This window comes from Salvia hispanica, chromosome 1 (genome assembly GCF_029641045.1).
Source record: "Salvia hispanica isolate PSC_SH4W2 chromosome 1, Shi_PSC_v1, whole genome shotgun sequence".
NCBI classification, from domain to species: Eukaryota; Viridiplantae; Streptophyta; class Magnoliopsida; order Lamiales; family Lamiaceae; genus Salvia; species Salvia hispanica.
Window position 1 is genome coordinate 27,456,974 of NC_142692.1, and position 65,905 is coordinate 27,522,878.

A 65,905-nucleotide genomic window follows, 5' to 3' on the forward strand; every position below is an offset into this window, starting at 1 on the left:
CACATTTGTATAGTGTCTCCCGTTTCATAACCCCACCACATTTTCCAAAAGCCATAGTATTTACTTCATATTTCACATAGGAGTTGCTTCGTAGCAGCTAAGTAATCACATTTCACAATTTCACGAACTCGCATACAATACTTGACAGATCACCATTCGGGAAGCATCGCTTCACATTCATAATATTTCCACACTCTTAGTAATCATCATTTAAGAAGCATCGCTTCACAAGCACAACAATATTCTCAACACTTAAGGCATGCTTCTCACAAAAATAACACCTTCCACCAAAATTTCCAAGAGCATAAAGTTTCAATCATAAGTCATAGTAATACATTGTACCTCTTTCTTCATGGTTGAACGGGACGAGGTGCGGTGTTGAGCCTCTCACATTTAGTTCATTGGTACAAGAGTAAGAGGATAAACTTCTATATTTTGAACAAAGACTCTTGGGTCCAGAGCGGAAAGAACTGAGACTCTGATACCAACTGTAACAGCCCGGAATTCTAGGGTACAATAAATACGGGGCTGCTATCAATGCGGGATTAAAAGCACCCAAGAATAAGGCCTAGGGTTTTAAATAAAAGAGTTCTGTCGTAAGCATTTAATGAAGTATCAAGCCCTACGTCAACGACTTAATCAAGAGGAATAAATGGAGGATAAATATCATGAAAACGAGATCAAAGGCCGAAGGGTTCAACATATCTCAACAGAACCACAACAAGTCTCAAACTTCTAACTCAAAAGGGGCAAACTCAAAGTAATCAAAGAGTACTAGAATGTGTCAAGAATTCAACGGAAAAGACCAAGAGTAGTGGAGCCATGTATGGAGACACGACTACACTCAGTGTTCAGAACAACCGTCTTAATTAATTAATGAGGTCAACACCCGCCACCGCTCGTCGCCATTCAACCTGCACATAAGGAAAACACATGCAGGGCTGAGTATTTTGAAATACTCAGTGAGCTCGTTGCCAAAACATTTTATAAGTTATGCCACCCTTACCAAGTGAACTCGAGTTTTAAGCAGTTTAAAGAGAATTTCACGAGTATCACAAAAATATTTAAGATAGATTGGCCAATCAAACAACTCCCCATTTTCTCATCAAAATAACAATCATAACATTCCATGGTGCGATGAAAGTGTGGCCACACTTTTCGCCCACGAGACCGGCCGACTAGCAAGGACGGCTCACGATCCCCTCGTGTACACAGCCTGGTAGGGTTTGCGGCCCGTACTCAGACCCGAATTCGTATAACATATCCAAAACCTTGGCCCAATGGAGCGAACTCACAAACTAGGCTTCAGGTACAATATCACAATAAAACAAATATGGGCATGGCATAACAGTTAAACCACCCTTATAACACCAATCAATATTTTTGCAAGAAGTAAAAGAGTTTAAGAATAAAGCCCACCTCGACTGCTTAGATTTCAAGTAAGTTTCTCTTTTCCTTTATCTGACTTTGCAACCGAGGTTTCACCTTTTAAATCACATAGGTACATACAAATCAAATTCACAATTCAAAACCTAATTCATGCATGTCTCGGCGTTTTTTTTTCTCTTTTCCCAACGACTATACTTAATATGACCAAACATAAACATGTTCACTATATATATAATTTACTCGCATATCAACTCTAGATCTAACATCAACATATCTCGCACATGAGTATTTTGCCAACACGCAACACACACACACTCGACACACACTCACATCACACACACCTCATGCATACATATTTTCTATATCCCTTTTATCCCACTTTCGCTCAACCAAGATGCATGAAGGTTCAAGAAGGCCGATTAATCGGTTAGAAAGAAGAGGATTCAAGTAGAATGAAGAAGATAGTCATAAGAATACCTTTTTGAGAAAGACGATCGGTAGAAAGTAAGTAAAGACTTGGTTCTTCAAGAATTCTTGGATCAAACTTCAATTTCTTCTCAAAGGATGCAAGATTAATGGAGTAAAGTAGAAGAAAATTGAGAGAGAGGGTTGAGAGGGGGAGGGGGCGAAAATTATGAGCTAGGGTTGGGGTCTTGGCTCCTTATTTATAGAGTCCAAAAAGATCTTTAGAATATTTGGTAAGATTTTATTCTCCACAATTAAATAAATAAATATTATGGAGTAGGGAGGAAGAATTAACAAAAATAGACTAGGGTACCAAGGCATGTAGTTTTCGAAAATTAGGCTACATAATTAGCCAAGATTTTGTTTTGGTATTTTTTCACGGAGTAGAATAAAATATCACGGGGAAAATTAAATAACAAATAAAAATCCTCCAATTTGGAGAATGGAACTAGGCGTGTTTTAGCCTATTAAATAAGGAAATGAGTTTTTTAATATTAACTAAAATAGGATATGACAAGATCTCTTGAGGTACGGAAAGATTTGGTAGAATAATTAAATTCTAGGTATGGAAGGAAATCAAATAAAGAATCAATAAAATAAGCAAAATATTATTTCCTTCCCAACATGGTGATTTTCGAAAATCACTATTAAATAAGGGGGTGTCGATTTTCCCATTAAAATAAGGAATAATTGGGTCTTGGATTTAAATTGGATAAATATCCCAAGAATTAAATTAAATCCGAAAAAATAGAATTTCTTCTTCAAAAGTCAAGGGGGTCGAAAATCTCAAGAATTTGGGTGACAAGTATTTATGGAAATTTTCTCTAGTATTCTCACTCACCCTTAAACAATTAATTTACCACATAAATCACACAATTTAATAAGTCACATGCCACATCATAAAATCAATAAGTTTGACTTTTCAAACTTCCAACGAGAACCCTAGACTCGACTCGGCCATAACATCTCATACAATAAATGCATTCACGACTCCACGTCATCAATAATAAATTTTAGGGCTCTAAAATTAGGGTTCGGAAATTCGGGATGTTACATCTTTGCTTTATCTTGGAAATGGCAATCTCTATCTCTCATTAACATCATGCCTCTCGCATATGTCGCTCTATTATCATACATTTCAAATTAAAAATCGCCCCCAATTCCAGGCCTGGCCCATCGCCGCCGCTTCCACAAACGCCAAACGCCTGATGGCCTTCTCCCTCGGGCAGACGCGCGCCATCGTCACCTGCAATCCCGACGTGGCCAAAGTGATCCTACCACCTCATGTTCAACCGCTGCGCATCGGAGAACCAGCCAACCGAGGCGGTCGAGTGAGGGACGTGCTGAAGCTGGCCTCCCTGAACAACATGATGTGCTAGGTGTTCCGTGTTCGGCAGGGAATACGACCACCTTCCTTTCTTGGCTGGCGGCGGAGCTGTATGATTTGGTAGAGGAGGGCTACAGTCTTCTCGGCCTCCTCAACTGGTCCGACCACCTTCCTTTCTTGGCTGATCTCGACTTGCAGCAAATCCGCCTCGTGCCAAGGGTGAACCGCTTTGTCCAGCGGATAGCGGACGGTGGTGGTGGCGCGGCCGCTGATTTCCTTGATGTTTTGCTGTCGCTGTCGGATTCAGACATGATCGCCGTTCTTTGGGTAAGAATATCCCGACACTTTTATTTTAAATATTTTTTAAGTCATTTAGCATAAGTCTCTTTCACTTATTAATCAAACCTTATTTCTTATTAATACCGTAAGAATATTTTATAAGTAAATAAAATTAATATTCGTTTTATGTAACATTCAAACCTTTTTATATAACTATATTTATTTTATTGATGATAATTTTCTTTTACTAAAGTGGAGTGTAATACTATTAGTCATAAGAAAAATAATGATTTTAAGTGAAGTAAATATTTACAAATTAAATTACTAGCAAATGAAGAATTATAGCATCCCTTATTTCTTTTTCTTTTTTTTTTCGCTGTTGATACATCCAGAAAACACAATTTTTATCACCTAACTTATACTACTCCTACTTGGTAAGATGGAGACAGTGGCGGAGGGGGCAACCGACCCTCTCCGGCAATCCGCTACCATGGACCCGGACATGATTTTTTCATTGTCGCCCCTTCCGATAGCTTCCGACGTCGCCCCTCCCCACTTTGCTAGCTTCAGAAAAAATTTATTACGCCCCTTCCGTTTTATTATCCTGGATGGAGACCCCATCCATCTTCTTATCATGCCAAAACTAGCATTATTTATAGCATTTCCCGTTGCTAATTATTAATGGAAAATTTGTTACTTATAAGAATAAAGAAGAAAAAGAGTGAAAGTAACTTTTATAACGAGCTTTCTATGCAAGCAATGATTCTCATGTTTGAAAACTATTTATAAAGTAAAGTTTGGGTTAATTTGATGAGAGGAAATGATATTTAGGGGAACAGTCAGACACAGTGGCAGAAGCAGTTATGATGGAATGGATTTTGGCGAGACTAGTATTGCACCCTCATATCCAGTCAAAAGTCCACGATGAGCTAGATAGAGTTGTTGGGAGATCAGGTGCGGTTAAGGAATCGGATCTAACCGAGCTAGTCTACTTAACGGCGGTGGTCCCTTCTCTCCATCAGGGACTCCTTTGTTGACGGTTATCACGTTCCGGCTGGGACCACATCCATCGTCAATATGTGGGCCATCATGATTGATCCTCAAATTTGGAACCGTTTCCTCGACCCCAATTCCACTACCGACTTCTCCGTCTTCGGGTCAGACCTCCGAATAGCTACCCTTTTGCATCAATTTCGATTTGAGTCTTCTGGTGAAAGCGTTGACTTGTCGGAACTGCCACTACAAAAAAAAAGGCGTTTTGCGAGCACTATGTGTGCTAGCTATGAGGCTTGTAGCAAATTTGCTACTACATTTTGCGAGCACAAGACCATTTGCGAGCACTTCTGCTAGCACCTTCAATTCACTCAGTTCTGCTCGCTAATTAGCGAGCACGTGTGATTCAGTTGATATTTTGGACTCATCGCTAGCACAAATTTGCTCGCAAATTTACGAGGTGCTCGCAAATTTTGGATTATTTTCGAACAAATTCTATTATTTTCTATTTTAATTATTAATTTTTTTTACAATATCTGGACAATTTTTATTAAAAAATTATAATAAAATGACCTTTAAAAGTAACAAAATTCAAAATTTACATCAAATTAATAATAATGTTTTACATTTTTATAGGACCATATATATTTTGACTTCTCATTTCGTAAACTTGTTAACTAAGATTCTTGAACTAGTCTAGCAACTCCGCATATTTCTTCTCTAGCTCCACGCGCAAGTCTGCATTTTGCTTATCTCACTCTGCTGCATTTTGCTTCTCCAACTCCACACGCGACGAACTAGTAGTATATGGGAAGTAAATGCTCAGTGCCTAACCGGCTCCGGGAATTTGCTTTCTCTTCTTCATCTTCCCAAGAAGCTCAACGTAAATGGCATCATAATCTTGGTCTTCTACCCCGTTAGCCCATAATGCATTTGCCTTTGTCATAACTTGCTCCTTTAAACAAACAAAAACATAGTAAGTATTCTAAATTTAAACACAAATCAATGTAGAAAGTAAATGTAATTTTATCCATCAAATTCTGTCATAATGGAGAAATATAATTGTTTTTGCAATAGCATGTCCAAACAAGCAAAACATTCCAATTTCAAATCTATTCAAAGGCCATTTCTAATCAAGTAGAGACACAAACAATGAAGACCTTATTTCTTTATGACCAACCACTGGGTTAAATCAAGTGATCTACAATCATGTGGTAGTGCTCAAGCATTTCAAGAAGTATACAGAGATAGCAAACCTGTTGCGTGTTGGCACTGCACTAGATAAGGTAACTTGATATACTTGGATTTTACATGGTTTTAGAGGGTGGTTATGTATAAATTTGATCATATTTTGTCTATTATTGGACATGTTTATATATACTTCTCTATTATATTGGTATGTTGACCATTTTGTTAAGAATGTGTAGAAAAAGGTACAAAATATGTGGATGTGCAGCAGCCTTGCTTTGAGACAATATTTACTGGAGATTTTGAAGTCCAATCAGCCCATAATGCATATCAATCTCTGTCTTCGAAAGAGCTTCGCGTGGGTATCTTGCACGCCTCAATCGGAGTTCGGTAAAAGAAGTTATGGTCGTTACAAGAACACTGCGCTATCCAGAAACTTACACGCGGCCGGGTGAATTATTACGCTGTAAATTCACCCTGCCGGGTACTGTAATTCTGCGGGAAATGGCCAGAAAGGGGTCGAAAATGACCACCCGGCCGGGTGAATTTTGCTCTTTATAATTCCACCCGACCGGGTATGCTATTTTGGCGTATTCTTTTGGCAAAAACGCGATTTTTTATGGAAGATTAAAAGGAAAACGCATAGGGTTCACATCGATTCAACATCTACCGCCTCCAACACTCACACACACCCCCAAGAACACTTGGAGAGAGAGAATTGAAGATTGAAGACTTCCAATCGGAAGATTGAAGTTGCCATTCCATACATTCATTCTCACAGGAGTATCTTAATCTTTTCTCCATGTATTTCATAGAATCTTTTGTTTCAAATATGGTTTTTGTGAAGAACATGAGTAGCTAAACATTTCTTGTAGAATTCTTGGTGATGATGCATTAGTTTCATAGTTATCCAATTGATTTTGTTCTTACCTTGCTCTTGTAGTTATTTGATTATTCTTGGGTTTATTCCTTTCAATTGTTTGATCACCACTTGATTGTGTAGGATTAATTAGATTAATCGGGAGATGAAATAATTAATCTGGAAATAAGAATAATTCACACCTTAATGCAATAAAACTCGGGAGAGTTGAGGTTTTGAGTGAAGTCTTTGACCTAATCGAGCTTTTGAGAGTTAGGGGTTTTACGATTAGAAGGGGACTTCAATCCTAGCACCTAATCTGCAGGTTTCTCACCTCGGGAGGGGGTTTAATCTATAATTGTGGTCGACTTAGTAATTCTAGAGACACCAAAAGGTAAGACAATTTGATTGGATAAGAGCTTGGAAATGTGCATCGGATCCTTGAGTTCTATAATTTTCTCCATATTATCTTTTCATTCCGTGTTTACTTGCTTTTATTTGTTTATTTGTTCATTATATGTTTTTCGTAGTGTTAGAAAACAACCAAACCTTTTATTATTCTCTAGATAGTAGTCAACATTTGTTCGTAGTAGTTAAGTTGATACAAATTTGTCTCTGTGGGATATGATACTCTTGCTTGCTAATTGCTACACTAGCCCCGTACACTTGCGGGTATCACTTGTGTTAAAATAAGTCGAGTCATAACTCTGCTCCAATTTGCTTTCTGAGCACTTCACCCTAAAAACAAGAATGTAAAACATAATCACACTCAAAATAATCGTATGTGTCATACTATTTCATGGTAATGATTTTTTATTAGATTATCATCTTATTAAAAGGTGGTATACTGATTCTGGTTTAACACTTGCTCTGAATTTGATTCTCAATAAATTAGTGCCAGTTTGTGCAACTTTGCGGATGAAAAAGCAACCCCTATAACAAAAAGGTATACAAAACTTAGGTTACAAGACCGATCATATATTCTATATTCTTCATTTTTTTCCTTTAGGAATATTTACTCATCCATTTTAAATGCATATGCATGCAGTTATGTACAAGGCAATAACTTGCTAAGCCAAACACACAGTTCATATTCCAACAAATTAGCAGCTTTAAGAGTTTGCATTCTCCTTCAAGTGAATGCTGATTTAGTAGCAACATCAAAGAATATCATGCTGTCATAGTCATTCATAGTTGAGATATCAAAGAATTCCTTGAAAGAGAATCCATCAAACAATAATAATCCTAAGTGTCACAACTGAAAAATGTGCTCATTTGAACATCTCAAATGGTGCTTTAGGCAAGAAAGTTTACAGAATATCAACGGGGAGGTAGTACAAACAAGAAACAATTACATCACAAAACTGGTATTGCAATGCTATGATCATCAGATAAGAAGCTTCAAACATTGCAAATAGATGATGCCGAATAATGCTCATTATAATCAATAAGATTCCAGAAATGAGAGATACCGTGTTTAGGTGACAGTAGATAGATTAAGTATAGATCTTCGAGACTCTTGGTAAATGCTCTTTTTATGACTTGAACCTGCAAAATAGTACATTGAATGACCTGAAATTAAACAACAAGAATGAATCCACTCTACTAGATATTATTAACTAGATAGCATATACGCAATCCATCAGAATTCAAAAACCACCTAGTCACTTTTGTGCCTCTTCCCATGTCACTTTTCCATTTTACTATGCAAAATTCAAAGCAACCATACTCACAACCACCTTTCGAATCCTATCGGAAGATAATCATTAACACTATATTTGCCCCTGTACCTTTTGGATCTTAGAGGCACACATTACTCAATTCCGTAGCCTAGAGCCACCTCAGGAGCTCAATAGAGCTTCATCACTGTCCAGAACAACATGTATTTAACTTTGCTAAGGCTGCCTCTGTTCATGAAATAAAAGGCACAAATTAGCATCCATTTGCGCAGAGAAGGAGAGATAGATTTAGAATATTTAGGAAAATTACTAATATCGGTGAGAAGAAAGAAAAAAAGCAACAAATTGACCATCTTTCATCTTTTCAAGCATCGAAAACCTTATAAGAACAAGATCACGAAGCAAGACACAACAACATTTTAGATAAGTGCATTTGTCCAGAAATTGTTTGATTAAGCTCTATAGATAACATTCTGGTAATCAAACACTGCTAATTAAGTGTGGCCATTATTGAATCCTAATCATAGAAGATCTGTTTGAACATTTTAACAAACACATGGAAGATGGCACGAATGTGTTCTACATACATCTGTTCATAATTTTTAATCGAAATAGGGCAAAATTGAATCTGCAAAACTCTCATTTTCTCTTATTACTACTTCAATCAACGCTATAATCAACATTCTATACAAGTAATCACCTGAATCTGATTTCATTCCTAAAAATATTCATTTCCTAATCAAAATCAAACACTCAAAAGCCATTGCAAAAAATTGAGGGGAGAATAGCTCTAAATCTCTAATCAATTAGCATAATCGAAAGAGTAATTGAACAAAGGAATGAAGATATTCACCTCGATCTCAATTGAGAGGAAAAACCGGTGGAAATTTTGTCTTGAGCTGGAAATGAAGCGTCCTCGAGCAGAGATGGATCACACCTATTGCGGACGAGAATTGGGGGAGACGGTGAGATTGGGAGAGGCAGTGAGAATTGAATCAGGGGAGGAATTCGACAGCTTCAAGGAATTTAAGAAGGAATTTAAGTCTAATTCATTTTCAATACAAATGAGAGCAATTGGGCGTGTGGGAATTAAGCGAATGAGAAGAATTAAGTATTTACAGAGCACCTATTTCTGCTCGCAAATTTGCGACCACAGGGACTTTGCTCGCTAAATTGCGAGCACATGCATATGTAAGATGCACAGTTTGTCACGATTGCGAACATCGTTTGCTCACAAATTTGCGAGCACTATGTGTGCTCGCTAAACTCCTCATTTTATTTGTTTGCGTTTTTGCTCGGTATTATGCTCGCAATTTTGTGAGCAGACGATACTATTCTCGAAAGTTAGCGAGCACCGGTGGTGTGCTCCCAAAAATTTGGTCGCAAACGGAAGCTTTTTTTGTAGTGTGCTAAGACTGTCTTGTGAAATGGCTAAACCTCTCGTGGTCATACTCCAACCCAGGCACTGTCTTACGACTTCCCTCTATTAGCTTGAAAAAATATAAATATGTAGCCATGCGTTTTGTTACTTTTATAAAAATAAGAAAAATATTGAATTTCATATCTTCATGTATATGCATGGGTTGTGGCCATGCTTCATCTATGTGAATGTCTTGAATTTATTGAGTACTTGTTTTCTTCTTTTCCTTCAAGTTTAAAGCATTTACGGCCATAGCAAATGACTCGATTTCATACTATCTTTTACAATAAATGAACAAGTCTATTTTACTTGTTATTGCCATATTGATTTTTTTGTAAATAGGTATATAGGGTATTGATCTATGGAAAACTAGATCTAAATACAAAAATGCAAAATAAAATCATACGAACGGCATATTTAGGTCACTGTTAGTTTATCTTTAGGTCATTTTAATAAAGGATGGCCTAAAAATTAAAATTATCTAATAATGACATCAAATCTAGATTTTATAAAATGAACTAAAACTGATTAATAACGATCTTCCATGTTTCTTCTTGTTTGAAAAGGTTGAGCTCCTCTGGTGATCACTCTCATTCCAAAGAGTTTCTTGATTGTGCCTTTGGATGAGATGGAACGGAGGGTATGAGCTCTGTTGGCTTCGGTAGGCTCTTCGATGCTTTCTTCCAATTGTTATTAGGACTATTAGGCTTTCTTGGTACACCTAATTCCGTATATCATTTTCATCGAAAAGGATTTAGAATTGAGTTAATCTTGTATGATTCAATTTCGTATTCTAATTTCAATTTCACGTACAGAACGGACATCTTAAAAAACCACAAACTTATGACAATTTACAACTTTTCCAACCCGACTAGAAATTTTTTGAAAAACTTTGGTTTAAACTTTAATTTACCCATCTTCGCATTATTAGGTTTGAAGAGTTAGCCTAAAAAGGGTTGCACAGAGCAATTGTGGGTGTTGAAATGCATTGAGTAGTTTATGGGCTGACAATATAAACTCCCAAACAATAAAATAAAACAACGATTTGAGTAATATGAGCAGGGGCCGCGCGAACGCAGGCTCTAACACAAATTATGACGTAGGCTCGACCACTTGGGCCGACCTTAGGCGGGCGCCCCTCCAAAGTGCAATGGAGGTCGCCAACCTAGGCCATGGGTCTTATGGATCGCCCATCGACCCCGTCCAGGTAAGTATGTTTCTTGGACCCAATGGCCCCTCTTTTATAACCCAACTTTCTCTCCATTCTTCTTCTCTCAACCGATGTGGGATACGGAGAATCACAATTTCCTTCTGCAAACACAACTGAGCTTCGCCAACAGCCTTACTCAATTGCCCTTACTTATTTCAGCATCAAAAATCAAAAATCAAAAATAAAGAAAACATAATGATTATTGCTAAGTTGTTACTCATCAAAAAGGTGGAGTAATATCTTCTTACAAAAGTAGTATGAAATATTTGAACATAATTGATACGTCAAACAGGATGGAACCGATTCCCATGGTTGAATGACAAGAAACGAATATTGAGTGGGGCAATTTAACTTTCATTTTATTCCAATTATTGAGTTACTCTTTCAGTGGATCTTGTTCCACAAATGTCAACTACTACTACATTGAGAATGTTAGTCAAATGATTGCAAGTGCTGAATCATAATAGTAGTTTTATACCAAAAAAAGTGACACATTTTATTGAATCACACAACAAGAAGAGCATATATCAGCTGCCCCCCACTTTATATAAACTGGCTTAATAATCAGAACCCACATATTTTATTTTATTTTTCTGTTTTTGCAAGAACAAGATACTCCTCAAACTTATTGTAACATTGCATGACAAACACAATTAAAACACTAGAAAATATGATAAAAATGTTCAACCATTGTGGTTTCCTCTGCTGCCATTGAGCTTCCTAACGAGAGTTAGATGGATCCCGGGATCGTTGTGGTGGCAGCTGCTGTTGAACACAATGGAGTTGTTCACTCCTTGAACGTTGCTGTTCAAGAACGTCGTCATGGGCGGCTGCGACTGCCCCACCGAATTCTTATCCTTGTGGTCACTGGTGGTGTCGTTTGCGAGGGTGTAGGTGGTGCCGTGAGGGTGTTTCTTCTTGTTGTAAGAGGTTATCTCCATGAGGGCTCCCCTGTTTTCACCGGTAATGGTGATCACTCTCATTCCCAAATCTTCGGAGTCAGAGAGTTTCTTGATCGCGCCCTTGTCTTTGGTTGGAGGCTCCCTTTTGCCTTTGGATGGGAGGGAATGGAGGGTATGAGCATTGTTGGGTTTGGTGGGCTTTTCGAAGCTTTCTTGGACGAGGACGCTTTTCTGCTCGATCTTGGGCTCGCGGTCCTCCTGCGATGGCCTGAGCTGGGCGGGGGGTAGTTGGAGGGGGGAAGGGGGGTGAGATGAAGCCTTGATTTCTTGTGATGGTTTGAGTGGTTTGGGAGATGATAGGGGCGTGTCTTTCTTGGGAATGGCTGTTTCGGCAGTTGGGAGAGGTGGTGTAGGTTTGGAGGAGGGTGGGGATGTGGTTTGAGTCTTGATTTGAGGGGACGAGGTAGGGACAGTTGCTGGTTTTGTGACCGGGGAGGATGGTGGTGGTGGTGATGTTGCAACTTGGGCCCTCGGTGGAGAGGGCCGGGGTGCAACTGGTGACCTAGGTGGGGTTGAAGGGGTGGTGGTTGGGACAGGGGAAGCTGGTATGGGTGGAGCGGGGGGCGATGGCGGGGCAGTGGGAGGCTGAGATGCAGGGGCTGGCTCTTGGGGCGGCGGAGGAGGCCTGATTGGGATTGCTGGCCGCACTATGGCTGGTGGGCGGGGCGTTGGTGTTGCTGGTGCTGGTGCTGGTGGACGCATAGTGGGCAATCTGAACCATGGCGGACGTTGAGTGGCCATCTGAAGTTAAAAGAGTAGTAGTATGTAGTTATGAGTTTGAGTTATGTAAATGAGAAATATATAGAGGAATGAAAGATGCTATTGTAAAATGGAGAAGAGATTTGGAAAAGAAGAAAGGAATCGGATTCAGCTGCGAGAAAAGGTTTAAGGATGGTATATGATGATGATGGGTGGTTGATTTCATTGTAAACACAATGCATCTTGCTCTGCATACAAAAAATACTGTTCAAAATTCAGCAATTCTTTTTGTTTGTCGGATTCAGATTTTGGGTATCATCTTGTTCATATGTTAAGTTGTGATTGTATTAACACAATCTAAGTGTATGAAACACACAAATTGATTGCAAGAGGTTGCTTGTGGAGACGTTGATTCGGTGCGCTTTAGTTTCTGCTTTAAATATTTGTAGGCCACTTATGTTATGGCTTTCTTTCTTCTCTTTAATGCAGCCCAAATTCATTACATGGAATCAGGTAGCTACATGGGAGAATGCCACGTGATTTCATTGGGCTTATTCTCAAATTCTACCACTTCGTGATTTTTTAGTTTCACACGAGTATTTTTAAGGCAGTAATGTCATTTTTTCAAATAATACACGTGTCATTCACATTTAATACTTCAATAGTTCAATTCAATGCCAAATCGGCTTCTATTATTCATTTGGCAGAAAAATTTTGACTCAACAATTACTTGAGTACTAAAGAGAAATAAAGTAAAATTTCTGATAATTATATACTCCTATTATTTATATTCACCATAACCTTCTTTTTATGTTATATTCATTCAAGTAACTCAAGATTTGTTTGAGTAATTATATAATCCTATTATTTATATTCACCATAACTTTTTTTTATGTTAAATTCATTCAAGTAACTCAAGATTTATCAATCGTACTCAATAGTATTAATATTCTTTTAATTTTTATGTAAGTAGTAATCAATTGTTTTTGCAGTTATACTTTTCATGTGATTGATATCTTAATTTTTGTGAATGTTTATATTTTATATACTAGGAGTAGTATTTAGGAATACAAAATATAGTATAAATGAATTTTAATAGTATTTAGTTTTTGGCCAGATTAGACATGAAATTTGAAAGTTTAGAATTAGGTCAGGAGATTTTTAATCCAATAAAATTTTAAATCAATTAGCTCGCAAACGAAATATGGTTGACCCGAAACCTGATGAATTTACCGATTAACATTCATGCAATATGTTCGGACCACTTAATTTTTATATAATTATTGCAATTCAAAACTTAATGTCTAGGATCAAATTCTAGTCGTGAATTTCTTTCTTTTGTTACTTGTATTTAACTCTTTTGTATTTTTGTTCTTTCCATGTATCTGGCCGTGATTCTGATTTTCTTATTTTTGATACTAATTGATTATGATAAGAAAAAAAAATATGATGCTCAACATACGTCAAAGACATCCCATGTCCCCACCTTGACCTTAATTAGTAGATGGTCAGAATTAGCAATCCTGCTCAACTCAATTCGATAAAAAAAAATATATTCCCTCCCACAGGAAATGTTTTCTAACGATGACTATAATAAACAATCTTTAGATTAAAATGTGTAAATGACTAAAGTATATGATAGAATTTATTCTTAAAGAGAACAAAATAATAATATTTTAGTTAAAAGTTCCCTGCCTACGTTCCTTCTGAAACATACTAGTACTATAGTATATATGAGCGTTTCGTAACTTTATCTAGGAACAATGTTTTTTGGCAGACAACTTGAGTTGTAGAATAAAACAAATAGATAATTGCATTTTTTGGTGGTTGAAACTTTTTTGATTTGACAAATTGGGATTTGCATATGTTTAAACGTCTACTTGTTAACGGCGATATAGCCACTCTTCAATACGCACCAGATGCCTTCATATAGAATTACACATAATTGGATCTTTTGTCTATCCTTTATTTTTGTTTGAAATACTTCCTCCGTTTTTTAAAATAGAAACATTTGAAATTACACGGATTTTAATGCAAAATTTGGTAAAGTAAGATAGAAGAGAAAAAAATTGGTAAAGTAAGAGAGAAAGTGAAAAATTGGTAAAGCAAGAGAGAGTGAGAGGAAAAAATAATGGAATTAATGTTAGTGGATTATGAGGTCTATTTTATTAGTGGTATATGGTAAATAAATTAATGTATAAGGGTGTAAAAATTTCCTAAAATAGAAAGTTAGAAAATTACTATTTTTAAAGAATGAACTAAAATAAAAAATAGTTGCTATTTTAAAAAAGCGAGGAGAGTATACAGTAGAAATGGAAGGTTATAGTTATTCGTTCAAGCAATCAAGCCCATTTATAATATGGGCCAATCATGGAGTAGTATTTTCACAATCTGACTTATGGATATGTTTGATAGCATAGATATTAGTTGTACATCCAATCTGTCAGATTTCGATTAAGCTATGTAGAGTTAGAAATTATCAATCACACATTTTTAAATCAAACAAATTATGCAATTCAACTTACAAAATTTGACTACATAAACAACTCGGCAAGAAGTAGAAATATATTAATATAGAATTTCCAGAAGTCGCTGTTAATGCTTATGCAATTTCTATCATGCTTATGTGCGTACAGCGTACCTGCTGGGGCGCAAAGCTCAATTAATGGATAAGTTTTATGTGAGTAAGAAATTACTAGTAAATAGGAGTACTTAATTAGATTAAAATTGCGGTGCACTCCATCAATTTACCTGCTTCCCATTCTTATTAAGCCTTATTTATTGTCACGTACACTACCGATACATTACATACCCCTTCTCGCATATAGATAAGCAGTCGGTTTTGAGGAATAGTAGTACTATCTAACAAATTCAAGAACAGAGAACAAAATTAATAAATTTTGCCATTTGAGAAGGTGGTTTTACTGTGCGGTCATGGTCTTAGTCCTACTGCTTATTAGCCTATCATTGCTTTTTGTCACATTTCCCTTATATTGATTGATTAAAACTAGGGTATTAAATTGAGTTTAATATGCTACAAAGCTACTGTTTGTAAAAATATTTTAGGCTTTAGCTAATTGAATTAGGCAAAAGGAAAATGGCTATTAGCCTAGAATTGCTATTAAATCATATTTAAGCGTGTTAAGATATTAATAAGGTATTGTTTAATGCCATGTTTGGGTAGGGTTGATAACTCTACAAATGAAATTCTATGAATAAAAATGTCATTTTTGTTGATAAAATTACATCTCTAAATGAGTTATCTAATGTTTGATCAAATGTCGAGTGTGGTTCCCACATGAGACGTGGTCGTGGCGTGAATATTAGAATGCATGTGCATTTAGTTCAATTAAAACATGATGAAACATAAACGTCATTTAATTTAGAATGAAATACAATAAGCAGTGATCCATAATCACGCCACATTTATGACTGATTTTGAGTATCATCGCTGATCACACATCACATCACATCGCATTGTTTTATTTTTTCTGATAGCGCCCAAAAATGCAGCCTCAAATTTTATTTTCTTGCAACAATGCGTCGTACTCCTCCAAAATCCCATCTTATTCCTATTCCTCCTCTTCAGTCATATTATTACTCCGCCCCGCCCATCTCTACGATAGCCTCCACCTCCCCCAACTCAACGACTCAGGTGGAGAAGTCGCGCTCCTCCACGACTCTGACTACATCAATCTCCTCTCCGCCCGCCACCACAACTAAGTCGTTTTCTCCCCCGCCAACCGCATCAACTCCAGCACCGGCAAATCAAGCTTCATCCAATTTCCTCAATTACGATATCTACCTATTGGTGCAGAGCTCGCCGACCGGAGGATCCGAGGCGGCGCGTTTCCACATCGGCTCTGCTGAATTCTATGGACGGATTGTCCAATTTCCAGGATGAGAGGATCATGATCTTCACCGTCAACACAAAGGAATGCTCCGCGACGTGCACATTTATTTTCCATTCTGCGATTTCAATTCGTTCAAATATCTAGAGAGCAATTATTATTCACGCAAGTCGACAAAATATTGGAGAGCAGGCGAACAATGAGATGGGCGAGTTGATGTTAGTGAGCCTGAAGACGGTGGTTTCGACGTTAAGGAATAGTAGGTTTGAACGTTATTTCCAATACACTACACAGAAAAACACATATTTTGTCGTGAAAAGTGTTTTGTGAGAGGGAGGTCCTACAATTAGGTGAGTTATTATTGGTGAATGGTGGTGATTGTAGGTCTCATAAATTATTGAGCTGTCTCATTCCTTAGATCTTATTAATTAGTTGGAAGCAGTGGCCATCCAATGTTTGGCATCACAAATTAGACAGCAGTATATTTGAGGATACATGCAAGTTGTCTCAGCAGAGGCCAAACTGTTCAACTCCATGATTGTGTTCAAACCAAGTATTCAAATTTTGTCAAACTAAACCCAAAATTTGATTTTAGTCGTGCTCAAGTTCAACAACCACATGAAGCCATTAAGATGACAATTTCAATCGGACAGCGATGGATTTAGCCTCATTCATAAATACATAAAAACACATGACTTTTTAAACTATTTGAGCTCATCTAAAACCGCAAAAAACACAAGCATCAATGAAAATAGGAAGAAATTGTTGATCCAAAAAAGGTCAGCAAGAACAGGTGGGCGGGTTCTTGAGTTCACTAACTTCAGAGTGAGCGGCTTCAATCTTGAAGCCTGACAAGAGCCCCTCATTGGGCTTGACCAAATTGGTGGTATCCAAGGCCTTCTTGGAGACGGCATCATGGATTTCATGGAGCAGCTTGAGGAAGGCCGGCTCCACATTGTCTCCGGTGAGCGCCGAGGTTTCGAAGAAGAAGAGGTTTTGTGTTTCCGCGAATTCCACAGCATCCTCAGTGGGAACCGCTCTGGAGTGGAGGAGATCAGCCTTGTTACCGATCAGCATAATGACAATAGAGGCATCGGCGTGAGCCCTGAGCTCATCCACCCATCTCGCCACGTGGTCGAAGCTCTGCCGCTTCGTCACGTCGTACACCAGCATTGCCCCCAGTGCTCCCCTGTAGTACGCGCTCGTCACAGCTCGGTACCTGACTCAAATACATTCAACTGTCTGTCACCATCTCTTTAGAGAGAGAGAGACATAAAGTGAGAAAAATAATGTTTAGAAACCTCTCCTGGCCGGCGGTGTCCCAGATCTGAGCCTTGATGAGTTTGGAGCTGATGGTGACTGTTCTAGTCTGAAATTCAACGCCGATGGTGGACTTGGAGTCAAGACAGAACTCGTTCTTCGCGAACCTCGACAGTAGCTGCGTTTTCCCCACCGCGGAGTCGCCGATCACCACCACTTTGAACACGTACGCGATCTTCTCCTCCTCGCTCATCTCTTGATTCATTTTTCCTGTTCAGAATTGATAGAGAGAGAGACACACAATTGGAGTAAAGCGGTTAAGTTGAATAAATAAGGCGGAAGATGAAGTGATATTGATGGCTGTAATTTGTAAGTGCCTGCTCAATCAACTGTTTTCACTTTCACTATATTCACTCACCAGACTCACCACATAATCTTCAATCTCTTCAATTAATCAATTTTGCATTATTTCTAACTAAGACCATCTCCAATGACTTTAAGCTAGCCACCCACTCTCTCTCTCTCCCACGTCATCAGCACTAAAATTCTACCTGCCACGTCATCATTTTATTCAAATAGGCTAGTCGCAATAAAAATAATTTAAAAACAACTACATTTACGGAATTAAATTTACGAGACATATACGGGAAAATTCATTCATTTCATTAAAAAAAAGAGGTACATAGATAAAAAAAAAAAATACATGATTTTTAAGAAAAAGAACGGGCTTCCACACACGAGCTCCGTCGCTCTCTACTCCTCATCGTCGCCGCCGCCATCGCCGCCGCCACCCGGGACTTCCACATCGGTGGGGGTATCTGAGCCCGCGTCTGAGCCCCCATCAAAAAGTTTCAAAAAAAAAAACAAAAAATGGGCGTTGCCCGATCGCTCGCCAATCGGCACGCCACAATGGCGGCTAGCGCCTGGAAATCGGCGTGCGCTCGCCGGTTTCTTCGCCGAAATGCCGCTGGCTAGTTCCAATAGTTCGGCTAGCCGACCGGCTAGCGATGCGAATCGGCTAGCCGCTATTGGAGATGCTCTAACCATGTTATAGTCCAGCTCATTTTGACTTAATAGCAAACTCAACTGTTATGAAAGTTACTCCCTCCGTCCCCTTTACTTGACACGGTTTGACTCGGCACGGATTTTAAGAAATGTAATGGAAAGTGTGTTGAAAAAATTGGTGGGATGTGGGCCTACTTTTAAAGTATTAGTTTTATAATAAATGTGAGTATGAATGAGTTAGTGGAATATGAGATCAACTACCAAAAATGGAAAAAGTGAAGTGTATCAAGTAATGAGGGACGGACCAAAATGGCAAATTGTGTCAAATACAGGGGGACGGAGGGAGTAGTACTTAAATATTGGGGGCACTCTTAGCAGGATATATTGACAGCTATTAAGTGATGCAGTTCAAAGTGCGATGACATAAATCCATATCTCTTAAGATTTAGCTGAACCATTTCTTTAACCAATTTAATCACCAAAATTTAGTTGGTTACCGTTACGTTTTATTGGAGTAAAAAGGCCTTATTCCAAGTCGAAATTCAGGATAAAATCCATTCCTCTCATCCTACAAATTCTCAGATTCAGATTCCAATCCAAATCAACTTTACTTTATTTTGAATATTCAAATTTTAAAAGCCAACAATTCTTATGTTAAAAAGTCAATAAAAAACTGACAAGGTTATATGTTCTGTTTCACTAGTAATATCAAAGAACAATCAAAATAAATCAAATCAATTTCACAATTTAATTACCGAATCATGGAATTTTCTCAGAATTCTCTGTCAAGATTTACGGTTAAAAATTAAAATGATTCTGCCACAATTTGTGATTGACAATATACTCACATTCTTCATTTTATTGTCTTACAGATTATATTGCAGTAAGATATCATCAATCAGTATAAATGATGGTATCCATATTGGCCCTTGATTGAAAGCAAGAACCTAAATTCCTTGAATATTTTGTAAATGTAATATTCACAGAAAACATAAACCTTAAACAAAATTTGGTGTAAAGCACAATACTATATAAACATTAAAACGACATATACACACATCAGTCCTGTATGGCTGTATTCTTTTATAGAGGACAATTTAAATGCTATTTGTGGACCCCGTCAAGAGTCCCATTGCACAGCTCCCTTGTCCTATCACAAATGTTGTTCAATTTCTTGTTTTTCATATTTTCAGTGAGTAGTATTCTTTTACTGCCGCAACAACACAAGCATTCAAGAGTAAGGGCGCGTTCACCCTATTCAAAATGGTCAGATAGTGGGTTAAATCTCATGAATTATGACTGTTCGGTGTGTTTGTGCTAAATCTCCAAAGTCCATGATTTAGCACTGTTCACACTAAATAAATGAGATTTCAATTCTTTGTGGTCTTGGAAGATTTCCTATCTGCATCGAAAGTACCACCAAGAAATGATGCTAAAATTCCACTTTTGCCCTTCACTTTTCAAAATGCATCTCCTCTTCTTACACAATTCGTTCAACGAAATTAGGGATATGTGGAATTCACTCCAACCATTGAGTGCTGTCGACGAACCCTATTTCACTTTCAACAACGAGCTGGGAGTAGTAATTCACAAATTTCGGCTGCAAACGCACTGGTGTGAGTTCTCTAAGCCACGGTGAACTTTGTTGTGCTACTCATCGTTCATATTCGGGCGCCGGCTGTCGGTGCCGTTTTGTTCTAATTTTTCGATTCATATATGAATCTGACAGATTCTAATCCACAGGTGTACCTCATTACATCCGTTGATTCGAAGAAGCTGACGACCTGTAGCTCGGAGAGCGGATCTTTCTGTAGTATTTTCACAAGGTCAGTCCACCAATTTCCTTCATCACACTGTGTTATATATGTCTAATTTCTTGAAAAATCGTTGCAACTGTGTTGATTCCTAGCTATTTTGAGTGTCTGCTCAAACTAATTTGCGAGTGAAATATTGCTCAAACTCCATTATGAAAATTAGTCGTTGTTTGTCTGAAATGTGGACCAAAAATATTGGTTAAATCTTGATTCTCCAATAGAAATTTTGTTGACTGTTTTCTACAAATCAGATGATGAACCCTGCTTGTAATTATGCTACGATATGTCAGTTACTAGAAGACGTACTCGACAATTATCGTACAGAGGCAACCATTCTTATCCGTAGGTGTCTTAACACTCGTAGACGACGGTTGAGGCGTAGATTTCTTGCTTTGGCGAGAAACTATAGTTTGCTCAATAGGGCACCATCACAACAGAGTCATTTGGATCGTCTACTTCATTTCACAGATGCTTATTGCATTTCAACTATGAGAATGGATCGTAACACTTTTGGGCGCTTGTGCCACCTTTTAAAAGAGCGGGGTGGGTTGCGTGTGGGTCAATTTGTCGGGGTGGAAGAACAAGTTGCTATATTCGTTGGTGTTCTTGCACACCACAAGAAGAATCGGTGTGTAGGTTATGAATTTTGGAGGTCTGGAGCCACCATCTCTCTGTACATGCACAAAGTGTTAGGTGCTGTTCTGAACTTGCATGATGTTTTGCTAGTCAAACCGACTCCAGTCACTGATGACTGCAACGATAGTCGATGGAAATGGTTTAAGGTAATATTTCAGTCTACATAATAGTGTATGTGGTTCATATATCGAAATATATCAAATATAACCAGCATGTTCTTCACTTAACTTTCCAAATTGATGCAGGGTTGTCTTGGTGCTTTGGACGGTACGCACATTAATGTCTTAGTTAGTAACACAGATAAACCGCGATTTCGTTCTAGGAAGGGGCAAATATCAACAAACACCCTTGCTGTCTGTGATCGGAACATGCAATTTGTCTATGCCTTACCTGGATGGGAGGGATCAGCGGGCGACTCTCGAGTTTTGCGGGATGCCGTGTCACGTGTGAACGGCTTGAAGGTCCCAAAAGGTTATTTTTTGAATCACTGTGTTCAGATTCGATCAATGCTCTATTTTATACAATGCAATTAATTATTCTCTTCACTTTGCAGGGTACTATTATTTGTGTGACAACGGATACGCAAATAGTGATGGATTTTTGACACCCTTCAGAGGAGTACGATACCATCTAAAAGAATGGGGTCCGGGCGCTGAGTCACCACAAAATGCCATCGAGCTATTCAACATGCGCCACACGAAAGCAAGGAATGTCATTGAGAGAGCGTTCGCAGTCCTTAAGATGCGGTGGGGGATTCTTCGAAGTGCGTCATTTTATCCAATCAAAACACAGATCCGTCTGATAATGGCCTGTTTTTTACTACATAATTTTATCCGTCGTGAGATGGCAATAGATCCAGTTGAAGTTGAATTGGATGGTATCTATCATGAAGTGAATCATGATGATGACAATGGTGTTGTGGAATTTGTCGAGACTGTGGAGCCTTCAACAGAATGGAGTCAAATACGCGAAAACCTCGCGCAACATATGTGGCTTAACCGATGACCTTTGTCTAGTTTATTTTCCCTGATTTCAAAGTTGACTAAGTTGTGTGGTTGTGTGACTAACTGAATTTAGTATTTTACTGCATTCGAACATCATTTTTGCCTTGTGTTCAGTATTATTTTGTTGATTTATTAGGATCTTTCTTAGTTTGTTGCTGCTTTCAGTTTCAAATATCAGAGAACTGAGACGATGGATGGGATCCCCGACTGCTCCTGTGGCCATGGGAAGATGGACCTTCGCCGCGCCGGGGTGTCTGCAATGAATCCCGGAAGGTTATACTATAAGTGTCCGTTGGGTGGAAATCATCCGGGTCATTTCATTTGGTGTGATGAGCATAGTAGCCATACTGGCTCTCGGAAATATAGGGACCAGAATCAGTCAACCGCATCCTCTGGCCCGGTTCCTCACTCAGGAGAATCACGTGTTGATGCAAATAAGGATAGATGTTGCATTGTATGCGGTCTGAACAAGAACCATTCCGACTTCACGTCCCTGGTGATGTTAGCTTTCATGACCACTGTATTGGTCCTACTTGGCTTTCTAATTGGGAAGGTTATGTAATTATATTAGGTATGGTGGATATTTGGGATTATGTGTGGTTTATGTGGATGATTTGGGTGATTTTTGTCGGTCTTTAGGTGTGTTAAGTATATGTATATGATGCTTCGATGTTTTTGGCCTTGACCTGAATATTTCTTGGGCTTGAAGTTTAGTTTTCAATTCGGCGGTTACATATATACCATTTATATATCGGAAGGGAAAGAAAAGTTATTTCAAATAATTTTTTATTGCACTTCGTTTCTACACATCTTTTAGTTTCACATATATTCTCAACATATTTTAACAACTAATCTTGTTTCTTTTCAAAAGTTATCTCCTCATAATTTTGTTAGCTGCTATATCAATAATATATATGTATGTCTATTAATTTTATGTATTTTATACCAAGAAAACATCGCAATTAATTAGTATTAGCAACATTAGTCTATATATCAGTAATTTTTGTACCATGAAATAAGTAAAAAAATAGATGGCAGGAATATAAAAATCAAAATATCATAAAAAGAAAAAAATATTAGAAAAACTTCAAGTAACAAGAAAGAAAATAATAGTAGTAGTAGTACTAAAAAGTAAGAATATATTTAATATACAAAATTTTAAAGGTTCATAATTTATTTATTATAAACATAGCTTCTGCATATAATATGCTTGTATCAAACGAACATATTTGAGTTCTAGATAAAACACAATATCAAGATAATAAAATTGATTGAAGTTAATTTTTTTTTATTAAAATTGAGCCAAATCAACTTAAATTGATTTCAATAAATACATTTTTGATATTTAGTGTAGTTTAATTTCTTTACTTAAGTGGAGAGATTATATTGGAAATAGCTTTTCTTTCCATAAAATAAGACACACTTGTCAATTTTTTAATGATGTATTATGTAATGTAGTATACAATGCATGAGATGATCCCTTCCGGTATATCTTGCATTTAAATTTCAATACTATTATAAATTTCAATTTATTTTCTATAATTATATTTTATTTTTTACCTAATGTATCCTTAAAATCTTTTGGATAGAGAAAAATTAATTAACATTATCAATCAATCCCTAAACCTATATATAAACACACATAAATTAACATATGAAACAAAATCGAAATAAGAATATTATTTCTAATAGCATATGATTACTCCACAAAAGTCTTGGGACATAGTCATACATTACTTCATTTCACTTAACCAATCCTGCAATGAGACAAAGTTGCTAAAAACTTTGACGAAGGCTTCGAACTTATGCAAAATAGCTACGATGACAAACTATTACCTACGCAACATAAGAGCTAACACAAAGTAAAACTAGTTTTGTCTCTTATACTCGAAACCAGCGCAATAAAATGTTAGAAACTAACACGGAAATGGAGCTTCACAGAATCCACTAGGTGGAACACACAACGGACACCAACTTCGATATCATTGTCTCAGAGAAAACGGAACCATCCACCGTGCGCAAAGTACTTCTCGTTTTGCTTTGTTATAACCATGTCCCATGTGTGGCAGTGTACAGTGAAAGCCGCACTGAATTGTTTTCCATCCTTGGCTATATGGGCTGACCAAAATTCATTCGGTATTACCTGTGCGGGACATTATATTGGATGAATATAGTATATATTATAATATACTTTTTGGTAATGCAATAGTTAGACTCACAAGGTAGTGCTCAAGAAGTGTCCTCGTGATTGTGAGACTGAAAGATGGAAGAGGAATGCCAGTGCTTAATTCAATTTCCGGGTCCGAACCGTCGACAGAGACATCTCCCTGATCGGATAAGAACCATTGCTCATCAGCTGAGGCAATGTCTACTTCGGGATCGGATTCTACAAATGAATCTCTACCTGTGACATTGTTGAAATGACAATATGAAAAAAAAATGACTAAAAAAAAATCAGCAACATATACTGACTCACGTTCAAAGTCTCCCATGGGGATGCATCCAGACACGAAGTTGTACCGGTCAAAGTGAAACACACCGTCGCCGACGTAGATGATATTCATAAAGTCCCCATTGGAAAGATGAATCCGATAAACAAAGTCGGACCAACCATTCCCAAAGTACAAACCAGAATATTTCTTCTTAATTTGTACAGGCCAACGCACCCCGTTCGGCATCTCCAGTGTACACTGTTCGGGGAGCAACTCAGCATATCGTGTTACCCATTCCGGCGGGAGACGCTGACAGAAATTGCACACACTGCTTTATTCAATATATTTGCTTGTTTGATAGTATGAAGTATATACTATACCAGATTGTTTGCACTTTGAACCGCATAGAATTGCTTGAAGAAACGAGGGTTTCGACGTCGGTCGTGGTTGTCCGCCCTAGAAAGTAAAAGATAGGTCAGCTATATAGCTTTTGATAAATTCATGTAGCCACATAATGCTATTGCAAAAAAGTTGAATGCAACCACTTACCCATCGCCGCTGTGTGGTGGATTCGCAGCCATGCTCAATGAGTTTGCTGCAGCTAAGGATGGCATTGTACTCCTCTATATACACTATGCTTATATGTCTTTTTTCTTATTGCTAATTAATAATCTCAACCAACCACATCACAATTTAATGCTGCCATCATCCTCAATTGTCAACTTTTGCTGATATCTTCGGATTTAGGCGGCCAAAGAAATTTATTGCTAGGTGGTTGAGGAGGAATGGAATGGATGGCCTTAACTATGGGTTGTTAACTGTCCATCACAATTAATCGTAAACCCACGTATATAATGAGCACCATGTGATATCACACCATATTGCATGAACCTCAATCGAATAGCATTTCTTCATATTATGGCCATGAATATACCGCTCCAGTCTGTGTTCTTGTACAAAGGGTTGTGGTCTCCGGAGAACGACTCAATCTTGGTAGCCACTCTCATACGTCTGAAGCAAGAGACAATGTGGACTCTTGACGAGTTCCCTATCTACTTCTTACTCACTGCCAGGAAAGAAATCAAGGCGAAGACGGGTGCTGATTTCACTGAGGCAGAAATGAAAAAACGAGTGGAATTCTTGAAGGATCGATACAAAACTTTTAAGAAGGTGACGGCTGATAATGGAACACACTGGGAGATGCCATTCAAAGTAGTTGTGGCGAGCGACGAGGTTTGGACAAAGATCATGAAGGTAGCTATATATCAACATATTCTAATGTTACGTTTTATGCATCATATTAACAATAGTCATTTGGTTTTTTTTTTTTGTTTGAGTAGACACTCCCACTGGCGGCAGCCTACTACTATCACGACGAGCCAATCGTCAATGAGCTCGCAACTTTGTTCGGAATGGATGATGTGAAAATTGAGACATCGAAGGAAGTAATAGTCATTTCAGATACAACGGAGAAGCTGTCGTTCGAGGAAGATGATGAGGAAGTCAATTCGCCAATTTTTCATCCAGAGACTAAAGTCCGTCGCAAGCTCTTTGTCGACCATGAGGGAGTATCAGACAGGCTGTCCAGTTCGGGCCGTATGGCTCCCCCCCTAAAAATGGCTCCTCTTTTGCCTAATGGAAACCCCCCATGGGGTAGCCCACTTGGAAGCTCAGTTGCGTCGTCTTCACCTGTTGGAAGGGTGCGCCGTTCGCCCGTGTGATGTACTAGTTTGCATTAAGAGGCGCATGCGGTCCAAAAACTAGTAAAAAAATTACCATTTGCTTACTTAAGACCTCGCGAAAAAGGCCGCGCCTACTTAGTGCATTGTGTTTTGTGTAGTTGTAAGTGATGTATCACTAAGATTATGTAGCACTTGATCAGTTGTTTTATGTAAGCATCTATGAGTATTGTTCTTTAAAATGGTTGTTCATAGATACTATTTCCCCTTCTTTAGCAGGCAAATTGGTTGTGAGAATTCAAGGCAGTGGCACTCCCTTTGAGTTGTCCGAGAGCCATGATCGACCAAATTCATACAAACAATGCAGGAGTTTTGAAGGAAATAATTGACATCAAAAGCATACCCCATAATTCACACCATAACACTAATTCCATAAAGTAGTAATTATAGAGTCAACCAGTCCAGATGCAAGTGAATGCACCACTAGAAGCATAATGAAATAGGAAGTTACACACCATGGGGACAAACTTAACACATACCATAGAGGTTCGACAAAAATACTTAGTAGTCTATATTAGCTTACATAGTCAAAACATATTCAGAAAGCAAGTCCCCTATGGCCACACACTTCAGGTTGTCGAAGGATCCTGCCCGAGTAGCCATAGAACGTACCCCGGCTTGGCGTCCGCTGCCATTCCCATGAAAACTTCCAGACGCTGTGGCTTATCGGCAAGTATGTTACACAACTGATACCGTTGGACAACTGTCAGTCCTTCGACGCATCGAACCTTCTCATAAACATCCTGTCTTGCTTGGCCCATATCAAATTCATAGCCAATTCTGGTCGATATCACTTCAAGACGTTTGTTTGTTTCATCATGCAAATTAGCGAGAAACTCCAGCAGAGCAGCATCACTGGAATCAGCTTTACGTTTTTTCGGACGCTGCTTTTGGGTGGCAACAGACTGCTGACTTTGGCCAGTGCTTTCATCTTGCTGAGCATTAGGGATAGTCACTGTGGGGTTGATCGGTTCATCGAACAAATCCTCGAGGCTGACATGATAGTCATTTGAAGGGTCATCATTGTGGGCCATGTTGTGCTGGTGAAGTTCTCTCGCGCCATCAGCAATGTCCTCGGCAGTGCCACCACTTGCACGGTCTTGACCAAAGATTATGGTCCATGTTTCCCATAAAGGCCAGGATTTATTGCGCATAAATTTGGCTTCGCAATCAGCCTGTAAACATGGAAGAATGGATTAAAGCAATAGGCACACACACCTCTATCAGTTCCGAGTTTTTAACCAAAATGCATATGTTGTAATGGAGTGTGGGTGGAGATAAAGCAATTTGTAAAACATTTACCGCGACAATCTGTTCCCACTGCTCGTCGGAGCAGTCAATCTTGTGAGCCCCGTCAGAACTAAATCCAACTCCAGTCCTCGCTAGTATTTTTCGGAGACTGTTGTAGTTCTTCTTCCAGGCAGCCATCCTAGAGACAATATGAGGCTGCCCCTTAAGGTCAGTGTTTGGGAATACCTTCCGCAGATTGTCTTCAATCCGCGACAGATAACCACAACGATATCCGTTGTCGGATTTCCAGCCTGTCGCAACCAACTCCAACAAAGAGGATGCCAAGATCTCTTCTTCCCTTGCTGACCAAATACGACGAGTGCGGTCCCCTTTTCGGTACTTCCGCCTAGCCCCGTCAGTGCTCCCTAGTGGTTGATGAAAATATGATACAAATGGGGTAGTAAATTTGTAAACACAACCAAATCACTAATAACCATGCTTATGTAGGCTTTATAAAAGCAATAAACTCACCCTGTATAGAGAAACCACTAGTTCCAGATCCCCCACCGCGAATCGATTGAGACATGATGCCTACATCAGATTAAAAAAACAAACCAGTAAACACATCACCCAACACAACCTCATAAGGAGAACACAATCACCGGACATCGAAAGTTTGACACATTGTTGGTTTAAATGCAGATACATAATACTATACATGAACCAAGCAACATCACTCTAACATATTGTCCTGCCCAAATAATTGAAAATACACAGAGGATAATAAAATTAAATTGTATATTGCAATGTACAACACCATGATTATGTTGGCAGCTCTATGTGTTGATGAATCATCAATTAAAATTGAAGAAGTGGGGGAAGAGAAAGCATACCTGCACACAAAATCGGTTGAGAGAGATTCACGGTAGTGTTATGAAGTCCAATGCCGAACAAATGGAAGAGAAATATAGAAAATGTACCTAGAGTCTACTCCCGCATCGTTTTTGGCGAAAATTTGGGCGCCCAATTTGTTTCAATTTCCCGCTATTAATTCCGGTGAAATTTGGAAAGGGAGAAATATGTCATTGATCTTGGAAACATAATTTTAAAAAAAAAATAAAAGCAACTGTGCGGCCCATATTTCAACTGAAATCTGATAGACTAAACAAGGGTTACGTTATCTGAATATGTGGGCCATAGTCATCCAATTCTGTTCCATAAATCAAATATTGGATCTATGAGATTTTGAAATCTCCAAGGGTGAACACGCCCTAAGAATGTGGTGATATCAGCCCCATATGTAGAAACTGCATTCACCACAATGTCATGATCCTATATGAGGCCGCTCATATAGTTAGAAATATCCATGTAGCATCAAGAAATCATTTAAATAACTATTATCCATTGCAGTTAAAACTTGCTCAGAAGAATGATAATTATTCAGCAATCAATTTTGTTTTTATCTTTCAACTTTGAGCAATTAGAAATATGCCAAATTACAAATATAAAAGCAAAGATTACATTCTCTAAAATTGTAAAAAATAAAATAAAATAAAGTAACATATGCAATAGCATTACAGAACAGGCTTCTATATCCACAAAAAAAATAAAACCATGATCACCGTTTTCTATAAAATAAAGATCATAACAGCTTTTGTTTTGGTGTAAATCTTCTCCTCCTCCTCCTCCTTCCCACATACTTAAGAAGTTCATCTATAAAAATGACTGGTGCCGAGAGCAGCAAGACAAGGAGCCATTCATTCAAGCCTAACGGAACCACACCAAACACATTCGCCATGAAAGGGACGTACAGAACGAAACAGTGGAGAGCGAGAGAGGCGGACATGGCCACCAGCAGCCAAGGATTCGTCCACGGCGGCATTCTCACAAGGCTATTGTCTTCCGACAGTGCGTTCAGAGAGTTCAACATCTCAATAGCAACCAGCACAGACAGCGACAGAGTCATCGCCTTCACCTTACCCACCGAGAAGTAGTCACAGGGGTCTGAGAATGAGATGGCCCCGCCACCACTCACTGTGAAGGGAGACGCGGTGAAGTTTGACCATGTTGAGCACTCCCCCCAGCTGCGCAGCTGAGATAACTCAACCAGAGTATGCCCGTCCGCGACCAGGTTTATGCCTAGAAACGATGCCTGTGTGTACCACATGACGAACACTCCAACTGTTGCAATGCCGACATAGGACCCTATCACCTGCCAAGGACAACCGTGTAAGAAAGTAGTTCTTGTCCTAAAATGAAAGGGCGGCACAAAAAGAGCAAGCAGACCATGTAGCGGAAGAGGATCCACGAGTCAATGAGAGCTTCACTGCTCTTCCGAGGTGGTTTCTGCATGATATCGACATCAGCAGGGTTGAATCCGAGGGCTGTTGCAGGCGGACCATCCGTGACCAGATTCACCCACAGAAGCTGCACTGGTATCATACATTCCGGTAGGCCGAGAGCAGCAGCCAGGAATATGGATATAACCTCCCCTACATTAGACGAGATCATATACCTGATAATCAACACAACTCCATTAGTACTAGATATGAAGCGTATCTGAACCTTGTCTTGTAATGCAATGAAACAAAGCATACCTGATGAAGGCTTTCATGTTATTGTAGATTGAACGGCCTTCTGCAACTGCTGATACAATTGTGCTGAAATTGTCATCGGCTAACACCATATCTGATGCTTCTTTCGCTACCTAGCAATTGGCAACGTTTCTTGGATTAACTTCTATGATCACATTTCCAACTATATAGTTGCTTTGTACAATAAGCACCATGTTTTTAGATGAAGTAATGGGAAATGCATAACATATAGCTCTGTTACCTCAGTACCAGTGATTCCCATCGCTATTCCAATATCAGCAAGTTTTAAGGCAGGTGCATCATTCACTCCATCACCAGTCATTGCAACAATTTCTCCCATTTCTTTGAGCAACCTCACAATATCTTGCTTGTGCCTAGGTTCGGCTCGAGAAAAGACCTTGCCCCCAGGTTTTGACAATATATCAATTTGTTGTTGAGAAGAAAGGGCCATGAACTCTTTACCGGTGAAACTTCTTCCTTGGAGATCCTCGCCTTCAGGAAACAGCCGTATTTCCTTACAAATGGCCTCGGCTGTGGACTTGTTGTCTCCAGTTATCACCATGACCTTGATTCCAGCTCCTCTGCAATCCTCGATTGCTCTACCAACTTCCTCTCGAGGAGGGTCCTGTATTTTGAATAGATTGTCATAAGATACAAATGCAAGTCCCTTTCGTGTCTGATAAATAGATTACATATTATGATGAGATAAGATATGAAAACTCACCCTTATACCAACTACTCCTACAAAAATTAGGCTACTTTCTATGGAGGAGTAGCACGAGGGGTCGAGCAACTTCTTGTGTGCTGGATGAGTCTCAGTATGGTAGTCTGAGAACTCTCCAAGATCATCTTTATATGCCAAGCCTAAGCATCTCAAACCCTTTGAAGTCATGTCCAAGAGCCTTGCTAACAACATTTGCCTACAGGTTTCATCCATGGGGAAAGTTGAACCGTCAGCAAGTTGCACATAGGAAGTACGCTCCAGCAAACTCTCAACGGCACCCTACATGAGAAGTACACATCGAAGAAAAGAACGAATCAGTGCACATCGAGACCAGTAGGAAATAGTCTTGGAACATTTCAATTGTGACAGATCTACTTAGCCATGAATTTTTTAATATGTAAACCAAAATCAGAGAGGGTAATCTATTTCTCAGTGAGCGAGCATCCTGAAAAATGGCTGCTGTGAGACGAATGGAAGTTACCTTGACAAGAAGTCGATTGCTACCATTTGTTTTGCGGACAACAACGCTCATAGATTTACGGACGCGATCAAACTCTAGTGTTGCAACTCTTTTTGATCTTTTAGCCCACCACTCGCAACATGCTGAAGTGAAATGAAAATGTTAGAAATGGCATATACAGAGCAAAAGGGCAGCAGTAATGAAGATAAATGATCTGCTCACCTAATTTAACTGCATTGCGATCAATCAAAAGATTGGACAAGAGCTTTGAATAACGAATCTTATCCTTTACCTCACTATCAGGAACTCCCATCTTCTCAACCAAAACCTTAAGAGCAGCTTCTGTGGGCAATCCCGTTGCTCTAAACAAACGACCATCACAATATATTCCAGCATCATTACAAACTGCACAAATCTCAGCCACTGCTTGCAAATTGGCATCCATATTATAACAGTTCCAATCCACTATCCCTCCATCCTTGGGGTCATAAGTTGTGCCTTCGACATGGAGAATTCTAGAAGCTGTAGTCTTACCTCCCAGAGTGAAGAACTCTGTTACTGCCATCTGATTTGTGGTCAATGTCCCCGTTTTATCCGAACAAATAACAGATGTGCATCCTAATGTCTCCACGCTAGGAAGCTTACGTACTATAGCATTCTTTTGAGCCATTTTCCGGGTGCCTAAGGCTAAGCACGTTGTGATCACAGCAGGGAGGCCTTCAGGGATTGCAGCAACTGCGAGGGCAATGGCTATCTTGAAATAGTAAGTGCATTTATCGAAAGAGAACTTGAAATTCGAAGGCCATCCATCCACAACCTCCCATGACAGAAAGTATTTGTAGTTGATAAGCCATACAACGAGGCAGATGATGCCAATTGCAGAAGTGAGCCTATTACCAAACTCATCAAGCTTCTTCTTCAAAGGAGTGTCACTCTCTTCCAATGAAGCCTCGTGGATTTGAGCTTGTATCTGTCCGATCTCAGTCTGCATCCCAGTGCTGACAACTATGCAAGTGCAGCTGCCATTAACAACGGTGGTTCCAGCAAAAACCATGTTCTCTTTCAACTGCAGTTCACAATCATCCAAGAATACAGGATTGGTGCCTTTCAACACTGGCATTGCCTCCCCGGTCAGAGAGCTCTGCTCGACTCTTAAGGTAGAGGTTTTTAGCACTGCCACCCTCATGTCAGCCGGCACTTTATCCCCTACACGCAGTTCCACAATATCACCGGGAACTAGCTCGCGTGCAGGCAAATCAGGCACCAAATATCCATCTCTCAACACCTTGCCAGATTCACATTGCATCTCCTTCAACGCTTCAAGGGCCTTCTCTGCATTACCTTCTTGCCAAACACCAACTATTGCATTAAGGACTAGTATCAAGACTATGACAAAAGGCTCAACATATGCCTCGAACCCCGACTCCTCCTCATCACTTCCTTGCAAGAAAGCCAGAACAAATGAGATGAAAGCAGCTAATAGAAGGATTTTAACAAGCATATCATCAAATTGCTCCAAAACAAGTCTCCATAGGGGCTTCCCCTTCTCTTTCTGGAGTTCATTCCATCCAGATCTCTCCCTCCTTTTCTCTGCCTCATACGTACTCAACCCTTTGTCTAGCTTCACTCTGTACTCCTTCAAACACTGCTCCACAGACCATGACCATGCCTTAAATGGCTTCTCATCAATTCTTTCTTCCATTTGCAAACAAGATATGGAGAAGATATCTCACTCAAAACTCCTACACAAGAATAACACAATTACAATTAGCTGCTTCAGAAAATAAGCAAGTAAGTAGAGGTATAAATGGCAAATAAAATGTAATCTTAATTTGGAAGAGAAAGAGACACTTTGATAATATCAAAAGCCATTAATTCAGCTATACCAAAACTTGGCCCGCATATGTGAAGGGAGACAATAATTCATCTTGGTTAACCGATTTAAATTTCCACCAACTAAAGCAATAAATTCCCCTACCAACTTAATCAACACAACTACAACAATCTCCAAAACAACATAAGGATATGAAAAATCACAGTAATTCTCAACACTCCTGACCTCAAGAATATGATCCAAATTCACGTAAAAGCTTAGATGTTTCAAATCACAGTATAAATAGAGGGTGAAATGAGAGAGACAAGAAGACCCCAGTTGAGAGAAGTCCACAAATACCTCAAAACGAAGAAAAGTCCATGGCTTTAACTCCAAGCAACAAGGAATCGCTTCTCCCAAATATACAATTGAAAAGTAGTGGACGAATTTTCAGTCAATAAATGCTTTTGTTTGAGAAAGTGGAGAAAATCTTTGAAAGAGTGGGGTTGGATTTGCGTGGGGATAAAAGTGGTAGCACTAATCTTCTTTTGAAACTGCTTTCTTCAGTTTGCATATTTTCGAATTTAAAAGCGGGATAAATGAATACTGGTTTTTTCTTTAATTGGGAGGAAAGAAAATGAAGTTTCACTGTTTTTGCATTGAGTTGACTTTGTGCCTATGAAGACGTGAAATATTGAAATCTCAAATCTGTTCCAACAAACAAAACAGACTGGATTCTCTCTTTTTCCTTTGTTTAATGTACAATAATTAAGATAGAAAAGTTGGCAAAACAAGAAGGCCTGCACCATATAAATAAATTAAGTAAGCTTTCAAGCTACCAATATTTTTTTTAATCAAGTAGAATGTTCTCTTAAACTATTTGGACTTGGTAAATGTCAATAAATCTTAAAGAATGGGAAATAGGGAGGAAATGTTGTCTAATTAACAATTCAAGAGTGGGCTGCCTTAAATATTAGTACTAGCTTCGAGTTTTAAATATCATTAAGTTTCCTTCTTCTTGCAGATTAAAAATTTGAATTTTTTAAGGATTAAACATGTGGAGAAAAATGGTATACATAACTCATAGTGGTATTTCGAAATTTGTACAATCTCACATTCTTAACTAGACGAAATAACCAATGGTCATTCATGTCATTTTTTGTACGCACCCTCACTGGGATATAAAGATAGCAAATACAAACACTATATTCACATTATCAAGATGGTTGTCTTGTCAGGCTCCAGAGTATAAAAAATTGTTTAACTTGTACTACTCCAGTTTATTTCATATCGAATTATTTTCTTGTAGTTGGATCATTTTTATTTGTAATAAAATAACACATTTAATACTCCCTCCGTCTTTGATAATTCGTCCCACTTTGACCGGGTACGGGTTTTAAAAAATATAATAAAAACTGAGTTGAAAAAGTTAGTGGAACGTGGGTCATACTTTTATATATTAGCTTTATAATAAAATGTAAGTAAGAATGAGTTAGTGGAATAGGAGTCCACTATCAAAAATGGTAAAAAAATGAAAAGGGTCATTATCTGAGACGGACCGAAATGGAATATTGGATCAAATTATCTGGGACAGAGGGAGTATCTTTTATTTCCAAAGGATGGACTGAGAAAATAATATTGATAAGGATTAGGTTTTTAAAGTTTTTATTTAAAAGTGTAGTTTTGGTTGATGTAGATGATTTATAGAGGCTTTGCATAGTAATTTAAACTTAAATTTAGATAAACGTAGAAATTTCATAGAAGAAAAATGCTATAATAAAAATTATTTTTAATTTGAGCCCTTGTTGGCTTCACTTGGGTTCCGCCATGCTTATTTCTTCTACATTTCTCTTCTTATGACTTATTTCATCGGTCACTTTATTATTAAACGTCTTTTCTAAATCTCATATCTAAGAGCGTCTCCAATGGTGGACGTCGCGGTAGGACGTCGCCGACGTCCGACCGGACGTCCGCCGTAGTGGCGACGAAGGGCGCCCACGCCCGTCCCCAACGCCCGTCGGATGGGCTCGCCCGTCACCCCCACGGGCGGGCGGACGTCTGCCGTAGTGGCGACGGTCGGACGTCCCACTCGGACGTCCAAGTTTTAAATATTTTTTATTTTTTATTTTTTAAAACTCTATAAATAGGGCTCGTTGAACTTCATTTCATTCACACCACTTGTGTTGACAAGTTTCTCTCTCTAAACTCTATTTTCAAGTATATCTAGAATGGCGAGTAGTCGTGCGGGTGGTAGTGGCGGATGCGCTAGTGATAGTGATGGTGATAGTGATAATGAATTGGATCTCGCTGTGCAAGAGGCGATCGATCGATTGCTCCGACAGAGGCAGCGGCGGCGGCGGCGGTATCTCGGCCGATCCATTACCGACATCATGTACCCCGGGACCACATTGCTGCACATATTCGGTTGTATGAGGACTACTTTGCTCCGCAGCTGTATTTTGGGGATGCCTTATTCCGGCGACGTTTTAGGATGCATTGTCCGCTGTTTATGCATATCGTGGGTGCTTTAGAGAAAAGATACGAGTTTTTCAGATCAGGGATGATGCGGCTGGAAAACCCGGACACACGCCCTTACAGAAGTGCAATGCCGCAATCAGGCAACTGGCGTACGGAGGCCCGGCCGACATGTTCGATGAGTACCTCCACATTGGCGAGTCTTCAGCCGTCGAGTGTCTGCTGGATTTTTGCGCGGGCGTTAGATCGATATTCGGGGATCATTATCTTCGGCGTCCGAACCCCCAAGACTGCCAGCGGCTGATAAATATGCACGGGTCGGTGCACAGGTTCTGTCACAACCCGACTAACCCTTTTGTCGTATATTCTTATAATTATATAAATATGAAATTTTTTTTAGCAAAAAAAACCTATATGTAAAATTCATAAAACACCAATATAAGATAAGCTCAGAAATCAACATTTATCTGTTACATATTTCAAAAGATTTTGAACTGTATTGAGACTCTCTCACCACTCTATATGTTATACATTGGTCTACGTGCAAAATGACGAGGAAGAGAAGATTGATATAATGCGTCAGCCGCCAACTATGATAACACGTGGAGTTTCTAAAACTCATATCAACCAAAACATCACCGATATCTTTGCCTGAAAATATTAGTGGTTTATATGAGCCACAACTCAGTGTATACAAATTTCACCTTTAATTTCACGTCACAAAAATGTCAAGCATATTCTTTAACTATAATATATATATTTAACTAGAAACAACAAATATCATAAACGATTTCACGTCCATATGCATATGCCTTTATGATCCTTTTTAATACTATGTGACTAATCAAGCCTGGTATCTGCCCGGGATTTCCATTGTATACGACCTGTAGGTCCCTTTTAATTATTTGACTTTTTCACGAAGACCCCTCTTTGATTTGACCTTTCCACGAAGGCCCCTCTTTGATTTGACCTTTCCACGAAGGTCCCTCTTTGCTCTTTGTATTGACCCGTAGGTCTATTATCATTGTATATGACCCGTAGGTCTTTTTCCATTGTATATGACCCGTAGGTCCATTGCCATTGTATATCAAATCCAGAGCAAGACAGTCACATATCCTCTTTAATCTCATGATTCGAATAATTCCAATACCATACATCAAACATACCCATTGCACCAATTTCATATCCACATATTCCATCAATTAACTCCATTGCTATAGATAAACATATCCATTGCACAAATCACATATTCACATCATAGTACACTATCATTAGTCGTTAGCATTCCATATGCCAAATGCATCATAGTAAACCATCAATATCGAATAACACATAATCATTTCAAGCTCACGTCATACAATTCATATAGTCACTTCAATTTAACACATAGCAATCGATCACGTAAAATATGTAAAATTAAAAGTGTGATTTATACACACCTTAATCCGATGGAGAAAATTTAGCCAAGCTCATGGTTCCACTCCTTTCGAATATTTTTCTTCTCATTTGGGTAGAAACCCCCCTCCCTTCTCTTTTTTTTTAAAAAAAATTTTATTCTTCGTAATCTATACTAATCTAAAGGGACAGTTTATTGAAAAGACATTTTTACCCTTTTTAGAGGGAAAATGTGAAGCTATTTTGTTTATCCTTTTAGTCATTTAGTGAAATGGTAACCATTGGACAAAAAAGAGGCAATATTATTGGACCTAATATTGGTGGGGAAAAATTGGTCCACTAAAATTATAGCTTCTCCACTATTATTGAGTCTGCTATCAAACCAAAGCTAATGAGAGACGAGAAAGGTGAGAAGAAAAAAAAAAAGAAAAGAGGAAGGAGAATGAGAGAAATGCAACTGCCGGCGGCGCCGCCGGTTAGGCGGCTGTGCAGACCCAGCAAAATCCTCCGGAGCACAAAATACCAATTCTTGAATGCTGGAGCACACTACAGCGACGCCGGCAGGCCAGGTTCTTGCGGGCGGCGAAGCAGGACGGAGGAATTGGCGAGGCAGAGCGGTGGAGCGGCGTTGATCGGCGAGGCTGTGCATAAGAAGTGTCGGTGATTCAGAAGGGAGGCCGGCGGACGGCATGTGCAGGCGGGCAGCGAAGCAGGGCGATTGAGCGACGAGACTGTTCGAAGAAAACGGAGAGATGAGAAATATGCAGAAACGGAAAAATGGGGAAGAAGAATAAGACGAAGAAGACGACGGCTCATTTCTCATTAGGTTTTAAATAAACTTAATTTAAGTGGTCTTAAAAGTTGGGCTTTTGGGCTATATAATTAAAAAGTACAGAGTATGTATATAGTTAACTTTTAAAGATTAATTAATTTTAAAATAAATTTTAATTTAAATGGGCATATTTAAATTTAAATTTAAATTAAATATGTTTTTAAATCTTAATTTCCCAAAAAAATGTTATCTTGGACACACGATATATTTTACTTTAGATTGAAGATGGTTTCAATTTTTTAATTTGAACATATTAATTTTTATTTATAAGTTATTATTAATTATTTAGCAACACATTTTATATAAGATTCATTTTATCTTAATAAATTATTATTATAATTATTTATTTTGTATAATATATTTATTATATATATTATTGAATGTATAATATTTTAATATATATTAATATATCAATATGAATAATTGTATTAAATTATTTAATTATGTTTGAAAAATTGATAAATTGGATTTATGTTTAATTTAATAAATATATAGGTAAGATTAAAAAAAAGTAAAATCTACAAATATAAAATTAAATAACTTAAAACTAAATAACATAAATACATATTTTGATTATAATAGTTTTTTTGCATCTTATTTTGTAAAGTGTTATTATTATGGAGTAGTACATTTATGATCTTTAAAGTCCATATAATAAGGTACTATAATAAGGTACTATGATCTTTATTTTGAAATTATTGAAACATTTTTTTATAATTATATGTAATAAGGTTTTATTGTATAGTATTTTTTATTTCAAATAATGGTACAAAATTATGCAATTTATAGTAGGGGTACATTTTTATTACTAATAGATTATAGTTTTAATTTAAGTGGTGTACTATATTATTATATTCATGCTAAGTTTTAATTTGAAATTTTAATTTATTGGACTTTACATTTTTTGAATTATTTTTTTGAATTAAGTAATTATATTTAAGTGTTGTATAAATTGAATTGTTTTTTATTTACTCATATTTCTATTCTTTTTTACTTCTCAAAATTTTAAAATATGTTTATATTGAATTCAATGTGGCTAAACCAAGTAATTATGATACACCAATAAATAACGATATAAAGTGAAACTAAATTAATATCATTATAAAACAAAGAACAATATTGCATAACATTAATTGTTGTTGTGTATAGTAATATACAATTTTATATATAATATATTAGTTTAATTAAATATGTTAAAAATAATTATAAATATATATTTATATTCAATATATATAATTTATAAATATATTTATATTTAAATTACTAGAAGTACACGTAATTATAATTGAGTTGATTTTGTTAATTGAAATTGGTGAACTATTTGTTAACATTTTTCTTTATTCGTACTATGTCTTATTTCATTTCATCCACACATGTCCTCCTTTGTTATTTCTTTTATTTTATGCTACACTCATATCAAATATTAAAATAATATACAATCATCTGCTAAAATATGAAATGTTTCATTGAGAGTGGGTTGAAAGAAGTACAATCGTACAAATATTTTTTTGTTGTTATTTATAATATTGCAAATACCTATTTTAATTAGTTCTTATCTATAAATATATTTTATATTTTTTTACTCTATATTCTTTATTCTAAATTAATATATTTTCATTATTGAAAAATCTTTTGTCCTGTGCATAGCACAACTGTTAACACTAATACATATTAATATATCTTCTCTAGAAGTTCAAGTCGGCTAATTTTTATAGCCTAATTTTATATATGAGGTGTCATCACAAGGGACTTAATAGAGTGCCACGCTATTACCACTTCTCAAAAGATTTGCATTATCTAATTGATCGGAAATGGTACAATATGATATCTTTTTAAGTGTTGTACAAATTGATAAAACCCAATTCTCATTAAATAATTGAGCGTATCCTAACATAAATATAAACTTCAATCCATGCATTATTCATCTTCTTTTACTTTTAACTATTTCCTACATTTATCATATTTTCACACTATCATCTCACATGTACACACGTTACATATTTATATACGTTACATATTTATATGCACATATATATATACTAGTAAATTTTTACATGGCTCACATGCACCCATATACGTACACTTTTATGATTAGTTCAATTTATGTTACTATAAGCACGTATAGGGAGATGATCAAAATAAGAATGCATTTAAACCCAGAAATGCAGCCCAAATCTTGGCCCTAGGATTAGATGATCTAAGGGTCAATAATTAATCCAAAACACGGAAGGTCATAATTAAGTAATTTTAGGTCATATTATAATATTTGAGTTTATGTCATGTTAAGATCATTTTAGGTCATGCTTTGTTAGCATGACCTAATAATAAACTAACTATGACCTAAAAATGCTCTACGTATGACCGTGTTCTGCGTTTCTGTATTTAAATCTGGTCTTCATAGATCAAAACCCTATATACATATATATAGGGATATAATCAAAATAAAAATGCATTTAAATCCAGAAATGCAGCCTAAATCTTGGCCCTAGGATTAGATGATCTAATGGTCAATAATTAACCCAAAACACGAAAGGTCATAATTAAGTAGTTTTAGGTCATATTATAAGATTTGGGTTTATGTCATGTTAAGATCATTTTAGGTTTGTGTTAAAATGACAACTCCTCTTAAAATGACAACGTGACAACGCTTATACAGCAATATTACAGCAATATTCAATACGGTAGACAGCAATCTATAGATTGCTGTATAGTGTGTCGGATATTGCTGTTCAAGAAAAATTGCTGTTTAAAGAACAGCAGATTGCTGCCCGTCTTTTTCCAGAATTTTTTTTTTGCCACGTGGCAGCTTATTATTCGTCCACGTGAAAATGATTGGCTAGAAATGGTGGTATGGTGTTATTTTAAGGGGTGGTGGCACCCTAACATGCCCATATATATATATATATATATTTCATATGAACAACCTATAATTTAGGTACCATTATTTATAGATATATTAATTTTTAGTAACTAAAAATAGAAAAAATGCTACCCTAAATGATGTCCATTTAATGTCTCTATAATTCGAAGGATAATAAAATGTGCAAAACATAATAAAATGCACAAATATGCAAATATGATGCATGTTTTGGGTCATGGATGTCACAGGTTCCCTGGGATGTTGGGCTTGGGCAGCATAGATTGTATGCATTGGGAGTGGAGGAAGTGCCCCGTCGCCTGGAAGGGGATACACACTTCCGGCTTCAAAGCCAAGCATCCCACGATGATCCTTGAAGCGGTAGCTGACTACCGGCTGTGGATATGACATGCTTATTTTGGAATCGCCGGGTCGAACAACGACTTCAACGTCCTCCAGTCGTCGCCCCTGTTCAACGATTAGTGCAATGGCGTGGGTCCTGCCATCAGTTTCGTCGCCAACGGCAACCAACACAATATGAGATATTATTTGGCGGATTGGATATACCCAAACTGGCCCGTCTTTGTGAAGACGACCAAGCATGCGATCAGACCAAAAAAGTCCTACTTTGCGAACCGTCAGGAGGCAGCGCGCAAGGATGTAGAGCGGGCATTTGGTGTGCTCCAGAGTCAATGGGGGATGGTGAAGGGTCCGGCACGTCAGTGGTATATTCCCAACATCGGCGACATCATGTACGCATGTATCATTTTGCACAACATGATTGTCGAAAGTGAAGGGGACGAACTGACTCAGTGGACCAATGAAGATGATACGGGTGCCGGTCCAAGCCACAGCGTGGCCAGCGTGAATGTGAACATGGGGGTACCTCATGGAGAGGTTGAGCGGTTGCGCGCATTTGCCGACATGCGGCAAAGAGATGCCCATATTCGACTTCAGGAGGATATCATCGAAGAGGTTTGGACGCAGAGGGGTGGACGTTGATGTGGTTGCTTTTTTTTTATCTACTATGTAATTTTTTTTTCCGAATGATGTATGTTTTTTTTTATTAATGAAATATTCGCATTTCCCCGTTCGTATTCGTGTCGAATTTTAATTCTGTAAATTTTAATTTTAATTGTGAATTTAATTTTATTGCGGGAAGTCCTAGTGCAATGAGAAGTCCTAGTAAAATGGGAAGGGCTAGTGATGACGTGGCATGAAGTTTTTATGGGAAGTTCTAGTGGAAGTCCTAGTGGAAAGGGCGCCACCGGAAACGCTCTAAGAGAAACGATTTAACTAACGTGGACCGAAGTAATAATAAGTGAGATCAGTAAGAGCATACATACACAATTCACCCTCCTTTAATCAAGTTCAATTAGACTACACAATGGTAAAAAAAAATAAATTGATATTATAATTAAATTAATATTCTAAATAAATTCATGTGGTAATAAAAATTTAAATATAATATTTTAGACAAAATAATAAAGCATGGAAGTACTATGGCTATGTTAATTGTTAACTCACTCATTTAGGGTGATACATGTTTATATGTTGTGTAGCGTGTTTAAAATTGGCTGACATATCATCCCATATTTCGCTAAAAAAATGACAAATGAAATAATTGTGAAATCTTCATTTTTCATGATTTAATTTTCATAATTTGACAATATTTTTTTTATTATTTAGCAATTTTTCCATCGATCATTTTGTTAAAACTCGTCCTGTCCATCATTGTGATAAAAAAAATAATGCAATGAAGAAGTATATACTTACGACTACTATTATTTTTTCACACACTTGTATACCATAAGTCAACTCTTGGTAAATATTTGTGAACAAAGGAAATAATTGGAGAGGAATCCGCTCTAGTGGCTATGTCATATAAACATAATGTCATTATTCACAGCTTTCAATTGACTAAGATTATATCTAAAATCAAATGTTTGAACTACTTTTTGGTTTTCGGCTTTATCTTAAAATTGACACCAATTTGCTATACATAAATGTTGATGTTGTTCAATTGCTGAAATCTGTTCAAGTACGATATTTAACTAAAGGGGTTTTTGAAAGCGGCAATGCTATTTTACTCCTTTTAAGACAGAGAGAGATATAGTACTACTCCCTTTTTCGTTATCTGAAAAATGTGAAACTTCATTTCAATAAATAAAAGATTTGAGTCTTTCTGAATTGCTATGTCAAAGTCACTAACTATTTTAGTACTCCCTCCGTCCCAGAGTACTTGACTCACTTCTTTTGGGCACAGGATTTTAGGAGGGGATGTTTAGTGGTGTAAGTGAAGTTGATAATAAAGTAGATTAGGTGATGTGATGTATTTTTATTTTTAAATTTAAAATAAATGGAATTAATTTTTTGTATGCATGTATTTAGCTTACTGATATTTCGAAGCATATTTCTAATTAACTTTACTCATATTAAAAGTATCCATATTTAATGAATGCTAAATGCGACGTCAAGTTCAAATTGAGCATAATTCAAACAATATGTATTGCAAACATTAAAATAATCAATGACTAGGAAAAGATCAAAACTAAATTGAAATTTTGATTCACTTTGATTCACATTTAGCGCTACATTTAGCGCCTGATGAAATTTTCAAGTTAAAAAATGTGGCGCCACTTCTGCCACATATGCTATCTGTTCAAAATTTTCAAATTTTCAGTGAAATCACTATTAGTGGCGCCATAGACTAACATAAATACTCCAGTGTGTCATAAATATTCTTACACCTACTTTACATTCACACAACACAAAAGATCCAGAATGCAGCGATCTGCCACAAGTATATGTACAAAGCTTCAGCAACAAATTGTGCAGTTCATCAATGAGAGATGCATAAACGGCAAGCCACCGCGAGGCACGATGAAGGAAGCTCGGGAGAAGTTTAACGTATCAGCTTCTACATGCACAAGATATTGGTCAGAAGCTACAAAACAAAGAGCAAGAGGAGAAACAATGCAGGTAATCAATCATAGGAAGAACAAACCATGTAGCAGACGTATTCAAGTTGATCTTGTTTTACTTAAAAGTTTGCACTACACTAAAAGAGGAAGTATCAGAATATTGGCTGTTGGATTAGGATGCTCTAAGAGTACAGTAGGAAGATGGGTGCAAGCAGGGCTGATTAGAGCTCATACATCAGCCATTAAGCCTGATCTAACAGCCCCCAACAAATTGTTGAGGATGAGATTCACACTAGAGGCTTTAGAATTGGATAGGATTTTAAGGAAACTCAAGTTCAAAGATATGCACAACACAATCCACATTGATGAAAAATGGTTCTATATCACGAAAGGTACACATAGGTTCTATATGGCACCGGAAGAGGAAGAACCACACAGATCATGCAAAAATAAGCAGTTCATTTCTAAAATCATGTTTATGTGCGCTGTTGCAAGACCATTATTTGGAGGAAACGGAGAGGTTCTGTTTGATGGTAAGATAGGTATTTTTCCATTCATAGAAAGGGTTCCAGCAAAGAGGAATAGCAAAAACAGAAGGGCAGGAACAATAGAAACCAAACCAATCGATAGCATCACAAAGCAAGTGACAAAGGACTGTGTAATAAATAAGGTATGGCCTTCTAAACTAACTTTGATGTTGCTGCAGTTACATGTTACAGTGATAACAAGTGTTTTTAATGCTTCTAAACTAACTTTATTGCATGCATTGAATGAAGAATTTACAATTCAATTTTTGTATGCATGCATTTAATGTATGCATTCTAGTTACACATTCAACTTATGATGAAAATTGAGGGGATGCAATGCAATTAATCAAGAATTGAATGCAAAAACAGATTATTCCAGCCATCATGGCAAAATGGCCGGAGGGAGCAAGTAAGCAAATCAATATCCAGCAAGATAATGCAAAGCCACATATTAAGAATGAAGATGTGGATTTTATTGCTGCTGCAAATCAGAACGGGTTCAACATGAAGCTGGTGCAACAACCCCCTAACTCACCAGATACTAATGTGAATGACTTAGGGTGGTTTCGAGCAATACAATCACTTCAGCAACAAACTGCATGCAACACATTGGATGATTTATTGAATGCTGTGGAAAAATCATTTCATGAACTATCTCCTATAAGCCTAGACAATGTTTTCATGTCTCTTCAAGGATGCATGATTGAGATCATGAAGTGTAAGGGGCAGAACAGGTACAAGATTCCCCATATGGGGAAAAATGCTCTAAGGAGATCTGACCAACTGCCTCAGAACTTAGAAGTTCCTACACAGCTAGTTGCAGATTGCATTGCTTATTTGGAAGAACAAGGGCATGGGCATAATGAAGGAATAAGAAGGATTGTGCAAGATTTGGAATTGGAAAATACTCAGCAATGAGCAGCAACTGCAGTAGCAACTATGCATCTTTTGGGAAGGTAAGAAGTACTGCAACTATGCATCTTTTGGGAAGGTAAGAAACTTTTGTGAATCTTATTTTGGAGAGATGTTGTAGCAACATGTACTTTGTAAACATGTTGTAGGAGCATGTCAATATTTTGTTATTGTAGGTGTAACAAATCTTTTGTGCACAAAGCTTTTGATGAAAAATGCTGGTTGTAGTACATCTATAAAAAATTCACACACCAACAATTTACACAACCATCACAATTCACACCAACAATAAAAAGCATCTTAGTCAGACTTTAAGTATGTGTTCATTCTTCAATTGTGAGTACTTCTCATCTTCAACCAATAACACATTTCAAGGCATATAAACAATACACATAGATATAACAAACACAAACAATTCAACAAATTCAGCAAATTTAACAAAAAATTTCAGCAAAATCAGCAAACAAATTCAGCAAATTTAACCAAAAATTTCAGCAAATTTAACAAAAAAAATTCAGCAAGTTCAGATAGAGAGAAACTAAATCAGAGGAAAGATCTCATCAATTTTAACCTTATTTGAAGCCATAAAAATGCACGGGTGCATATATATCACGTTCGCAAGGATCTTCGCCGGCGGCAGCAGCATCATGGTCAGATATTTGTTGGAACACAGCTTTCAGATCTTTTAATTTCAGCTGACCGCTCTTGAACTTCTTTATGGCAGGGGTGGTGGCGTCGGCAACCGGAGCTTTCCTCTTTCCTTGCACCACGACGAGTGATTTTCCTCCGCCACTGCCACTGCCAGCAGACCACGACGGCGAGCGAGTAAGGGGGCGTCGGGGGTTAACCCACCCATCATCGCTTGGATTAGGCTCACATATTTCGTCGTTGGAAGCCATGGATGCGTGAATTTGAGAGAAAATGTTAGATCTAGGGTTTTTTTTTTGGAAGAGGCGTGGAGAGAGAATGAGGGATTGAGTCTGGAAGAGAGAGAAGACACAAAAATGAAATGATGTTGGTGGGTTGGGTACCGATTTCCATTCAATTAACATTGAATTAATTAACATTATTTTAATCCTAATTGTAATAAGGGTGTTACTTAAATTCTTTAATTTTTACCGTAAATAGAAAGTGGTCAAGTATGCTGGGACACCCCAAAATGGTATACGAGTCTAATACTCTGGGACGGAGGGAGTATTATAAATTACGAATAGAATATGCTTTGTTAGTAGGAATATTACAAAACGAATGTTCGAGGAAAGTTTCTTGGGATTATTTCCCCCACTCCTGTCTAAGAGTAGGTATTTATGCATTAGCCATTTCAATAAACTTTTAAACTTTTCTAAGCTTGATAAGTTACTTTTTATAATATGACCAGTCGTAGTCAAATGTACAAAAAATTTCTTTTAGAACAAAAACTATATACTATCAAATATCAATCTTAGAATTGTAATACCAAATGGCCAGAAAGAATACGGCATGATAGTTGAATTTAATTAGTTAAAAGTAATTCGGCAAATTATGCAGATGGGTCATTATCAATCTGATATCAACCAATCTCAATAACAGTAAGGTCAAATCTTAATCCAACAAAATCATCATATTTTTGTTGGGTCTTAATCCATTAATTTCGTGTATGTTTATGTTGAATATTCGCGTCATGTCAAAAATTGTTAGCCCTAATATTATTATTACAAAGTAACTACAATTTAGCTTAACACAACGTGATAATGACCAAATCATCATATTACATTATTAAACTGATATTATTGCGACCAACTATGATATTATACAATTAAAACATGTTATATCATGTTTAAAACTTTGTCAAAATTTAAATGTAATCATAAAATTAAATTAATACTAATATTTTTTAATTTATAAAAAATAATTAAAATAATAATTTTATTTCTTAACAGATAATCCGAACCAACTACAAATCATCGGGTTCTTATTGGGTCGACTCGACCAAAACCTAATAAGACTTGACCCAAATCCATTACTCTGTGCGTGTTTGTGTCAGATCAAAGTTTATCAATCCTACAAGTAATAAGTAATTATAGCAGTTGATACACCAATCAATTATTGTGATCTCTTGATTGTTACTGAAATTTTTGGTATATTGAATTTACCGTATGACCAATTTTAATACGTATCAATAACGTGCCACATTTTTGGTATTGCTATACCAAAAATTGGTACTCCAATTTGGATATAGTATATCGCAATACTGTTATACATTATATGATAGTATTGTACATGTATTCGATATTCAGAGTGTACCATATACCATAATTCCGTAAATCATATATACGTATAGAAATTTTAGATCTATTGCAGACTTGCAGTATATAAAAAATTATACGTTTACCATATTATACCGAAAATTCCACTATACCATGACTTTGATATAAGCTATATTTATTGTATAGAATTTGAGTTTTTCGTATTTTCCGTATCCCTCCTATTACCTCAAGACTAAAAAGCAACCGCGTAAAATTAGTTTTTGCTGGCCCAATGATATGAATAATTTGGAGGCAGCCCATTAATAAATCTGGCCCATGGACCTAGCCTTAGTTGAGTGGTCCCCACCCAACTCAATTTGAAAATCTAGGGTTCTTACTCCCACACATAAATAAATGTATGGTATGGTATGATTATGATAGATGCTCGTCTCCAACTCTCCGTCACTCCTTTTCTTCATACTTTAATCAACGTCGCTTCTCGAAGCTACCTCCCCTTTGAATTTGCAAGGTGAGCTTTTATTTGTTTTAATTTTGTGTTGCGCTTTCATGATGCATTAATTTAATGTTTTCTTCTGCAACTCAGAATCTCGTAAGCGACCAAGATGAGGCCGATTTTTTGCGGAAACTTTGAGTACGAAACTCGGCAATCAGACTTGGAGCGCTTGTTCTCCAAGTATGGAAGAGTCGACCGCGTCGACATGAAATCTGGTACTATATTTTACATGGCGGTTTCATTTAGTGAACATCTACTTCGTTTGTTTTCCTTTTTCTCGGATTTTGTTAGCGAAGCTGGACTTATTCTGTATTCATTGATAGTAATTAATTTATTTTTGTATGCTTATTTTACTGTGATTTGTGTTAAATATTCATTTACTCTTTGTAAATGTTTTTGGGAAGTGAGTATGAGTGCATCTGCCTTTGTGTATGGAGGTCTCAGTGAGTAACCATATGTATGTTCAAAGTGCTCAAAGATGATATTAATTATACACATGTAGCACCTCTCTGCTCTTCACTTACTACGCATGTAGGCGTGCATATCCATTTTGTAAATATTGCAGGTTGTATTCTGGAAAAAAGGAATTATGGAAAAATCAGGAAATATAGTTATATATACGAGAAGTTTTCGATATTTAAGCGCCTTGTTTTGACGCAGGAACATCTACAAAGGAACCATCTTCTTCTATGCAATAAAAACCTCTAATGCAAAGGCTGCCTACTTTCCTACCTGCTCTCCTAGTTGCAGATGGGAACAGTTCCACATCTCATTCTCCATATCATCTCATTCATTTCTTCAATGCTAGCATTGCTATCCCACCCAAATGGAAAGGGTGGGGATGATTTTGGCATGCCATGCTTGCTTCAATAATGTTAAGGGATCTAGGTGTCAGACCAGTTCATCCTGCCATACCCACCTTCACTAATGTTAAGGCGATCAATGAGTCCTATCATGCCATGTCTTCCATTTACTGATCTCATGCTGTGATATTGCTGAAGCATGCTTAGCAATGACTACTCAACTATCTCCATGATCTTAGTTTGCCTCCACTATTCATCTTTGCTTTCATCAGAACCTTCGCATGTTTGCAGGTGTTTTACTTATTTCAAATCTCCACAGGAGAAATAATATACTGGCTTAGTGATGCAGCTCTGTGCAACAGTTGTACTCCTGAATGATATCTGTTGTCTATGCTTCTCATATAAGTTGTTTCACCTTCAGGGTTTGCTTTTGTTTACTTTGAGGATGAACGTGATGCTGAAGACGCCATTCGCAATCTTGATAATATTACATTTGGGCATGACAGGCGCAGGTTGTCAGTTGAATGGGCCAAGGTATGTTTACGTTGTTTGTAGCCTTGATATAATATGTTATGCTTTTGGTTTACTAAGGCAGCCTTTTGTGTTGTTCATCATGACAGGGTGAACGTGGTAGGCATCGTGATGGGAGAGCTGCAAATCAAAAGCCAACTAAGACCCTTTTTGTGATAAACTTTGATCCTGTGCGTACCAAAGTCCATGACATAGAAAGACACTTCGAGCCTTATGGGAAGCTTCTCAATGTCCGCATTCGAAGGAACTTTGCATTTGTGCAATTTGAGACTCAGGAGGATGCAACAAAAGCTTTGGAATGCACCCACATGAGGTCAGGAGCCTCAGTATATAACATAAAAGACAATTTTCCTCCATTTTGTTTCTGTGCTGAATAAGTATATTTATTCCAATCTTGCAGCAAGGTACTGGATAGGGTTGTTTCTGTTGAGTATGCACTGAGGGATGATGACGAGAGGGGTGGAATGCACGAAAGCCCCAGAAGAAATTATGGTAGACGTGGAGACAGTCCTTACAGAAGGTCACCTAGTCCAGGAATTCGAAGGAGCCGTCCAAGTCCTGATTATGGGCGTGACAGAAGCCCTGTTTATGATAGGTACACTGGCCCATCACATGACCGGCGCAGGAGCCCTGATTATGGCAGACACCGAAGGTAGATATATATGCATGTCTGACTACTATTATGTGTTTTGAATGTATAACCAAAATACACATAAAATATTGTCTCACTTTTATCTACTGCCTGTGGTAAATGTACATTGCAGAATATATACTCACATTCATCTCTTTTACTATTTTTAGTAGGTCGCCTGTTCGAAGATCAAGAACTTGATGGCTGAGTGTGTAAATGAGCTCAGTGTTTTAGGCAATGAAGGATATAAGCTTATACACTAGTGTAGGAGCTACGCTACTGGTTTTGTATCTTGAATTGAATGGTTCTCTTGCTCTGGATTTTACCTTATTTATGTGCATCTTTTGTAATTTTGCTTGGTTTTATCTATGAAGCTTCTGTTTATCTTTTTTAGAACTTTATTGTGATTTTGCAGTTATAGTACTTTTTTAGAATTTAATCTATCACCTAAAATAGTGCTACTAGTACAAAGGTTCTACATTTATCCTGAGATTGCCATTCCAAGTATTTAAACAATTGCTTCTTTATTGTGATTTGTGCGATTATGACTTTCCTCCGTCTTCTGATGTAGTACAATGATATTCTCCATTACCAATTGGCTTGATAACGAGACAAACAAAAACTATTCAAGAAACAAACCATAAAATGATTTCATGAATAATTAGGAGAATACAAAGATATAGATATACTCATAAGAATAATCAAGAAGAGGATGTGAGCAACTCTCCTCGAATGGCCTTATCAAGCCAAGTCTCAGCATCCTCCATCATTCCAGGGCTGAGTCTGACCATGAGAATGCAGAATTCCATCTGATTGAGCGCTCCGTCTCCGTCGAGATCACCCTCCTGCACCATCGCATCCGCGTCGTCTCTGCTCATCCCTTCCAACCCCAGGAGCGCACAATTCTTCTGCAGGCTCGCCGCCGTGATCAGCCCCTTGCTCGGATCCGCAAGCAGCCGGAATCCACCGCAGAGCTCCGCCACAAAGGTGTCGCCGTCCAGCTTGTCCACCATCACCGGCAGCAAGTCTTGGTACTCTTTCATCTCCGAATTTTGTTCCTTGGAAGCAGCCATCGAGAATATCAAAATAGTCAACTTTTTCCAAGTATGAAAGGAGAGAAATATGTGATGGCTCTATATAAGGAGAAAGGGTTGTAAATTATAACGGCAGGTTGTGGTGATGTTGTATAGTAGGCATTAAATGATCTCAACCGCTTGTTCAATAATGGACGCTTGGATTTTATTTCTTGGTTAGCATTATACTCGGGTTTTGATGGCTGCCTAACTGTATATGCCACAATTTTGGAGTGGGCATTGAATTAAATTGAATAAAAATAAGAGCATAGTTCCAATTCCAAAATGAGCGATTTTTCGAGGAAGCTGCTTATTCGTTTTGGAGTGGGGTTGCTGTTTGTGTCATGATACGTGACTCGTGGGGAATTGCTTGCTTGTTCTATTGTATGCGTATCTTCCAAGAAGCTTCCTCCCTCTCCCTATTTTTGGGACCAATTCTATATCTTCTGTTTTTACCTCATTAGTTTTAAGCACTGTCACATACACTACTATATAATTGTCCGACTCTTATGTTTTATTTTATATATGAATGTAGTAATCAAAGTGCATAAATATTTCTTTTTTTATGAATGTGTGAATATAATGGTGAACATTTAACTAATGTCTATGTTTGGATATATGTATCGTTTTTCAAACACTTTCCTAATCACCGACTTCTGGAATGTTGAAAAACCAGTTCTTTATTAGTTTCCGGCTGAGAAATAACAATATGTGTTCTCCCATTCTTTTTAGTTTCCAGGAATTTCGACTTGGTTGCAAGCAAGATTCCACTTACACAAATAGACAACAATTTCCATTTAAAACTAACATTATTTAAAGTTGGGTGGCTGTATTCGACGATAGACCAAGATAAGTAAATCCGAGTAATAAAATACGGAGTAATAAATTATTGAGTCAATCACGTCCTATAAGACATAAGTTATACAGTCTCATTACTGAAATACAATGACTGTCGATATTTTCATTAAGATTGTGACACTTTGAATGTTGGGTCATGTACGTTTATGGTTTTCTAATGGGGCGTAATATGTGAGCTATTAGTCTTGATCATTTATTAATTTAAAATCATTATTTACCAGCCGCCTGGTTTATTGAACTGCATCACATCACAACTCTTATGTCATGTCGAATTATATGCTCAGTTGAATGAGTAAAACCTAAATACAATTGAAATTAAATAAATAATACAATCAATAAGGCAAACTAGGTTGGCTTGATTTGACGTGAATACCCCTCGATATAGAATACAACTATACAAACTTTAATAAAGAAACTTCATCGTAAAAATAGATACTCCCTCCGTGTCTCCAAAGAATATACACTTCGGGTTCGACACGAGTTTTAATACAAAATTAATAAAGTAATACAGAGTTAGAGAGAAGAAGTAAATAAAGTATTGTTGGTGGATAATGAGTCTCAGTTTATTAGCGAGAAAATAGTTCCAAAATTTGAAAGTGCGTATTCTTGTAGGACAGATGAAGTATTATTTATTATCAAAATCATGAATTATGAAGTGAATTCAATTTAAAAGGTGTTAAAATTCATAAACTTTGACCTTGTAGCCAATTTTACTTAAATAGAAATTTGGCATGGCAAGTTGGATTTTGAGGTGACGAGTCGAGGTTATAAAATTAAAACGAGGATACAACCATTTTATTTGCTACTACTATAATAAAGAAAGGTACCTTTTTAGTAGGCATGAGTTATTTGCATTTCCCAATTCCAATATGGTGCAAATATACTATACACATGTCGGCCTTGATCAGAATATCAAAAATGAAATGGGATAATTTTTCGACACGTGAGTATGGATGGACACAGATTTTCACGGTTGAATAAATTATTATCAACGTCTTAATCACACTATCACTATTGCTAATTGAAAGAGACCTTGGCGTATACCTCCACAATATGAAGAGAGTTTCTCGTCATAAATGGGCCTCAGTATAATATCCACTCATTTATATTGGGCTCAGATCTAGTTTTATTTAACGTTAGGAAAAGTAAAAGTAAAAAAGGTGCTACTACTATTTTAGACCACCCAATCACTTTTTTCATAATAAAGTAAAAGAAGAAATTATCCATGTAAATTTGGTTCCTTTATTTTCTGAATAAGAGAAAAAACAATACACTTTCTGTTTCTTAATTCACACTTCATTCCAATCTAACTACAAAGTCTTGTTTTACATAAAATTGAAATTTTATTACACACACCGTTTGAATGCACTGTCCATTCATAATGCACAAATACGAATGAAAGCCACATAAACGACCAAACAACTTTACTAATGTATTTAAACATTCTAACAACATACACGTCTTTTACAAATGGAACAAACACGTCTTTTTACAAATGGGAGAAACAGTTTCATTGTGATTGGTGTTGGTGTACTACTCTCTAAACAAAACAACTTTCACTATAACTACAGCTTAACCGATTATATGAATTGGAGAAGTGGGTGAGATCATGATTGCATATATATGGTTACCAATTCAATGTAGTCTAGTCTGCAAACTGGAGTGTATAACATATAAAGGGACTTTTGCCGCGTTTCTCCCCAACACACGCAATAGTCCAGTCACGATTCATGCACAGGTGTTTAAGAGCCTCCACAATGGCTTTAACGTCACCCACAGGCTAGCCACTCTCTCTCCCTGCCACGTCATCAGTACTAAAATTCCATCTGCTACATCATCATTTTAAGCAAATGGGCTAGTCACAGGCTAGCCGCAATAAAAATAATTCAAAAACAACTACATTTACGAAATTAAATTTACGATAAATTACGGAATTAAATTTATGAGACATATACGGGAAAATTCATTCATTTCATTTAAATAAAAAAAAATACATAGATAAAAAAAAAGTACATAATAAAAAAAAATCGAGCTTCCACACACGAGCCCCCGCCGCACTCTACTCCTCACTAATTTATTAAAAAATATATTAAAAATGCAATAAAAATACAATAATTTATATAAATTAAAAAAAGTACATAATAAAAAAAATTACATAATTAAAAAAAATTCATAAAAAAATTACATTAAAAAAATGCAATAAATAAAAAATATGCATAAAAAAATACTTTGAAAATTATGCAATCGACTAGCCGAAATTGAGCCTACTATGGCGGCTAGCGGGATCGGCCAGCGCCTGCCGATCGGCTAGCCTAAATTGCCGCAATGGAGGCTAGCGGATCGGCCAGCGGTCGGCTAGCGCCCGCAATCGGCTAGCCTATCCGCTAGCCTCCATTGTGGATACTCTAAATAGAAATTTATCCGAGCTTATCGACTTCTGCCTGCATTTATCCTCAAAATCGAACTCATGGTAACGAGCCTCAGTGACAATGAAATACCTAGGTCATTCTTCGTATGATAGAATGAAATAAGGGTGATGAGATAGATACCTAGGTCATTCTTTGTCATTTGGGCACTAGTGTTCCATTACTTAGTACTCCATCCATGATAATTCGTCCCAGTTTTCCATTTCGGTCCGTCCCACATAATTTGTCTCATTTTACTTTTACCATTTTTGGTACTAGACCTCATATTCCACTAACTCATTCCAACTAACATTTTATTATAAAACTAATATATAAAGGTAGACCAATATTACACTAACTTTTTCAACCCACTTTTCATTATAATTTTTAAAACCCGTGTCCGGTCAAAGTGGCCCGAATTATCCGGAATGGAGAGAGTAATAGAATGGAAAAATCCTTCCGGGACGGAAGGAGTAATAGAATAGAAAAATCCTTTTGACAATAAACTATTAATTCTAAGCCATCTCTGACAATCAATCACCAATTTGAAATGATTTTCTTTTGTATTCTTCATAAACAAATGTTTGTGTATAATGTAGGAAGATCCATTGGAAAGTAAGAAACACATTTTGTAAAGTTAGAATGAATGTAGGAAATAAATAACAATTCTATTGCGAAAGAATTTATTTAGAAAATCGGGATGGACTTTTTTATCAGATGGACGTCGAGATTGATTTACTTAACACCCACAAATTGTTGCATATATGGCTAATTATGCATTTTTTGATATATATTAGAATATCTTAGTAGAAATACGAGAAGTAATAGTTTTATGATTGTAAATATTTTATATATTCAAGGACTTGAATTGGCAATAAATAAATTAATGAATAGTATTTAAAATCTTACTATACAATGGTAAAACTTCCAACAAGTAAGATCATACGGAATTCTATAAACATTGTGCGCCAAATTGAACATGAGAAATTTCATTCGAAAAATAAACGTATGTGAAAAGCAAAGCATATGTATTTCTTCGATGGCGCGAACAGGAAACTTACCTTGGATACCCATTCCAAGCATCTATCTACATTACTCGAAAGAAATGAAAAAACCCAATTGTTCATAAATTTGAGAATTTTTTTCTGCAACGCCGATTTTTATCCATTTCCTAGCAGATAATTCAATTATTGTGAGGGGTTTAGCAGAAATTGGGGAAATTTTACAGGTGAAAGAGAGATGGGTTTGCTCTCAAACAGAGTGGAGCGAAATGAGATCAAACCAGGGGATCATATCTACACTTACCGAGCTGTCTTTGCATACTCTCATCATGGTTAGTTTATCGAATGCCTTTGTTTTTTCTTTGTGTGTGTGCGATTATCATTCTGCAAAGCAATGTTGGCGGTCAATTGTTATTGATTCTTACTCAATTTCTCCTTATAATTGGCTTCTTGAATGTGCTTTGCCCTTTTTTTTACTTTGGCATTGTCATTGCAAGTCTTTATTTTTATAAAGTTGAAGAATTTGGAAGATTATCAGTGTTGAAATTTTAATCTTGGATTACAAATCTGATATTTGTCAATCGTATTGAAATTGTACTATTTAGTTTATCGAGTTGAGTGTTTTCCTATACAGTTCCTCCATGTGTGTTCATTCAAGAATTGACAATGTTGGGTTCTAGATGGGATGATGCACCACATTTAATAACTTTCAGATGTTGAAAACTAGGCATGTTCCCTCAATCTTGTGACAGAGAACTCATGTTAGGCAAGATGGACTTGGGAGATATTTAAATGGTACTTATATGATTTGTGTTCATTGATAATCTAGTTTCTCACGTTACAAAGAGTAGTAATGAGATTCCAACCAAAGGCATGCCTTGAGAGCATAATATTGGTCCAAACCACATTGGCCAAGTAAGGCGAGTTGCAAAACAGAAGATTATGTTTTATGGGATTCACAGTATTTAGTTCCTCAGCTTTATGGCCAAGAACGCCTTTCTCTGGATTGTATGTCATAAACCAAATGGAGTCTTTCAATGGTGATCTATTACCAATCTCCTCTGTGAACTTGACTTATTCCCTTGGTCTTAGTGAACCTACCACTCTATCCATGGTAAAAGGTAAAAACCAAGAAGAATTAGCACACATATTTCCTTGATAAGCTGTTCTATGACACTTTTTCCTCTGTCTATGATACTGCATTCTCAATTTGTATTTAAGTATGTCATCCCAATAGCTTTGTGGTCTAACTTCTAAGCTAAGAACATCTAGCATGTCTTAAGTTGAAGCAATTGTCCTCTGTAAATCTGCAAATATGTTTTGATCAGTTTCTTCTTAAATCCTTTCTAGTTTTTTTCACATGAACATATTAACTTGTGTGATTATTTTTCTCTTGCTTTGCGGTTAAAAATCTATTCCCTACCATGGACTATGTTATTATGCAGGTATCTTTGTCGGAAGCAGCAAAGTGGTTCATTTCACGCGTGTTTCTACCTCTTCCACATCCTCCGACGAAGCATACAGCGTGACTGCACAATGTCCGACCTTTCCTGACTGTGGTTTGAGGCAGCCAGACAGTGGGGTTGTCCTCTCCTGCATCGACTGCTTTCTCAACAACGGCTCCCTCTATTCCTTCAAGTATGGGGTGAGTCCATCAATTTTCCTTGCTAAAGTACGTGGAGGCACGTGCACGACTGCAGGATCAGATCCACCCGAGATAGTCATTCACCGAGCAATGTATCTATTCAGGAATGGATTTGGGAACTATGACGTGTTCCAGAACAACTGTGAGGATTTTGCCCTGTACTGTAAGACTGGTCTCCTCATAGTTGATCGTCTAGGGGTGGGGAGAAGCGGACAGGCTTCTTCCGTCCTTGGTGCACCATTGGCAGCTCTTCTCTCTTCCCCTCTCAAGCTGCTGATGCCAAGTCCGATCGGGGTGGCTACAATGACAGCAGGAATGTACTGCGTTAGTAGATATGCAACTGACATTGGTGTCAGAACTGACGTTGTCAAGGTCTCTGTCGAGGATCTAGCTATGAATCTTGGTTGGGGTAGTAATGAAGAAACACCTCAAGAAAATGAGGTCTCTAACAACCAACAAATCAGGTGATGCTATGAACTATACCAACATTAATGCCTATGTTCTGTTGTTCGGATATGAGTGAAAAATGTGACTGAACAGAAGTTGGTCTGATTAATATGTTTGATGTGGTGGAATGTTGATGATTTGGTTGTTTATGTTGGCTGTCTTGATCATCTCTCTCTCCCTCCCTCTCTGTTTCTTAGTCGCATGCCAAATATGGAAATGGGAAATATATTGACATAAATTTTCTTGAACTGCAGAATGTAAAGATCACATTTTTATAGTAATAAAGTTAGCTCTCCTCTCTGTCCTGAACAAAAATATACCCAAGTTTTGTTGAAGAAAGTGTGTAACACAGTGATTCACAGCAATTTTCCTTTGCTATACATGGTCATCTCCTATAAGAAACCAACTTACTAAAGAAAAAGCATAATTTGGTTCTTTTCTCACAAACTCAGACCTTCTGAAGGGTCTTCATCGCCTTGTCTTCTTCATCTTCTTGACCAATCTTGTTCCCTCCTTTCGACTTCTGTCCTTTCTTCGCTTCCTCAGCAGTTTCAGCCTCGAATTCAGCCTTCTCCGCCACCACATTCACTGCCCCCGCAAGTTTTTCTGTTCTGGCTGCGATCTCTATCAGCAATGATGAAACTGTCACTAACGGAACTACTTCTACCAGGGTGACAACCTCTCCGACCTTGGCCTCAGCCGTCTGGACGGGCTGTTTCGACAGGGATTTCAGGGCGTTCTCGAGCTCTTGAACTGCACTCTTCATCTCCTCCACCATGAAATCTATCTTTGTTGGTTTCTTCATGGTGCTCATCACAACAGCAAGTTCTTTCAACACAGCAGATGATTTATTGCTCAGTCTCACACAAAAGTTACCGAAATGCTTCTTGAATACATCAGGAACCTGTTTAGATTTGTTACAACACCAAACATTAACTTCCAGTTCTGACAAAACTAAAGAAACAAGCAAATACTAAATCATGCTGTCACAAATAGGATTTACCTTTGCCTTCGAATTCATGCTTCCATTAAGCGCCTCGATGCAGTAAGCACAGCTTCTGAGTGAAGCTCCAACCTTGACATACTCTAACCATGGATGTCCAAAATTGAACTTGCCATGTGCCGGTTCCCATCTTGCAAAATTTGCCTGCAAAAGGAAAACTAAATTTTGTAAGATTGTGCTCTTGATCTCTTTGTTCTTGAAACTTATTAACCGGAGATGGAGGAGAAGGATTCGAACCAAGGATTCTTCGGCAGCCTTGGAATTAAGGGCACATTTGTAGCCTTGCAATGTTTTGTCTGAAGTTTGACTGTTACTACTGAAATAGTCAGCCACACATCCTGAGTTGAGAGCAGAAAAAACTGATCAGTTCCTTCCCTCTAGTTTTTTAGTATTTGACCAAATTTGGATTTGTTGCATTTTATATTTGATTATTACCATCTAAGGAGTCAGATAGCTTGTCCATGTTGTTGGTGATAAGGTTATGCAGCTCAGTTCCTGCCCAGACAGGGAAGAAAACAATGGTTGTGATGATGCAGATGGAGGTGCCTATGGCAATGGTGGAGAGTCTGTGATGAGCCATCTCAAAGAGCTTCTCCACACGGTAGCCAGAAACTGATATGAGGCTGAAGGTCAGGATGAAGATCATGGCCCCGTAGTCGAATCGAGCTTTTATAGATGGAATGAAACGCGAGAACGTCGCTGCAGTAGCTGCACCACATTCATGCTATTAGAAACTATATGTTTCTATCTTATTTATTCATTTCCTTGTGTTTTTGGAGAGGTAAAATTACCTAGAAGAAAAACTGAGGTTTGAAGAATTATGGGCTCAAACCTCTCTCCAGCTTGGCTAGCAACCCAATGAACACCAACTCCCAATGCTCCCGCCAACAAAGTCCCGGTTGCTCTATTCACACATTTACTAAGCGTCGCCCCTGCATATATATCGACACATACGTATAAATGCATGGGGATTGAAATGAAATACGATGATGATGAAGAAGAGAACGTACCAACGGTGTACTCAAAGACGACGACCACTGTCATGACAGCCCACATAGCATTTCCGCCAACTCCCTCATACAAGGGCCTCATGTAATAGAATAGCGAAACCAGAGAGAGCGCCACACCAACCTTAACACAATGTATCGATTTCTTTGGCTCGTTTACTCCTATCCTCCATGCTCTCTGAAAGAAACCGCCCACCTTGGACACGAACCTCTGCAACCCGAACCTGCTCTCCGCTTCTAGTTCTCTCGACGTCCCATCCGCCACATTGATCCTCCATTCCACTCCTCTTCCCTTATCAGCGGCCATTTTACAATCAAGATTTGATTTTATTTGATTGTGTTGGGTGTTGTGATTAGATGCTCGTCCACTGCATTGCCATTGCCATTGCTATTGCCATATATATACTATATGGAAATGGCCTAAATCACTAATAACTTTAACGTGAGTATGCAAATGGCCTAAATCATCAATATCTTCTCTCTCCACACGCTCATATTCAATATTTTCCTTGTCTCTAGCTAGCTTAATGACTTGATGTCATGGATAAATAACAGGATATACCATTATGCATAATCTTTGGAAGATCACATTATGTAATATATATTTCTTCAATAAATAAATTATACTGTCATAAGTCATATAAAGAGTAGATAGGGATGAGGAAACTTTTATTTGAGATTGATATTCAATTCTTTATCAGTAATTACGTCAAGTGGATATTATTTGCAGTAAACTGTAGTGAATTATGAATTGAGATATTCAGATGTTAATTAATTGAACGAAATGACCTAAATTTAGGTTGGTTCTGAAAGAGGGAAAAATAAAGAAAACAAATGACCTAATTCTATTACACTGCAAGCTATAGTTGATTACAGCTGAAAATGACTTTTGCTGGTTACCAAATCATTAGTTTTATTTAATTAATATAAGCGCTTATCTCCATCAACAGAAAAGGCATCACACGATTAGCACTATGATTTCAATGTTTGCAATTTAGGTCATGCAAAACACTCTAATCCAATGATCTTCTTGATGTTCCCCATATAGGTTCTTTCCAATATTAACATAATATTGGTGTTGCTTATATTAATTGCTCTACTGTGATTTTCCAAGACTAGTTAAAAAAATAAAAGCATAAAAAGCTAAAGGCGTTCCTAGTTCAACTATCATTGAATGTTAGTCTTGCTTATGATACTTCAACTTTCATATATCCTTAAAAAATTCACCGGTGTTTGATAAATGAATCAATAATATTTACAAAACAGGACCACATTAAACATCAACGTTCCAGCTTGAGAACGGGATATTTATTTAGGATTATTTTAAAAATATAGATGAACTTTAAGATCCGTAGTGATTTTGTATAATAGATTTTAAAATTTTATAAACTAGCGCATATGTTTTTGTATTTGTATTTGCGTTGTTCACTTAATAATCTCCGTCAAAATTTTCGACCCGCTAAAATCGACGTGACTCAGAGTTTGTTGAATTTCCAATCCAATTTTCTAAAGTTTTACGATTTTCTTACTCCAACTTATGATAAATCTTTGGTTTTAGATTTTCTTGGTTGAAACATTTGATGATGAATGTGAATCAAGTAGACAATCGTTTATTGGACAAATAGTATCCAACAATGGATGCAATGACTATTTATTGTGCTAATTTATAAACACTTTGAAGAGTATGATAACTGACTCAAGGATTTAAGACTAATCCATAAGATTGACATCGATCGTCTACCATTTGATTAATAATGAACAAATCACGTGCCATTCAGACCACACCTATTGAATTAAAGAATAACACTATAATACTAGTATATAGGAGTACTATTCTATATATACACAAAATATGTATGCTACTCCTACTATATATTTAAGTTGGATTACGTTTTAATACCCATAGTGGCAAGGTAACTTTAATTGTGGTTGTGACTTTGATAATAAGAGTACATCATCGTGCTACATGACGTTGTTACCACCCCTTACACGTAGATGTCACTAGCTAAGGTGTTATATAATATAAGGGTAAGGGTATGTATATAAGGCCTATCACCAACCATTTACACCAAATTCAAATCCATTTTTGGGTATAGGTTAACACTAAAAGTAATTTTAGTCCAATCATTTATACTAAATTCAAATCCAGAAGAATATATATTCCATATCCATCTACTTTTTATACCTTTTCAATTACACCTACATACTTATTTAAATTACATTAATTCCACAGTATTATATCAAAAATTAAATTAAATTACATAATAAAATAAATTTCCTTATTATACTAAATATACTTTATATTAAAAAAATACTGTAACTTGAAAATTAATATACACTTCACCTGCTATGATAAAACTAAAGCATAAATCAAAACATATTTAAAAATATTACAATTAAAAAAAAAACCACGATATGGATATAAAATTGAAAAAATTCAAAACTCGAAATTTGTGTATTTTCCCACAACTAATCAACTGATGCAAGTCCAGAGGAGCATTTTATTTCTTTTTGCGTCATATCAAGTCAAATACTTTTGAAATCGAGCATCTTCATTTGTTATTGTAATTTTTTTTCATGTTTTAATTTACATAATTAATAATAATGGACTAATTTGCAATATCTCATAAATTTTTGCAGTAACACCATATTTGGTGTTGTACACCATATATTTGGTGTTAATCCGTAGAATACACCAAAAATGGGTTTGAGTTTAGTGTATGGTTGGAGATGATTTTTACACCATAAATGAGTTTTGGTGTACGGTTGGAGTTGGTCTAATAGGGTACATGGTATGGTATTTAAATCCAAAATTTATCTTATACTTATATGTTAATTACCAAATATGGATAACAGATTTAATTTGTACACCCAACAGCTGATTGATGAACATATAACAACGAACTTTAATAAAATAAACTAGAGAGAAATGTAATTGTGTCATTTATGTAACAATTATGGTGTGAATATGTAGCATAACTAAATTAGTTGTGGAACCAATTTCTCTATCATATAATTATTGATTTAAATTATTTTTTCAAACACTATATCAAATTAAAAATGATTTTTTATGAGAATTTTAATAGAAATCCTTATTGAATACTTTCACATGGAGAAAATTGTTTTGCTAATTGTATTATATAGATATGGTAATTGAGTTTATATTATATACCGAGTGAGTTTGTAAAATATAATGATTGAGTTTGCAAAATGGATTATTGAGTTTGTAACATATACTGATTGAGTTTTTAACAAATGTTGATTGTGTTTTTGAGTTTTTAATATATGTTGATTGAGTTTCTAGTACATGTTGATTGAGTTGTGATTATGATTGTGAATAAAAATTAAATTATAGTAATATTGGTATGTTCTCAGGCAGAAAAAAGCAAAATGCATGCAAGAATATAATTTCGATAAAATCATGAAATCTGAAACAATTTATAAGGCGTTACACTAAAAAAAAAATGCTGATTACCTGACAACACAATTTCCATCAGAATTTACCAATGGATTACCAAGGGATTTGCTGTTGGTAATTTTCCTTACGTCATTTCCAACGTATCTGTGGCGGAATTGATTAATTGGAATATCAATTAGGCCTAACTTGAATATTATAACCTAATCCCATACTACTTCGTAACACCAACATATATAATGTTGATTAACTAAATTCAATATTTATAACTTAGAATTTGGTAGTTATTATATCCGGACATTGATGTCGACTTGACGATCTACCAAATTAAATGTCGTATAAGATGATATGGAATTCCAATTTGCATGCAAACCAAACTTAATTGAAGCTTTTCTTAATGAAGACAATATATATAAGAATAGATTTATCTCAAGATAACATATGTTTTGTGCCACAAATCCACTTAATTATACTACTGATGGTCGGAGTATCGTAATTTGTTACATAAAATCAAGATAATCATAATAATAAGTAGAAATTTTTGTAAACAATTTGTATGATGATGCGTGCACTTCATAGTCATGCATCCACGACTAAGTTGTGACTAGGTTTATTAAACAAATTCATTAAAATCTCGAATAATATATACATAACCATTGCTCCACAAATGACAGTGACTAATTTCATCATTAACTCTCTGCCAAATGTCAATTGTTCACCTCTTGTAAAATCCTTAGTTTGAAGTTCGAAAAGTGTTTATTCATTTACGAAACGAGGATAATGATATTAAAAATCGAAAGTAGGTTACGGGGAAATATTGTTTGATATATGTGTCTTGTGGTGTGGCAAGTTGTTCATTAAAACATTGAGTAAAAATTCGGTGGTTCAAACATATTACTATGTGGTGTGTTCAATCAATCATGATTGCAGAAAGAGAGATAAAAGGAGAGGATGAAAAGTGATTTATGCAATTATAATTGATTAGACACACCACGTGACGATATATTATCAGGATTAGGATCATTGAACATCACATTGGAATGAAAAGTGAGTCTTCCATGCATGGCTTTCTTATTTTATTTCATGTTTCACTTGAACCTGTGAAATTAATTAATTTAAATTAATTTGACTAAACCATACCTTAGCTAGTGTTGGCCGATTCTTACCTAAAGTATAAACAAATTAATTACTTCTACCATCAAAAGTCGATTTCCTACTTGGTCGTAATCATGTACAAAATGATATATTGAGTCGAGTTAAACTATTTAAAACCAATTTTAAATCAAGCCAATTAAACTTGAATCTGAAAAGATACTCAACTAATAAACTTGGTAGACACAATGTAAATACGACGGAGCAAAAAGTATGTGTATATGTAATAATATAGACATAGTATTGGATAAATTCGAGACTTGTGGAATAAAAAATGTATATATTGATTTAGAAAGAAGACCGAATCTACGTAACAATTGATCGGTTTCCATTTTCCAAAAGAATGGAGACTAATTCATGATGTGTATGTGGTTGTACAACTGTTTTCCTATTGTTTTGTTTTATTATGCTTTTACATCCATTTTCAAATTATATCCTATTTCACGTTTCCCTTATCGTCGACTTGTTTAATAATTTTGTTTTATCTTTATGTTTCCTTCTTCTATTTTCAAGAGAAATTAAAGTGGTAGTACACATTTATTAGTAATATCTAAAAGGTACGCATAAAGCACGTAAAAGTTGAGAATTTAGATTTAAAAGGATTTAATTTCTAATAATAAGTATATTCTGAGAATTAAAATAAGTAAAGAGTATAATAATATTATAGCGTTCCCTTTCATGTACGCACATTCGACTTTTCTTATTTATAATGGATACTATCCAATTGTAAAACCAAATAAAAGCCCACAGAGAAAAGAAGTAAAAATACATTGGGCTCTCGGAGAAGGACATCTGGTGGAGGGATAAGTCCATGAGGATTTTTGGAGAAACGGGAGCTGGAACGTTGAGTTGGTCCAGACCGAACTTGAACCTCTTGGAGTCTCAACGGATGCTATTGCTGAGATTAACTCAAGTAACAAAGATACGCTGAGATGGACGAGCTCTCCTCACTACGACCTCGGCTTGGGAAAGAACAGTGGAGTGGAGGTTATTAACCCGTTGGCGTGGAGGGTGAGACAACGCAAACAAATTAGACTTGTTAGATCCATCCTGGCTCACCCATGGGTATGGCGGGGTCAGGGGTTGGTGGTATTCTCCGAGATGAAGAAGGAAACTTAGTGCGAGGATTCAAATCAAACATCTGGATGCGGAGCTCCAAGCCCCGTCTCTCGGGCTTGATTTGGAGAAGGACACAGGATTTGGATTGAAATGGGGAACCTTGAAGCCGTTGCTTTGGTCTCAGCGGAGAGGCACGATGCAGCTAACTTGCGACCTCGGAAGTGTGAAATAAACTAAACTTGATCTGCTACAAGGTTTCTCATATCCAAAAGGAAGGTGATTGCCAACGCGCTAGCACAGCAGCCAGCAGGGATGCAATGAAACCCAACACACCTCTTTTGATCAGCTCACGACACCAGCATTGATCAAGGCAATGATTCGTATGGACCAACTTGGCCTCCCGAATTTCTCCTCTCACGGCCCCACAAGACGTTAAATAATTTGGTCTATCCTTATTCCTTGCACACAGGAAGAGAGTAGAATGGTGTCATGTCCACTGTTGGGATTTTGACCCCAAGCTATCCTCTATATTTGAAGTTGAGCATGTCACTTTTGGACATGCCTTGTGTTTATAATTGTTTGCTTTCATGGTATATAGGGATGTTGTTAAAAAAAAAAGTTTAAATACTACTAGTACTATAAAGTATGGAGTACTACAGTTGGGCTTTGATAAATAAAAAGCCCAATGTGCGTGGACGAACGAGGGAAGTAATGAAGGGAGGAAACAAATGGCAGAACATTTACGCGCATCCAAATGATAAATTGCAGAGTTAGATTTTTATGGGATCAATCTGATAATAAATTTATAAATCAACCCTGTATGATTTAATCTGAATTTGAACTATAAAAAAAATTGTCAATCGAATTGATATATACAATAATGTATTGACATAGCACCATACACGCAGACACTCATAAATGATCTAGGAAAATCATAATTAGCAAATCAAAAAATAAATCAAATCGCAACTTACAAATTACAATAAGACCCAATGATTAATTATTTGGGCCCCCACCGATAACTTTATTCATAGATTATTAGGAATTAAACCTTTTCTTTTATTGCAGAAAAGAAATGCAGTAAATATAGATGCTTTTTAGGGGAATATTAGTATTTAACGAATTGCTTATTCAATATTCATTGTTTTGTACTCCCTCTGTTTCTTCGTAGTTGAGTCATTT

The 65,905-nt window shown here is 37.0% G+C and overlaps 11 protein-coding genes, 1 non-coding gene and 1 pseudogene across 19 annotated transcripts; 5 read left to right on the forward strand and 8 right to left on the reverse strand.

Moving 5' to 3' along the window:
• Positions 1-2,999: 2,999 nt before the first annotated feature.
• LOC125218715 (cytochrome P450 78A9 pseudogene) lies at positions 3,000-9,669 on the forward strand (annotated as a pseudogene).
• Positions 7,715-12,550, reverse strand: LOC125218716 (uncharacterized). Of its 3 annotated transcripts, XM_089062848.1 has the most exons (4): positions 9,033-12,550; positions 8,291-8,407; positions 8,161-8,203; positions 7,715-8,048 (listed from the first exon to the last, which is right to left on the reverse strand). In XM_089062848.1, the coding sequence occupies exon 1, from the start codon at positions 12,510-12,512 to the stop codon at positions 11,493-11,495; it is 1,020 nt and encodes a 339-aa protein (XP_088918974.1). In that variant the 5' UTR covers positions 12,513-12,550; the 3' UTR covers positions 7,715-8,048; positions 8,161-8,203; positions 8,291-8,407; positions 9,033-11,492. The 3 variants fall into 3 exon arrangements, with proteins under 3 accessions (XP_088918974.1, XP_088918973.1, XP_088918975.1); XM_089062847.1 differs by lacking the exon at positions 8,161-8,203; XM_089062849.1 differs by lacking the exons at positions 8,161-8,203; positions 8,291-8,407.
• Positions 10,658-10,814, reverse strand: LOC125185808 (U1 spliceosomal RNA). Its single transcript, XR_007170304.2, has one exon. It is a non-coding gene; the product is annotated as a U1 spliceosomal RNA (small nuclear RNA).
• Positions 12,551-16,954: 4,404 nt separating the features above from the next.
• Positions 16,955-17,981, reverse strand: LOC125217676 (ras-related protein RABA3-like). Its single transcript, XM_089063266.1, has 2 exons — positions 17,623-17,981; positions 16,955-17,540 (listed from the first exon to the last, which is right to left on the reverse strand). The coding sequence occupies exons 1-2, from the start codon at positions 17,844-17,846 to the stop codon at positions 17,102-17,104; spliced, it is 663 nt and encodes a 220-aa protein (XP_088919392.1). The 5' UTR covers positions 17,847-17,981; the 3' UTR covers positions 16,955-17,101.
• A 6,049-nt stretch (positions 17,982-24,030) lies between these two features.
• On the reverse strand, positions 24,031-25,086 carry LOC148933532 (B3 domain-containing protein At3g18960-like). The gene is made up of 5 exons (XM_089060498.1): positions 25,022-25,086; positions 24,853-24,928; positions 24,517-24,781; positions 24,260-24,444; positions 24,031-24,183 (listed from the first exon to the last, which is right to left on the reverse strand). The coding sequence occupies exons 1-5, from the start codon at positions 25,084-25,086 to the stop codon at positions 24,031-24,033; spliced, it is 744 nt and encodes a 247-aa protein (XP_088916624.1).
• Positions 25,087-25,383: 297 nt separating this feature from the next.
• LOC148933533 (uncharacterized) lies at positions 25,384-26,216 on the forward strand. Its single transcript, XM_089063164.1, has 2 exons — positions 25,384-25,726; positions 25,813-26,216. The coding sequence occupies exons 1-2, from the start codon at positions 25,391-25,393 to the stop codon at positions 26,191-26,193; spliced, it is 717 nt and encodes a 238-aa protein (XP_088919290.1). The 5' UTR covers positions 25,384-25,390; the 3' UTR covers positions 26,194-26,216.
• Positions 26,217-26,578: 362 nt separating this feature from the next.
• On the reverse strand, positions 26,579-28,027 carry LOC148933534 (uncharacterized). The gene is made up of 3 exons (XM_089060501.1): positions 27,973-28,027; positions 27,514-27,866; positions 26,579-27,386 (listed from the first exon to the last, which is right to left on the reverse strand). The coding sequence occupies exons 1-3, from the start codon at positions 28,025-28,027 to the stop codon at positions 26,781-26,783; spliced, it is 1,014 nt and encodes a 337-aa protein (XP_088916627.1). The 3' UTR covers positions 26,579-26,780.
• A 936-nt stretch (positions 28,028-28,963) lies between these two features.
• On the reverse strand, positions 28,964-33,725 carry ECA2 (ER-type Ca2+-ATPase 2). Of its 3 annotated transcripts, none has more exons than XM_048126250.2 (8): positions 33,393-33,725; positions 31,442-32,961; positions 31,241-31,362; positions 30,760-31,038; positions 30,277-30,660; positions 30,039-30,148; positions 29,728-29,956; positions 28,964-29,653 (listed from the first exon to the last, which is right to left on the reverse strand). In XM_048126250.2, exons 2-8 carry the CDS (start codon positions 32,919-32,921, stop codon positions 29,084-29,086), a joined length of 3,174 nt encoding a protein of 1,057 aa, XP_047982207.2. In that variant the 5' UTR covers positions 32,922-32,961; positions 33,393-33,725; the 3' UTR covers positions 28,964-29,083. The 3 variants fall into 3 exon arrangements, with proteins under 3 accessions (XP_047982207.2, XP_047982208.2, XP_088918964.1); XM_048126251.2 differs by having other exon boundaries at positions 33,279-33,725; XM_089062838.1 differs by lacking the exon at positions 33,393-33,725 and adding an exon at positions 33,106-33,224.
• A 9,648-nt stretch (positions 33,726-43,373) lies between these two features.
• On the forward strand, positions 43,374-44,960 carry LOC148933535 (uncharacterized). The gene is made up of 2 exons (XM_089060504.1): positions 43,374-44,185; positions 44,412-44,960. Exons 1-2 carry the CDS (start codon positions 43,376-43,378, stop codon positions 44,958-44,960), a joined length of 1,359 nt encoding a protein of 452 aa, XP_088916630.1. The 5' UTR covers positions 43,374-43,375.
• Positions 44,961-47,578: 2,618 nt separating this feature from the next.
• LOC125222160 (serine/arginine-rich splicing factor RS31-like) lies at positions 47,579-50,054 on the forward strand. Of its 2 annotated transcripts, none has more exons than XM_048124641.2 (6): positions 47,579-47,708; positions 47,784-47,908; positions 48,918-49,030; positions 49,117-49,340; positions 49,428-49,679; positions 49,829-50,054. In XM_048124641.2, exons 2-6 carry the CDS (start codon positions 47,803-47,805, stop codon positions 49,857-49,859), a joined length of 726 nt encoding a protein of 241 aa, XP_047980598.1. In that variant the 5' UTR covers positions 47,579-47,708; positions 47,784-47,802; the 3' UTR covers positions 49,860-50,054. The 2 variants fall into 2 exon arrangements, with proteins under 2 accessions (XP_047980598.1, XP_047980599.1); XM_048124642.1 differs by lacking the exon at positions 47,579-47,708 and adding an exon at positions 48,354-48,787.
• Positions 50,055-50,283: 229 nt separating this feature from the next.
• LOC125222161 (Calcium-binding EF-hand family protein) lies at positions 50,284-50,912 on the reverse strand. The gene has a single exon (XM_048124644.2). The coding sequence runs from the start codon at positions 50,729-50,731 to the stop codon at positions 50,360-50,362; it is 372 nt and encodes a 123-aa protein (XP_047980601.1). The 5' UTR covers positions 50,732-50,912; the 3' UTR covers positions 50,284-50,359.
• A 4,057-nt stretch (positions 50,913-54,969) lies between these two features.
• On the forward strand, positions 54,970-57,236 carry LOC125219563 (protein LEAD-SENSITIVE 1-like). Its single transcript, XM_048121575.2, has 2 exons — positions 54,970-55,327; positions 56,441-57,236. Exons 1-2 carry the CDS (start codon positions 55,234-55,236, stop codon positions 57,106-57,108), a joined length of 762 nt encoding a protein of 253 aa, XP_047977532.1. The 5' UTR covers positions 54,970-55,233; the 3' UTR covers positions 57,109-57,236.
• Positions 57,237-57,314: 78 nt separating this feature from the next.
• Positions 57,315-59,446, reverse strand: LOC125219562 (aluminum-activated malate transporter 10). Of its 3 annotated transcripts, XM_048121574.2 has the most exons (6): positions 59,101-59,445; positions 58,882-59,022; positions 58,526-58,798; positions 58,328-58,428; positions 58,091-58,234; positions 57,315-57,991 (listed from the first exon to the last, which is right to left on the reverse strand). In XM_048121574.2, exons 1-6 carry the CDS (start codon positions 59,402-59,404, stop codon positions 57,536-57,538), a joined length of 1,419 nt encoding a protein of 472 aa, XP_047977531.2. In that variant the 5' UTR covers positions 59,405-59,445; the 3' UTR covers positions 57,315-57,535. The 3 variants fall into 3 exon arrangements, with proteins under 3 accessions (XP_047977531.2, XP_088922941.1, XP_088922945.1); XM_089066815.1 differs by having other exon boundaries at positions 58,091-58,428; positions 59,101-59,446; XM_089066819.1 differs by having other exon boundaries at positions 58,882-59,446.
• Positions 59,447-65,905: the final 6,459 nt, after the last annotated feature.

Excerpts from the sequence above, each read along its gene's own strand:
- LOC148933533 (XM_089063164.1), top strand. The coding sequence starts at position 25,391 with ATGGCCATGAATATACCGCTCCAGTCTGTGTTCTTGTACAAAGGGTTG. Across the intron at positions 25,727-25,812 it reads TTTGGACAAAGATCATGAAG|ACACTCCCACTGGCGGCAGC; the intron begins GTAGCTATATAT and ends TTGTTTGAGTAG.
- LOC125222160 (XM_048124641.2), top strand. The coding sequence starts at position 47,803 with ATGAGGCCGATTTTTTGCGGAAACTTTGAGTACGAAACTCGGCAATCA. Across the intron at positions 49,031-49,116 it reads TGTCAGTTGAATGGGCCAAG|GGTGAACGTGGTAGGCATCG; the intron begins GTATGTTTACGT and ends TCATCATGACAG. Across the intron at positions 49,680-49,828 it reads GATTATGGCAGACACCGAAG|TAGGTCGCCTGTTCGAAGAT; the intron begins GTAGATATATAT and ends TACTATTTTTAG.
- LOC148933532 (XM_089060498.1), bottom strand. The coding sequence starts at position 25,086 with ATGCCATCCTTAGCTGCAGCAAACTCATTGAGCATGGCTGCGAATCCA. Across the intron at positions 24,929-25,021 it reads CCACCACACAGCGGCGATGG|GGCGGACAACCACGACCGAC; the intron begins GTAAGTGGTTGC and ends TTTACTTTCTAG. Across the intron at positions 24,782-24,852 it reads TTCAAAGTGCAAACAATCTG|CGTCTCCCGCCGGAATGGGT; the intron begins GTATAGTATATA and ends AATTTCTGTCAG.
- LOC125217676 (XM_089063266.1), bottom strand. The coding sequence starts at position 17,846 with ATGAATCAAGAGATGAGCGAGGAGGAGAAGATCGCGTACGTGTTCAAA. Across the intron at positions 17,541-17,622 it reads GACACCGCCGGCCAGGAGAG|GTACCGAGCTGTGACGAGCG; the intron begins GTTTCTAAACAT and ends TATTTGAGTCAG.
- LOC148933534 (XM_089060501.1), bottom strand. The coding sequence starts at position 28,027 with ATGTCTCAATCGATTCGCGGTGGGGGATCTGGAACTAGTGGTTTCTCT. Across the intron at positions 27,867-27,972 it reads TAGTGGTTTCTCTATACAGG|GGAGCACTGACGGGGCTAGG; the intron begins GTGAGTTTATTG and ends ATCAACCACTAG. Across the intron at positions 27,387-27,513 it reads AGTGGGAACAGATTGTCGCG|GCTGATTGCGAAGCCAAATT; the intron begins GTAAATGTTTTA and ends CCATGTTTACAG.
- LOC125218716 (XM_089062849.1), bottom strand. The coding sequence starts at position 12,512 with ATGGCCACTCAACGTCCGCCATGGTTCAGATTGCCCACTATGCGTCCA.
- LOC125219563 (XM_048121575.2), top strand. The coding sequence starts at position 55,234 with ATGGGTTTGCTCTCAAACAGAGTGGAGCGAAATGAGATCAAACCAGGG. Across the intron at positions 55,328-56,440 it reads CTTTGCATACTCTCATCATG|GTATCTTTGTCGGAAGCAGC; the intron begins GTTAGTTTATCG and ends GTTATTATGCAG.
- LOC125219562 (XM_089066815.1), bottom strand. The coding sequence starts at position 59,404 with ATGGCCGCTGATAAGGGAAGAGGAGTGGAATGGAGGATCAATGTGGCG. Across the intron at positions 59,023-59,100 it reads CGTCTTTGAGTACACCGTTG|GGGCGACGCTTAGTAAATGT; the intron begins GTACGTTCTCTT and ends ATATATATGCAG. Across the intron at positions 58,799-58,881 it reads AACCTCAGTTTTTCTTCTAG|CTACTGCAGCGACGTTCTCG; the intron begins GTAATTTTACCT and ends AATGTGGTGCAG.
- LOC148933535 (XM_089060504.1), top strand. The coding sequence starts at position 43,376 with ATGCAGCGATCTGCCACAAGTATATGTACAAAGCTTCAGCAACAAATT. Across the intron at positions 44,186-44,411 it reads AGGACTGTGTAATAAATAAG|ATTATTCCAGCCATCATGGC; the intron begins GTATGGCCTTCT and ends ATGCAAAAACAG.
- ECA2 (XM_048126250.2), bottom strand. The coding sequence starts at position 32,921 with ATGGAAGAAAGAATTGATGAGAAGCCATTTAAGGCATGGTCATGGTCT. Across the intron at positions 31,039-31,240 it reads GCAATCGACTTCTTGTCAAG|GGTGCCGTTGAGAGTTTGCT; the intron begins GTAACTTCCATT and ends CTTCTCATGTAG. Across the intron at positions 29,654-29,727 it reads GGATCCTCTTCCGCTACATG|GTGATAGGGTCCTATGTCGG; the intron begins GTCTGCTTGCTC and ends TGTCCTTGGCAG.
- LOC125222161 (XM_048124644.2), bottom strand. The coding sequence starts at position 50,731 with ATGGCTGCTTCCAAGGAACAAAATTCGGAGATGAAAGAGTACCAAGAC.